Source organism: Pleurodeles waltl, chromosome 1_1, assembly GCF_031143425.1.
Source record: "Pleurodeles waltl isolate 20211129_DDA chromosome 1_1, aPleWal1.hap1.20221129, whole genome shotgun sequence".
Classification (NCBI taxonomy): Eukaryota; Metazoa; Chordata; class Amphibia; order Caudata; family Salamandridae; genus Pleurodeles; species Pleurodeles waltl.
In genome coordinates, this window is record NC_090436.1 from 360073266 (window position 1) to 360145354 (window position 72089).

The following is a 72089-nucleotide window of genomic DNA, read 5'->3' on the forward strand; positions in this document are numbered from 1 at the left end:
GTTTGATGCGAGGGACAGTGGCGAGAGAGAGGTCGGCGGAGCGGAGGTGGCGTGTGGGAGTGTGGAAGGTCACTTTTTCGTTTAGGTAGGTTGGGCCGGTGTTGTGGAGCGATTTATGTGCGTGGATGAGGATTTTAAAGGTGATCCTTTTGTCTATGGGGAGCCAGTGGAGGGATTTGAGGTGTGGTGAGATGTGTTCATGTTGGGGGAGGTCGAGGAAGAGTTGTGCTGCTGAGTTCTGGATTCGCTGTAGCTTGCGCTTGAGTTTTTGTGTGGTGCCGGCGTAGAGGGCGTTGCCGTAGTCTAGCCTGCTGCTGATGAGTGCGTGGGTGACTGTCTTTCTGGTCTCTGTGGGGATCCACTTGAATTTTTTTTTCAGTGTGCGGAGTGTGTTGAAGCATGAGGAGGTGAGGGCGTTGATTTGTTGGGTCATCGAGAGGGAGGAGTCCAGAATGATGCCGAGGTTGCGTGCGTGGTTTGCGGGGGTGGGTGCGGGGCCTAGCATGGTGGGCCACCACGAGGGGTCCCAGGTGTTTTTGTGTGGGCCAAAGATGATTATTTCGGTTTTGTTGGAGTTGAGTTTAAGGTGGTTGGCTGTCATCCAGGCAGCGGTGTCAAGGAGTGTGGTGTGTAGGTTGGATTTGGCGGTGTTGGGGTTGCAGGTGACGGAGAAGATGAGTTGTGTGTCATCAGCGTAAGAGAGGATGGTGATGCCGTGGGGTCTGAGGATGTTGGCAAGAGGGGTCATGTAGATGTTGAAGAGTGTGGGGCTGAGGGAGGAGCCTTGTGGGACTCCGCAGGTGATTTTGGTGGTGGGTGATTGGAAGGGTGGGAGACAGACTTTTTGGGTTCTGTCTGTGAGGAAGGAGGTGAGCCAGTCCAGGGCTTTGTGTCTAATCCCGGCGTCGTGAAGGCGTGTGCGGAGTGTGTGGTGGCAGACAGTGTCAAAGGCTGCGGAGAGGTCCAGGAGTATGAGTGCTACGGTCTCGCCCATGTCGACTCTGGATCTGATTTCTTCGGTGCAGGCGATGAGCGTGGTTTCTGTGCTGTGGTTCCTGCGGGACCAGATTGGGAGGGGTCGAGTGTGTGGTTTGTCTCGAGGAAGTGGGATAGGCGGGAGTTGACTATTTTTTCTGTGACCTTGGCTGGGAATGGGAGGAGGGAGATGGGGCGGTAGTTGGAGAGGTCGTCCGGGTCGGCTTTCGTTTTTTTTAGGAGCGCAGTGACTTCCGCATGTTTCCAGAGGTCTGGGAAGGTGGCGGTTTCGAGTGAGCTGTTGATAATGGCTCGAAGTATGGGGGCGATGGCGGGGCTGGACCTGTTGCATATTCTGTGGGGGCATGGGTCAGAGGGGGAGCCAGAGTGAATGGAGTTCATAGTGTTTTCAGTTTCTTCGTTGGTGGTAGGGGCCCAGGTGGTGAGTAGGTTGGGGGGTGTGTGTGGTGGGTTAGTGTTGGGTGGGTGGAGGGCGCGTGTGGGGGGGGTGTGAGGTGTGAAGCTGTTGTGTATGTCCAGGATTTTGCGATGGAAGTGATTTGAGAGGGAGTTGCAGAGGGTTTGTGTGTGCGTGGGGTCTCGGTTGCTGGCTTTGGGTTTGGAGAGCTCTTTGATGATGGTAAAGAGTTCTTTGCTGCTATGTGAGTTGTTGTCAATGTGTTCTTTGAAGTGTGTTCTTTTGGTGGTGCGGATGAGTTGGTGGTGGATGGGTGTGGTGGCTTTGAGGGCGGAGAAGTTAGTGGTGGAGGGTTCTTGTCTCCAAGATTTCTCTGCTTTGCGGCATTTGCGTTTGGACTTGTGGAGTTCAGAGGTGAACCATGGGGCGTTCTTGATATTGCGGGTGGGATGTTTTTTCTGAGGGGCGCGAGAGCGTCGCCACAGGTGTTGATCCATTTGGGAGTCAGGACCTTGTGGTAGGGGGTGGTGTGTTGGTGGTGGTGTGTGGGTGGTTTGTTGTAGGAGAAGTGGACGCAATGGTGATCCGTCCATTGGAGATTGGTGGTGTGGGTGTAGGTAACATGTTGGCTTGAGGTGAAAATTGCATCGAGTGTGTGTCCGGCTGAGTGGGTGGGGGCACTGACCAGTTGTTTGAGTCCCAGGAGGAGTGCCATTCGGCAGTGTGTTGTCCCAAGGCTGTGGCACCATCCCACTAAACACTTCTCAGGAGAGATTCCAATCGGGAGTCCAGTGGAAGCTCCAATTCATGGTAATATATTCCCGCAGTATGCCCTGTCTTCCCCACAAGCCCATGTCATGTGCAAAAAAGGTGGCATGGTCTTCCCCGCACCTGGGGCATTTTGAATCTCAAGTAGGATAGTTTTTGCGAGGCAAATAACTTATATCAAGACATGCTTTTTAGAGTGGTAGCCCAGCCCAGCGTCAGTTGGACTCAGCTGGATAGCTCAACGAGATTTATGGTGCCCCCCCCACCACTCTGCACACACAAGCCATTGAGATTCTGGGTTTCACAATCTTGGATGGCCAAAAAAAGAGCTCCTGCTGTAGCATTGTGGCTCGCTCAGCGGGATGGCGCAATGAAATTTATAGTGCCTCCCTCCTCTCCTCACACATAAGCCCTTGGGATTTTGGACTTTGCAGACATCGATGATGAAAGCCACAAAGAGCTCCCTCTGCAGCAGCACAACCTGCACAGTGGAATACCACAATGAAATTTATAGCACCTCCCTCCTCTCCCCACACACAAGCCCTCGGGATTCTTGGCTTCTTCGTCCTGGATGGTGATGGACACAAAGAGCTCCCTCTACAGTACTGCATTCCACGCAGTAGGATAGAATAGTAAAATGTATAGTCCTTCCCTCCTCTCCTCTCACTCAAACCTTTGGGTTTGAGAGCTTCACAGTCCTGGGTGGTGATGGTCATAAAGAGCTCCCTCTGCAACAGTGGGATGGCATGATGAAATTGATAGCACTTCCCTCCTCTCCTCACAAACAAGCCCTTGGGATTCTGGACTTCACATTCCTGGATGGTGATGGCCACGAAGAGGTCCCTCTGCAGCAGTGCGTCTCATGCAGTGGAATGCCGTGATTAAACTCATAATGCCTCCTACCTCTCCTCACACAGACATCCTTGGAATTCTGGAATCGTCAGTCCTGGATGGTGATGGCAACAAAAAGCTCCCTCTGTAGCAGTGCATCCCACGCAGCAAGATAGCACAATGAAATTTAAAAGTCCCACAAGTATAGGGCACTCCTCCTGTGCTTTGCGGAGACCTTCCCTGGAAGATCCTACAGTAGCCATCAAACCCTGCAGCTCTGGAAGCATCCTAGACTCCCACAACGGGTCTACTTCAATAGCCTCATTCTCCTATCTCTTTGGTGCAGGAGTGATCATTTTAATACCCATTGCCTTCCTGGAGTTTGCCTTTTCCTGCAAACTAGCTTGTTCTGGTCACTGGAAATCAGGAATGATCCCAGTCCCACTCTGAGACTGATATGTAGCCTGTGCTCTGGTCAACACAGATGACGTTGTCCAAGCCATAAAGACTTCTGGTCCTGGCACCAAGCCAGGGACAAATAAATCATTGCCCAAGAGACATCCAAAAGCTTGCTTTTCCCTTGCTCCAACATCAATAATGGCCACCTTGCCACTAAGCTCAATCTTAACGTTATCAAGCAGTTACACCATGCCCTCTCCACAGTGGCTATCAAAACTGTATCATTGTTCCCAGGGAGTATCTCCTCAGGCTTAAGGTACTTCCTCTCAACGATAGTGCGGAAGGCTTCAGTATCCCTCAGGGCAGGCATCTTCCTCTCATTGATACTAACTTCCTACACAAACCGCATGATCTCTCTTAAAGTGTCCCACCTGCTGGCACTTGAAGCAAGTCACTACCTTGTACTGGAAGAATATCCCTGTCCTCCCTTCTAATGATGCCTCCTGGACACACCATTACCGTCCCATGAAATTACCATGGCCCTTATCATCTGATTTAGAACCAGTCAATGGAGAGCTCTTCTCTCCCTTTGCCTAAGAACCATGCTGCTCTTGCCCTTTGTGAACCCCATTAGCTAACCACTTGTCAGCCAGCACTGCAAGTGTCTCTGGATCCCTCTCTGTCAAATTAGACAGATATTGCTAGAGTGTGTAGAACACTTCTCCTTAAGTCACTCTGTCACCATCAACTGGTTAAGAGACTAAAGTCTTTCGCCCTCATCCCACTTACCCACTCATTTCAATCCCGAAATACACCATGAATCCAAATCTCAAGCAGAACACCATCTTCTCCCATGCTGCCCCGAAATCTCTGAAGCAATTGAGCGGCTTCAGCCCAAACCACCTATTCAGAGCTTCCTTCATTCACCCATAGACCACCTGGTCTGCCACAGTGATTCTCCCAATGACAGCAGTCCTTTCTAATGGCATGCATTTCATTAGGGCAGCTGCCTAAGACACCTCAATCAAAGCCTATGTCTTACAAGTTACTTGAAAGGTCACAATCCATTCCAAAATGTCCTGACATACCACATACACATGCACAAGATATTTTGGAAACTTGGCCACAACCTGACCTGAATTGGATGTAGAGTTACTTATCCCAGAAATTTGTTGCCAGTGCTGTCATCCTACGTTCCTCTCTCTCAAGGGCTATCCTTTCCCTTTCTAGCTCCCTTTCCTTTTCCTTTTCTTTCTCCTTCCACTCTCTGTTTTTCCTCCCTTTCTATTTGCTACTCCTCCCTTTCTCGTAAGTTCGCTTCCTTGGTTAACTACTCCTGTCTCTCTCGCCTCCTTTATTCTTGTTCATGGTAAACTGGTTTCAACTTCTCCCTCTCAAATTTTCTGGCCTTCTCATTTTCTTCAGCTTTAGATTTCTGTAGTGCCAACTGCAAGTCAAGGTCTCTTCTAGACTCAACCCACCCAAGGGATTTTCTCCTGGAATAGGCACCTTCACAGCACTGTATCCTTCATGTATTGTGCCACTCACAGGCATACATACACTCAGTACATGCATTTAACATACACACACTACTATATCCTTCATGTGCTGTACAACTCACAGGCACACATGCACCCAGCACATGCATTCCAACATGCCGGCATTGCACAGCACTACATCCTTTATGTACTGTACTACTCACAGGGACCCTTACACCCAGGACACACATCTACCATTCACTCACTGCACAGTACTGCATTATCCCTGTATTGTACCTATTGGAAAATGGTAAGGGCAGATCCGTACCTACACTTAGCAATAGGCCACTAACCTCCGCTTAGGTCCAGTTAGGTCTCAGTAAATTAAATATAGCACAATCCTTGGTAGCTTTGCAACGAACGACAAGGCTTAACATAGGAGACAAAGCGTAAAGCATTCAAATGTCACAAAACAGTAATTAAATAAAACACAGGAAACAGATTAAAAATCCAAAACCAATTTATAACAATAGGAAATAATTTTAGCTTTAAAATGACACCAAAACGAATAAAACCAGATAAAGGGAACTGAAGATGTGAATTTTTAAATAATTAATGCTTTTTAGCACTTAGAAACAAATGGCGGCAATCTGGTCATCTGGTCGCACCTCGACTGGGGCACAGTCAAAGTTTGAGGCTGACCGCAATGGAGTCCTGCTCGGCTACAGCTCACGGGAAGCCCCGGTCAAAAGTTTACCTTCGGTCTTAGTTGTTTTTCTGGAGATTTTCTTCAGTGGGACCAAGTCGCCAGTCCAATCCGTCCTCCTGGAACTCCTCCGCGGATACGTGTTGCAGTAGCCCTCGGTGGAGATTTTGACCTTCGGACTTAGCCGTTTTTCGAGATGAAAATCCTTTGACCGGGGCAAACCTGAATCTTGATCTGACTTCCCTGGAGCACTCTTCGGACACATTGCCTGGGAGGTCCAGGTCAACTTCCTACGTTTGGACTTAGTCACTTTTTTGGAGATATTCTTCACCGACACAAACTTGCAAGTCACGCCGGGTCGCGGTTGAGGCAAGCTGGCTAGAGTTGCGGGTCAGTCCCTTTATGGAGCTTTTTTCCAAAAGTTCTCCAAACTTCTGGATCTTCTTCCAGATGTTCCTTTAAGGTTCGTTTGAGGTCCCCAGCTCTGAGATGCTCCTTGAGGATGCCGACTACAACTCCCAGAATTCACCTGGCACAAACTCCTTTTTGGCCACTGGACAGTGGTCAGCTGGTTGGTTTCTTCAGGAGTTGGTGCAGGGGACTCTGGTTAGCAAGTTTTTTACCTGTAGCAAACAGGGAGTCCCTTCTTGAACCAGTTGAAGCCAGGCAAAGTCCTTCTTGTGGTGAAGCCCAAGTGTGCAGCTGGTGCAGTCCTCCAGAGTGTAGTGTCCAGGTGTAGGCCAGGGGTCCAGCAGGGCAGTCCTTCTTCTTCTGTAGTTCTTCCTGGTAGGGATCTGAGGAGTGGGTGCAGGGCTGCCAATTTTATCCTTGCTCCTGGGTGAAAAGCAAGGGGGTCCTGGTTCTCAAATCAGGTGCAGGGTCCTTACCCCTGTGGTGACCGCTTCCTGGGAAGTGTGGCAAAAATCAATCCCAGGGAGCAACATTCCTCAAAAATCCATCATGGCTGAAAATAATTTTTGGAGGTTACATCTGGCTGGGCCCACCCACTGGTGTGGCTACAAATCCTAAACACACCCCTCTCCTGCTCTCTCCTAATCTAATCAAGGGGGCACCTAATTGTCTGGGTTTGCAGGATGTGAGGGTGTTGCTGGGTTGCTCCAAATGTCCTTCCCTGCCTTTGAAGACCAGTTTGGCAGCCCTCCCCTCTTCCTCTTTCCCCATCTGCTGAGGGGAGATCTCCTCCCCCAGGCACATCTCTTTGTGTGGAACCAGGCCACTTCACACCTCATCAAAGCAGCCTGGCCAGGCTGCCAGAGACTGGCAAAACAGCAAAAACACTCCAGGGCTGAAGTTGGCAACTTTTCAGGTAAAGTTTAAAACTCTTTACCTGAACAAGTTATATTAAATCCTACAACTGGAAGTTGTGGGATTTATTATAACAATTACTTTGATATCAAACTTGAGGTATCTTTTACTTAAGGGGACTTAGAAAATTAAAATACAGTCTTCCCATTTTAGCCTATGGGGGCCATTCGCTAAAATGAGGGAAAAATAACTTTGGCTATTTTACCTCACTAGGGCTTATAAGACTATTTTTATAAGGTCCCTGCTTATAGTTACATGGCACCCCACCCTAGGGGCACATAGGGCACACCTTAGGGGTGACGTATATGTAAAAATAAGGTAGTTTAAGACTTTGGAACTACTTTTAATTCCAAAGTCGAATTTGCATGTAACTTTAATTTAAAAGCAGCCAGCAAGGCAGGCCTGCCTTTAAAATGGCACTGGGCACGTCAGCAGTGTACCTATGGGGCACTACTTATGCTGGGGTCCCTAAACCTACATGCCCTACCATATACTAGAGACTTATAGGTAGGTTAACTTTGCCAATTATAATTAGTCTAATTTGCATATCCACTTCTACAGAGCACTGGCCCTGGGTCTGGTAAGCAGTACCCAGCCAAGTGTCAGTAACCACCAGTATCTGTCCAAAACGTTTGGGGGTGACCAGGGCAAAAAAGAGGACTTTCCTACACTACACATGCTCCCAGCACAAATTCACCACTCCTGTGCTGCACAGCACTTCACAACAACCTGATGCAGGCCAAGTGGTGAGTTAAGCAGAACTCTGAATGAGTCTGTCTGTAGCCCTCAATCCAGTGACACAGGTTGAAGAGGACATAGTCACTCCTACTGATCACCTCATTTTATGCTGCCACCACCATACTTGTGCTGCCTAATTCTTGTTGAAGGCAATGGCCCTGCACCACTGTAAGCATAGTTATTTGGGGGGGGGGGGTTCCAGTCCAACAAGACCACAATCCATGAGACAAGCCTACGCCATGGTGTACCCGCATGACCCGCGTTTGCTTATGACAACAAAAATCAGCATTAGGGATCCCATCTTTGGAGAGACCCCTTAAACCTACTACTAATGGGGCAAGCTTTACCCATTGAATACTATTTGTGCACAATGGCTCTGAGTGTCTTTCCAGTTGCAGTTATTGTTCTGACATTGGTTTTATATGTTGTTTATAAGTGATCTGACATGAACAACTTGACCAGTAGCTGTAGAGCTAATCTAAGCTGTTTTCCGTTGCCTCCTTTTTGACACTAAAGGAGCCAGTTTGCAACCATTCACATTCTATGCCTTGTTATTTGTAATGAATGAAGATTGCAATAAAGATGAATTAAAAAAATATCGAAGCTGCAGAGGAACAAAATGATGTCTATTTTTATACAACATACAGCCCCTAATAAATGGAAAGGGGAAACACAATAATCATATTATAAATATCTATCATTAACATGTGCATCTTTGGTATATTATAAATACTATTTTTGCATGTATTTTTTATGGGCTCTGATAAATGGAAAAAATGACCGTGAATAATGAGAAAAGTGTGTACAGTATGTTTTCAATCTTACCAGAGGTAACATGGACTGCTCTCAAATGCGAAAAGCAGGCACTGGAAATTACACAGCGCTTCATCCGCATTGCATGTCAAGACCTGTCTCAGTAAAGCTGCATAATAGATTGTTACTCGGTATTGTGAGTCAGACTTCAAGAAAGCCCACATAAACAGTTTCAATACTAGGAAAATGCCAGTCACTGTACTGTCAACAGCAATCTGTACACTGGGCCTTATTGTCAGAAAAAAAGCTATGGAATGCCAGCAGATTGATAATATAAATTTCGGGTCACCTGTGGACAGTGTTGATAATGTCGGAACAAGGATAAATTAAAGAGTAACAGAAGACAATGCAGATTAGTATTCTTTCAGCCCCATTTGATCAGAAACATTTTACATAGTCATATGTCGTATATATTTGCGTGTGACTGCATTACCGGATTACAGGCTGTTTATTGGTATTTTTTACTGACTTATGTTACCCAGTTTTTGTACGGGGCATTGACTGACAATTCCTTACACCTTGTGGTGCTTTTACGTTTCGAATGATCTCTGTAAGTTCTTTTCCAAATGAGGGGTCTCCAAGAGTGGTGTGGAGCTGGTGAAAGTATATGCTGGAGTGGTGTGTTCGCTGAACCTAGCAAGGGCGAGTGATATGATTTGTAGATTGGAGCACACCGTGTGACATTCCAGCCTAGCAAAAGTGACAGTGTACCATGTGTAGGGCTTCCCCTCTGGGATGTTCTGCAAGGGTTAGCCCGATGCGTGGTATTGTGTGGCAGGAACTCGTGGAAGTCCGCTAACCGTCCTTGTGCTCACCGTCCACAGATACAAGCTGCACAGGAAAATGGGTGGACGGTGTGGGATATGCGACACTATGGTAGGTGATTATAAAGATGGGGATTAATTGGCTTTCAAATGGAAGCTAAAGAGATTGCCTGGACAGAATGTTGTCAGGGGTGTAACCTTTGACCTTGAGACTCGTGGCAGTGACTGTACTAAGCAGTCTTGAGAACTAGCAAGTTTAAAAAAAAAGTTTGGAAAGGAGGAAATACCTGCTTTTACAAATCCATACACTCCTAATTTGGTATCCATGACAAAACCAAAAAAGTAAGTTCACTGTTAAAGGAACATGGGGATTTCTAGAAATTGCAAATGAAACCAAGGTGTGGAATGCCACAACTATGGAATGCTCCAGTTACTTGCCGGTAATCTTCGTTACTCCGAGTCCAAGTCTTCCGAGTACAGTCCTTACATGCGACATCCCATCTCCTCCTAGCAGATATTATTCCCTAGCCAACTCAAAATACTTCCCCAACATGGCTGCCATTACCCAGGTGCCACTACAAAGGGGAAGTAGACAGACCAAACATCCTGGAGTACCAAGCAAACCACATAAAAAACAACCATATATAATCAACTCGTAATTGAGGACGTGAAATCCTAGGACTTTACTGGGGAAGCTTTGGACTTGAAGTAATGAAGATTACAGATAAGTAACAGGAGCATTACCTCCTCGTCCATTTTCTCTGATCTAGTCCTTCCACATGGGAGATACCCAAGCAACAAGATTGATTATATGAACATAAAAAACACAGCCTGCTACTTACAAATTGAAACAGCATTAAATAAAAAAGACAATATGAAAATTGTCATCAATATGTTAAAAAATCATCATGAACTGCAGACAGCACATGGTCTGCAAAAGAAGTAGAAAATCCCTCCCCTAACTGAACAGGATAGTGGGACAAATAAGTCTGAGGGGCGGATCACGTGGCCGCACAGCAAATGTCTTTCAATGAAGTCCTTTTTAATTGAAGCCCATGAGAAAGCCACCCCTCTGGTATACCTACCCATCACCTGGGAAAGGACACTATGGTTAGACAAATAACAGGCACACAAAATAGTAGATTTAATCCAGCAGGAAAGGGAGGACATGGAAGGACGAGAATCCCTATTTCCAACCCCAAAAGTAACAAACAGGGAGTTCGATTTCCGAAATGAGGAAGTTCTCCGTAAATAAATTAACAATACAGCAAGGCCTCCGTAAATACATCGACAATGCCCTGTGAACATCAAGCATGTGAAAACGACTTTCCTCATCCGAGGATGGATCAGGGGAAAACACTGGAAGCACTATATCCTGAGAGCAGTGAAAGGATGAAGAAACTTTAGGCAAAAATGCCTCACTGGGGCGCAACACCACTTGATCTGGAAAAAACGAATGAAAGGGGAAACAGAAAGCAAAGCACCAATTTCTCCAGTCCTGCGCCCAGAACAAATAGCCATCAAAAGCACAACCTTTTGTGGCAGATACTTAGGCCCTCATTGTGACATTGGCGGTAAATCACACTTACCGCCATGCTGACTGCCGCCAACATACCGCCGCGGATATCCGCTTACCATAATATGACACACACATTCCAATCCATCACTATACAGCCACAGACACAACTCTGCCACACCAACGTTCAGTGATAAACTGGTGGTAGCAAAACGCACACCGTTACGCCAACAGAACTGCGCTCATCACATTATGATCCACGAATCACCACGGCAAACATTTAAAAATAGTAAACCATTGGCGGTACATACAGCCGTGCTCAAAATACACACACTCAAACAAAACTACAGCACATTGGACAATTCAAACTGCACACACCGACACACATACACACCCTACACCCACACCACTATAAAACACACACACACTACCCACAACCCTTTATGAATACAAACCATTGCCAACAGAGAGAGACAGCAAAAGCACCATACCACCATCACCTATACACCACCCACACACCTCACAACACAAACCCCACCACATCACCCTACACACCCTCACCCACACCACTCAAACAATGCCCATGGCACCACAACACCACCCCAGATTCTCTGAGGAGGAGCTGAGGGTCGTGGTGGAGGAAATCATCTGGGTATAGCCTCAGCTATTTGGATCACAGGTGCAGCAGATATCCATTGCTAGGAAGATGGAGCTATGGCGGACAATCGTGGACAGGGTCAGCGCTGTGGGACAGTACCCCAGAGCAAGGGATGACATCAGGAAGAGTTGGAACAACGTACGGGGGAAGGTATGCTCCGTGGCAGCAAGACACCAACTAGCTGTACAGAGGACTGGCGTAGGACCCCCGCCTCCTCCCCCACAACTAACAACATGGGAGGAGCAAATCTTGTCAATCATGCTTCCTGAGGGCCTGGCAGGAGTAGGAGGACTGGACTCTGGTAAGTCAACTCTCAACTATTTCTATCACCCCCTACCTGCATGCCATCACATACCCCCACCCTCACTGCAACATCAGCCACACACCCTACCATCACATCTCACCCATCCCAATTCCAAGCCCTGCATGCACCACCAAAGCATGGAGACCACTCACAAACTTGCATGGACACCTATAACTAAAGCATGCACACCAGAGGTAAACAGCTAGGCCACCAAATAACAACTCACACAAGGCAAAGCTGCAAGGGCAATAACAACCATGGAGGCAAACCCACCTATGCAAAGTATGTCACACACAGAAACAATAGCACTGCATTTACATCCCCAGAGGTATCCCTGCCAATGTCACCGGAGAAGAGGTGCCAGCAACATCCAGTCCCCCCACAGAAGAGGCCCACAGTGATGACAGCAGCTCTGGTCGCCTGGATCTGGATGACCAACCTGGCCCATCAGGGACATCCCTCCGGACAGCCGGTTACCCAAGCCCAGTCACACACCACCACAGAGCCTCCCCCTCAGGAAACACCACCACAGCACCTACCCAGTGGACCCATACCTCTGTCCCCAGAACACGTCAATCAGCAGTGTGTCACCACTACAGGGACCCCAGGGCACACCTCAGCCCCAAGACATCAGTGGCAGTGGGCACACGGTTCAGGGTACAGAGGCACAGGACAACAGGAAAACTGGGAGGACTGCTGTGCTCCAGGGGGAGGACAGGCCCAGGGAACCGACTCTCCAGGAGGCACTCACCGAGATCCTGGGAGCATATCAACATTCTCAGGATACGCTGGGCCAGATCCTTGCCAACGTGCAGTAGAACAGGTGGCTGCAGGAGGGACAGTACCAGGGGATAAGGGGAGGTCTTGCAGGCCATTAACACCACCCTGGTCACCATTACAGGGGTGCTGGTAGACATGGCCAACATTATGAGAGAGGCAGCCTCGCACCAGCGGGCCCCTGCCACTAGCCAGGCATCTGATCTGCCTTCCACCTCCGCTGCCACTAGTGGACAGGAGGCCCAACCACAGGATCAACAGGCCACCAGCACCCCTCCCCCTGCAGAAGGACAACCACCCCGCAAATGTTCCCTGCGATCCAGGCAGAAGCCAGAGACTATTGCCAAGATCCCCACCAGGAAATAAGACTCTCCTCATTGTCACCCTTCTGTCCCACTCTGTCACCCTGTCCACCTTCAAATGCCATTGCTCCCCTTCCTATGCCCCCTTGGACAATGCACCCGTGCTACAAATAAACTGAACTCTACCTTGGACTTTCCTCCATCATCAACCCAGCCCATTGCACTTCCCCCTTTTCTTAAGTGCACTGCAATAAACACACTTTCAAAAAATACAAGTATGGAGTATGTCAAATGATTTAAGCATGTATTGGTTTAACAAGGTTTAAACATTGCAATTCAACTGTACAGTAATGTATACATAGCAAAGACCTGTAGTTGGCTGCAGTGAACACACCAGGAGCAATAGTGGGGCACCAATATCTCCAAATAGAGTTGCCAAAAGATACAGTGAGTGGCCATAGAAGTAGGAAGTCACAGCCTGCCAGTGACAATGTCAAACATTAAACTGTCAATGAAATGTGAAGCTAGACTGTCTTACCTGTGTGTCATTGGAAGTGTTGACATATCACTGCAGTTCTGTTGTCCTCATCCTCATCCTCTGCCTCCTCATCATCACTGTCCACAGGGTCCACTGCTGCCACACGGCCATCTCCAGCCTCCTCCTCCTGCAGAAAGGCACATGGCATCTCAATGCAAGGTTGTGCAAAATACAGCATGCCACAATGATCTGGCAGACCTTCTTGGGTGAGTAGCACAGGGATCCACCTGTCAGATGGAGGCACCGAAACCTCGCTTTCAGGAGGCCATTTGTACGTTCAATTATCCTTCTTATTCGCCCATGTGCCTCATTGTAACGTTCCTCTGCTTTTGTCTTGGCATTCCTCACAGGGGTCAGTAGCCATGAGAGGTTGGGGTAACCAGAGTCACCTGCAAATATCGAGGGACAACATCCACTGGGTGGGAACCAGGGCTCACCTATTAGTCACACCCTGTGCCTCTGGAGTTGGCACATCACATATGGGATGCTGCTATTCCTCAGGATGAAAGCATCATGCACCGACCCAGGATACTTTGCATTGTCATGGGAGATGTACTGGTCAAATGATATATGTGTTCTATCAATAGCCCCAATAATGATAGGGATATGTCCCATTGCAAGTCAGCCTTCACTGTGGCCAAATCCTCCACTTGGGGGTAAACGACATAGCTGCACATGTGTTTAATCAGGGCAGACAACACTCTGGCCAGCACCATTGAAAACATTGGATGTGACATTCCTGCTGCCAAGCCCACTGTCACTTGGAAAGAACCAGTTGCCAAGAAATGGAGCACAGATAGGACTTGCACAAGAGGGGGGATCTCAGTGGGGTGACGGTTAGCAGATATCAGGTCAGGCTCCAATTGGGCACACAGCTCTGTGAATGTGGCCCTGTCAAGTCTATAGGTGAGTATTATGTGCCTGTCCTCCATTGTTGCCAAGTCCACCAGGGGTCTGTACACGGGGGGATGTCTCCATCTCCTATTCATCCACAGTGGTTGCAATCTATGGGGCAAAAGAGTGAGGAGCCGGTCATCTGTACATTGTAACCACTACAGTTCAATGTATGATGTGATTTTTATAATTTATTAGTGGCACATGTCCTGAATGTACAATTGTGAACTGTAATTCATTTAGGATCCATGACTTGCCCCTCCCCGTGAAATGACGTCCGCCTGTCTGGAGGAACAGGTAGAAGTGAGGTAATTCCGCTGACGTTGTGCGCCGTTGGGGGGGGGTGGTCAGGAACGGAAGTGCATCTCGTCATTGGTTATCATTGGGCCCTATGAGGTACAGTGGCCAATGGTGATGTACGCCGGCGGTGACGGTATGCACCGCCGCTGACGTCACCACCATTTTCTATCCGTACACTCACTTGCTACCTGACCTTCAACAGGAGAGGACCTACACTGCATGTGCTTCTCTGACCTGTGCCTGGGGGATTCCTGACAGTCCTCCCCACCAAGGACCCTCTCAAAGGGTGGGAATTGGAAGGGTGCAAGAGCTGGAATTTTTTAGTAAGACATGGAGCATGAACTGTGGACGCGGATTCCTAGGAATTGCCCTCAGGCCCATAGCCTTTCCAAGCCAATAAATAGTGTAGAATACCACGGACGTGCCTGGAGTCAAGAATTTTGGCCACTTCAAATTCACATTGCCTGTGTACTTTTACCGGGGGAGGTGGTGGGGCATCGCAGGTATCAGGGGAATAGGGACGGAGTAACAACACATTAAACATGGGGTGTACCTTGAAATCATATGGCAATGTCAGTTCTACTACCACAGGACTGATGATTTTGGCAGTAGGAAAGGGGCCTAGAAATCGGGGGTTTCATTTTCTGGATCCTGCAAGATGGAGATTTTTTTATGAGAGCCACACCTCATCTCCTATCTGATAAGCGGGAGCAAGCAGGTCTCCTTCTTTTGTCTGCTTGTTTTTTTACTTGAGCTTGGTAGAGGTTTAAATTGTGTTGTACTTGTTTTTGAATCTCCTGTAACTCTTTATGGTGTTTCTGTACCGATGGGACTCTTGTGGATGTTTGGGACCCAGTTATAGGTAGCATTCTTGGGTGTAGACCAAACATACAGTAAAATGGAGATACTCCTGTAGCCATGTGGTCACTGTTGTTATATACAAATTCAACAAGAGGTAAAGCCTTATCCCACTCAGTAGACCATGTGTCAATGTAACATCTCAGGATTTGCTCCAGCGATTGGTTGGCATGTTCCGTCTGCCTATCCATTTGTGGATGATATGCAGAGGACAAGCGGACGTCCAAACCGACAGAGGAATAGAAGCTATGCCAAAAACGTGATATAAATTGGGGACCACGATTGGAAACAATTGTGGTGGGCAACCCATGAAGCCGTACAATGTGTTGAACAAACAAGTCAGAGAGCTTGGAAGCCGTACAGGAGGCATTTTAATGGAACAAAATGAGCCATTTTAGTTAGGTAATCTACAACCACCCATATGACAGTGAGTCCATTTGAAGCTGGGAGATCAGAAATAAAATCCATACTTATGGTATGCCATGGGACCACCGGAATTGGCATGGGAAGAAACAATCCTGTGGCTGGAGTATGTGGGGTTTTAGCCCAAACACAAGTGGAACAAGTCTAGATGTAGCTTCTGACATCCTGCACAAGTGTGGGCCACCAAAACCATCTTTGACAGAGATCGTACATCTTTTTCTCACCCGGGTGACCTGCGAGGACAGAATCATGTCCCCAATGTAACACTGTATCCCGTAATTCTTTGGTAGGGACGAACAACTGATCAGCATGGCATAGTAAGCCCTCTTTTTCATACACATCAGTTGAACAGGGAACCTTGTGTTGGGTTACCTGTATTTTGTCAAGGAACTCTTGGGAAGTGCACAAAGTCACGTTTTTTCTGGGGGTATAATACTTCTGGCCTGTTCTAGCGCAACATCAGAGGAGAAACCCATCCTAGACAACGTGTCTGCCTTTTGTTGTGTAGTACCGGGCCCATAGGTGATTACAAAGTTAAACTTGTTAAAGAATAGAAGCCAGCATAATTGACAAGGTGTCAGGGCCTTGGTCACTTGAAAAAACTGTAAATTACAGTGATCTATGTAAATATTGACCCCATTCCTGGAAGACAAGCTTGATGGCCAGACGTTCCCGCTCCGCCACCGTGTAATTTTGCTCTGCAGATAGCAATTTCTTTTAGAAGTAAGCTACTGGATGGAAATGCCCAGACTCAGGATCTCGATGGGACAAAACACCACCCACTGCCATTTGGGAAGCGTCTGCTTCCACAAAAAATGGCTGAGCCGGGTCGGGATGATGGAGAATGGGTGCTTCAGTGAATGTGCTTTTAAGATGTTGGAAGGCTTTCTCAGCTTCTACATCTCAGGGGAACTTAACCCCCTTTCGTAGGATATGAGTTGTGGGAGATACCACAGTAGAAAAGTGGGGTATAAATTCCATTTCAAGTTGATGGTATCTCTTGTTCAGGTCACAACAGGAGAGGACTTTGGCACCGTTAAGTTGCATGATCATGTCCACTATGTGTGAACCAGGGTGCCTTTCTCTCTCGTTTGCTTTGTTGGCCTGGCATATGCACCTCCACTGCCCTTTTTTTGGCATAACCACTATGAGTGAAACTCATGGGGAAGGACCAATGGTTTGTTCAATGATGGCATGCTTCAACAGCATTTCTAGTTCTTTCTCTATGGCTTCTTGAAAATGAAAAGTGACTCTGCAGTGCCATTGGGCAATGGGATGAATGTCCTCATTAATCTGAAGTCGCACTTTCATTTTTCTGAGCCTTCCTATGCCAGGAACAATGATGAAAACTGAATTACAATTTAGATTGAGTGTGAAGTTAGTAATTGAGAGATATCGTCCCTTGTCAGCAGCAGTGGCTAAGCTGAGTGGACATGCACTGGACGAAGTTTCATGAAGAACGTGAATTGGTACTTGCACTGATACTGTCAGAATTTCACTATGAAAGACCCTTGACTCTGCAATGTTTTAGAAGCAGCCCATGTGTATACTTTTGTGTTTGATGGGTTGAGGCATGGTACAGGAGCTAGGCTATTGAACTTCTTGACTGGCATGATGTTACTCAATGCACCACTGTCCATGATATATGTCATGAGGCAAACATTGACTTTTATTGCAATCTTAGGGCAGTGTCCAAATGAATTCAATTATTTCGTTTGATGGTTTGTCTTCATCTTTTGTTCTTCCTTGCAAGCAGCCAAACCGACATGCGCTTGTTGATGCTTGGTTGACATCATAATGACACATCCATCTTCTTCTCTGGTGCGTGACATTGACTCTGATGACCCTATTTATTGTAAGCTTGGCGATTATCAACTTTGTCTAGTTTCTACTTGCCTTAACTGGTGCTGCTTTTTAGCCTTTGCGGGATTTGTGAGAATGCTTCTGGAACCTCCTGGTGTTCATTTTCTCTTCTCACTGTAATGCATTGATTTCTCTTTCACTTTGCAAACTGTTATGAAGTGGTTTTCTTTCCCACAACTTTTGCACGTCTGCCCTATGGCTGGACATTTACCTTCATGGGGAAATGTAAACCCACATCGGAAAAACAACGTTTTCTTGTTTGAAGACGAAGAATAACATACATCTACTTTGCACTTATGCTTGCTTTTTATGACCAACTCTGATTCATTTTTCACTGTTCCAGCTTCCATATTAGCAGCCTGTCGATCTGCTCTTTCATTGGCGTTTGTAGCCATTAATATTTTCTCTAAACTAAGCGTCTCTCTCAACATGCATCTTCTGAAAGAGTCTGAAAGACAGCCATCAATGACTCTGAAGAGTATGTCTTCTTCATCATTACATTCACTAAACTTGCAGTGTTTTATGAGCACCTCATGTCTTTCAACAAACTCATCCATCATTTCGCCAGCTTGCTGTCTCGATTGATGGAAAATGTACCTTTCACAGTCGACATTCTGCATCACATTCAACTTGGAACCCAATGCTGTTTGATCTGACGCTACTATGCTGCATCAGTCTGTGATACTTTCTTCAGCACTTCATTTACACCATCACTGGTAAGATTCTTTAAATAATTATTGATTTTCTTGTCATCTACTTCTTCTAGGGCATCTATGAAGTCATCGATTGTCTCAGTCCATGAGGTCCATCTGGGGCAAATATTTAGCTTTTTGGTGACGTCAAATGGCGGTGATGGTTTCAGAACCACAGCTGCATCATACGTCATGCTCTTTGCTGCAGCTATTGAAAAAATGTGCTATTCTGATGCCATTTAGTGCGCTGGATACAACTCGTCACTGTGCATGCATCGGCTTCTCAACCGCACTTGTGTCGTCATACCCCATTCAAGGTCTTGTGGCATTTACTTTGCTCTTGCTAGAAAGTATGTTTGTACTTTCATACCTAGTTATCACTGCCTTTAGCATTTGTTCTGCATGGATGATGGCTCTGTGTTATGGCACAACACAGTATTTCTTCTTTCAGCATTTCCAATGGATTCTGGTGGGCTTTCTAAATTATCCCTTCCACTTTTTTGAGTGCCATTTATGCACTGAAGCAGAGCTTTGACTCCACACACACTAACTTCAAAATGCTTCTTATCAATTTATGCACACATGGCATGCACAAGCAGTTTGCTGTATCATTGCAAACTCTCAGAGAGAGCAGTCTCTTTCTTTGGGGCACAGATCCTCTAGTCATTGCTAGTTTCAGTTTCCTCCCCAGCGAAGGAGCATGGAAAGAACCACACCATACATGGACCTCTGTAGCAGACGTCTTCATTCCTCAGCATACAGTCACACACTGCACTATGGTTACGTCATAACTGTTAGTAATCACACTTTAATGCCTCCCAGCAAGTTACGTAATTCCTCTATTGAGTCTGCCTAGAACCCCACATAGCCTTACAACACTACAGCTAGTTACCCTTGTGCATAAAATTTTTGAAAAAGTAAACTTATGGTGTAATAATTTTGTACACATATTTCATTGCAGATTTAACATACAAATATATAAGTAACATCAATTGCACCTCACAGGTCAATTTTAAACTATACGAACTATTGGAACCAAATACTTATTGGGTTGAATTACATTTTTTTCACAGTTTCCTTCAGTCTTTCTTCTATTGTTACTATTTTCCATTTTGCTCTCATTAGTTTAATAGAGTTTATTTGTGCCACTAAGATAACACCTTAACCAAAGAGATTCATTACCACTTGAAGAACTTATGTGTAAACTTTTATGTGGGCAAATAGCTGCTCAAGATCCTGGAGGTAGGGGGAAGGTAGGCTAGGCGCTATTCCATAAATTAGCACAAGACCCTAATTTCAAGCAGGGATTGTTAGGAGTCCAGCACAGACATAGGCACTTGTTTTTTAAAATGTCAGACTGTTCTCAGTAAGTTTGATTTCTCACATTAGCTCTTCTTAGTCATTCCACAGCACTAGTAGCACACGCCCACAGCAATGATAGAAATTCGAATGCAAAAAAAAACCACACCAATCATACAGTCTTGCCATGCGTGTACAGCCACCTTAGGCGGGGGCACTGGCGCCATCACTGATAGAAGCTGGACTGTTTTTAATGTAGTCCTCATAATTCATCAACACCAGCTTCTAACAGTGCCATCATTGGTTGGCATTACATTCAAGCACCGAGCCAGATCTGCGTATGACTCATAATAATCATAGGACTTTTAGTTAAAAGTACATGCATTGCTCTCCAGGAAAGGATCCATATCATTATAGTGGCACTAGAGACTCTCAAGTTATCCAACAAACGTGGCCAGGCAGGCCTTTCATTCCACCGGGCACTTACCGGTGAGCTGGAGCCCTCTAGAGGCCGTTTTTGAAAGCCAAGGGCCCTTCCTAGTTCCTCTGTCACTTTTCCCAGATCTCCCATGTTAGCTGCAGCAGACATGGGAAGGTTTCAAGAGAGAGAGAAAGAGAGGGAGGGGGAAGGTAGAGAGAAAGTAATGATAGAGGGACAAGAGCTATAGAAACCTTGTAGGACATAACAGCAGCTCCTAGTTTAGGTTAGATTTTTAATTTGTCTGTAGGCCCAATTAAAAAGCCACTACAGTTTAAAAACGTTTTGCTGCATGGAGGGGGGGCTGAGTTGTCCACTTCACGAGCACTAGCAGCAGCCACATACTGTGTATGCAGGGCAACCTTGGAGCTGGAGAAAGCTGTAGCCCACAGCACAGCCACATATTGCCAGTCATCCCTTGCAGCAAGGAAGAACAAGGTAATAGAAATATATGACAGCAGGACTGAGATTTATTGGCATCGCTCCTTTGTGTCCTGTTTAGCCCTAAGTTAAATTCTAGAGATTATAAAAAAAGATGAAGCCCTTGGATGGAAGTATTGGCCATACCAAGAATATGGACATTGGCTGCAGGCTTTTTGCTTTATCAATGCTTGTTTTGTCATGGATTTTGGAAGACCATTCAGTTGGGGGGCTTCCCGGCCCTCCCCAATATATAAAAAAATAAATTGGTTGAAAGGAAAAATATTTTTTATTCTCAAAAGCATATATTGCCGTGGTAGTCCCAAGCACTGAAAAAACTACATTTTGTGTGAAAGTGCTCCTTGTGGAAGAGCATAATGCTGTTATTCACAGAAAAGGTTGTAAAGGGCTGGAATGGGCTGACCTATGGTTCCATGCTGTGTGTTGTAAAGGGCAGAAGTAAAATGTGAATTACACAACAGACCAATAGATGGAAAGAGACACCTGAACACCCATGCATATCGTTGTTTTATTTATATAATTGTACTAAAGTCAAAAGGCTAATGTCAGACCTAAAAATACATGGGCACATTCACATTCTGTTTGCTAATTTCTGCATAGAAACTTAAATCAACAGAGTTTGCTATAACCAGAATTCTTAGTCAATGGAAAGAAAATATCTCATGCTATTAGTAAAGCACGTTGTTCTGCAGGCACTGCACTTTTCAGAGGGAACTATCGAGTAAGAATTTAAATATGTTCACTACCTGTCTCTTGCCATACAAAATGTAGTGGGGAAGAAAGACTCAGGATATGATCAGTTATCAGGGAGTGTAAATTACCTATTTATAGACAGAGAAGAGAAGATGGGCTGAGGAGTTGCAACATAAATGTGTGCAAGCTTCAGTACTGGAAAAGCATGGGTGAAGAGTGAAGTGCATTAATGAATCTGTGTGTGTCTTCCAGTACTGCAACACCAGGGAGTTGGCAGAAATGAGCTACATTGGCTGACCTGTGTGTGCGCCTCGTTCCTGGAATGCTTTGGAATGTTGCTTGCTATTGGTGACGTACATTATCAGAACTTTGGTCACAGTGGCTTTTGTGGGTCATTTGTGGACTATCAGTGTATGTTGCATGAATTAATTCATGCAATGTACCTGGGTGATTTAGGAGACCTGTGCGTCCCAGTACTAGAACAAAGGACACATGCCAGGACAAATGTATGTGGATAGATGTTCTTTTTGGTCCACAGTATTGTAGTTGTAGGTAGTGTTATAGCAGGTATGTCAGGAAAAAGGTGCATTGGCTGAGCTTTGTGCAGTACTTGCAAGACAACGATTAATGTGTGTGAAGAATAAGGCACATTAGTCTCTGGTATCTGGCCAGATAACAAATGTGCATTTGTAAGCAGGGCCACCTTCAGCATTTGTGGCGCCCTGTATGACGATCTTTGTTGGTGCCTCCTTCTGGTCCCTGTGACTTACTTCTTCAGGGATTTCCTCACTACCACCCTCCAATGGTGCAATAGTGGTGCCCCTCATCCATCCCTCCATTACCCCTCTCTCACATTTATTTAAATTCTTTTATAGAACTCCTTATACCAACATAGGGCGTCAGAGCACTTTACGTCTCTCTCACACACACAGAGGCAATGAATTAATGTGTAAGTCAATGTACAGGAAAGGTTACGAAAGACAATGAGACCCACAAGGTGTAGGAGGCACATGTTATGTCAACCATACAAGCAGGTATCATACAGTATGCTAAGACTGCTTCATCTGCATCAGGTTGCACTTTTGGGATACAAACACGGCAAAAAGTGGTAATAAATCCTCTCACAAACTCAGAGTATAAACCATAACACAATAGTTGGGGGTTGAATTTACAAATAAAAATGTTTTACTACCTTAGGGGAATCCTTCTTCAATAACCTTAGAATGATGAACGATTAAGAAAAAAGAAAAACGTTTTAAATGCGTGCCTTGTAGTTTGCATTCAGCAACTGATGGCAGTTCACAGCTCACTGTGCTATATTAGGAGGATGGTAACTTATGCAGCACAAATAACACCATAATCAGTTAAAAAAAGCGGTAATCCACTGAGCTGTCTACAAAAAATCAAAGCTGTTATATGCCTGTTACATATTGTGTTTTGTAGCAGGAGCATTAAGGGTCTATGGTACTTTAGCATGAGTCATAACTATCGCTCGACAAATCACAAATCTCTCCATCAAGTGAGTTTATTACCAGAGCTACATGGTATTATCTCCTGAAAATGCAGCACAAATGAAGATCTCCGCAAGCAGATGTTATCTCTCTCAAAGCATTCATTCAATGGTGCCCCATTGGCTTTGGTGCTCTGTGCAATGGCAGCGATGGATCGCCCCGCCCTAAAGCCGGTATTGTTTGTAGGGAAAATATGTGAGGACAATGCGGCATAACCTGATGAAGGGAGGGATTTTGTGAAGGGCAGACCTCTGCCAAAGAAGCAACCAGTACAGTTTTTATGTGGTGGCATTGTAAAATATACACATTGGTCTTGTTTGTTCACATTTGTCATGAGGGTGAACCCCTCTAACTCTTCCTTGCTGCAATATGGGATGGCTGCTACATCCAACTAATCTCAAAGTACAGTATCAACCACAGATCACTGGAACAAGCCCTCAACCAAACTGCAGTCTGATAATACTTTAATCTAGATAATTTCCTTCTACTTTCTTCAAGTAAGTCCTCTCAAAACCAAGGCCCTCATTATGAGTTTGGCGGTTTTCGGGCAAGACCCCCATGCGAAATGGTGCTACCATTCCGGCAGTGAGGGCAGTATAGTGACCGCCGGATTACGTGTCACAAAACACAAACCTCCCAAACACAGACACAAAACCAACACAAGGCCAACCCACGGCGAAAGAGTGACTGATAAACCGCTGGCCCCGCCACACTGAGACCATACTGACAGTCATATTAAAAGGCAACCTCCAGCACAGCGGAACATGCACGGCGGTTCGCACTGCGGCAGAACAAAAAGGCACTGCGGAAAGTAGCCAACACCACATTAGCTAGTTCAAATGTCCCACACCTGAGAACCATACACACACACCACGCACACCTGCCCACGCCGCCACATAACACCCCCAACACACACCCACAATCCCTTGTGACAAATATGAGCAGCCACACTCGAGACGAAGCACACCCCAAACACATCAAACAAATATCACATAGCACACATTGCACAAATCAATACCACAGCCCACCAGCACACACAGCCAGACACTACCACATCACCACACCCCCCCACTGCACCCAACACAGACACCACATACCCACCCCACATGATGTCATGCCAGAAGCATCCACGGTTCACCAACAATGAGTTGCAGGTCATGGTGGACGAGATCATCAGAATAGAGCCACAGCTCATGGGAGTCTAGTTACAACAAACATCCATAGCCAAAAAGACAGAGTTATGACACAGGATCCTGGAAAGGGTCAATGCAGTCAGCACATACCCACGCAAAAGGGAGGACATTAGGAAGAGATGGAAGGACCTTAGGGGGAAGGTCTGTTCCATGGCATCCAGGCACAGGATAGCCAGCAACAAGACACGCGGTGGGCCCGCACCTCCTCCCCTTCAGTTGACATCCTGGGAGGAGAAGGCTTTGGACATCATGCATCCTGAGGGCCTGACTCGCATCAGTGGAGGGCTTGACTCTGGTAAGTCATCAATATCCCCCAAGCACCAACAACCCATGCCCAGCATGCCTCCCCACCACTTTCCAACCCACTGCAACCCACCCCACTGCCCCATCCCAAATACCCCATTCCCTCCTCTGCATGCCACACCACCCCACTCCCACCATCCCTACTCACACACTCCTAATGCACGGAGGACAACCACAATGTGAAGAACCACAGCTCCCACAATCCAATCCAAGTCAATGTCTTCAGTGCAGCAGCTATTATTTCCATCACTGGGAAGCAAGTCAAGCCACTGCAAACATCACAACAGGGATAACAACTACAGTCACACAACTAACATCTACCATTTCCATCCACTGGTCCCCTGCCACTGACACCCTGAAGAGGATGCCAGGCTCAGACAGCCCTCCCCAGGATGAAGGCCCCACTGGATGTCCGGATGAGGATGACTTGCCTGGGCCATCTGGGGCCACTGGACAGTCCACCAATGGCCCTCCCACCCTGGACACACCAGACACCCCTACCCATGTGGCAACAACACCACAGCTAGACCCTGAACGCCAAACCTGTACCCCAGGGACTGATCAATCAGAGGTGTGCCTAATAGTACAGGGGCCAGAGACAAGGGCACCTACCCCAGACAATGAAGGCCCTGCTGCTACTGAGAGTGGGCCCACTGTGCTAGGGGCACAGGGGCAGAGGGTAGTGGGACGGGAACCGTGGGCCAGGGCTCGTGACAGCCACACCAACTGACTGCCCAGGAGAGCCTCAACCAAGTCCTGGGTACATACCAGCCACCCAGGACACAGTAGCCCAGATCCTTGCATCTATGCAGGAGACCCAGTGGCAGCAGAGGCATTACCATCAGGAGGCTGTGCAGCAGTGACAGGCCCACAATTTCACCATGGCCTCCATAATAAGGGTGTTCAAGGGCATGACCACTGTCATGCGTGAGTCCAACACCCACCAGCAGGCCCCTACCACTAGCCACATCCCATCACAGCTCTCCACTTCAGCGGCAGCCAGTGGCATGGAGGCCCGGCCACAGGACTTGCAGGACACCAGCACCCTATCCCTGTAGCGGAGGAACCCTGACGCAAGCGAGGACGTCCAAGGAGACATCAGCCCGACATGATGCTCAGACCACCACCAGGAAGGGACCCTCTCCTGAACATTCTCCCTTGTGTGTGACTGTGACACCCTGTCGACTGTCCACTCCCACATCTCCGTCTTAACATGGCCAGCCGACTGGAGCTGGACTACCTACAGCTGGCCTCACCACTCTGATGATCTCCGCCAACATGACACCACTCGTCACCCCTTACACTTCTCTATCCCAAATCAATGACAATTGAGCAGAGTTCATATTCACGTATTTATTTGTCATGAGTAAGCATGGAACTGCCAATACGTGTACAACTGGCAACCCATCGCCCAGCACATGCATGGGAGGGTGACAGAGGAGGGAGCAAAATGCTGGGAGGTCAATTGTGGAGTAGCCAGTGGTTGGAGATATGTGTCAAGGGAGGCAACTGGCCAGGCAGGGACCACAGTACACCACTACATTGTCCTGAAAGTAGAGCAAGACAGGGACTGTAGAAGTCACAGATGCCAACTCCACAGAAATGCACTGTAGGAATAGGTATCCAAGGCAGATATGGCAGTCAAGTCCACAACCATATGGCCAGTACCAACACACAAAAACAACACATACCAACCCAATGGTCCCACCCTCAAAGCACCTAGTGCCAAACCTGACTCCATACCCACTGCCACAAACAACAATGCAGCACTGCCACCCAATGTCGACTCCCAGGATAGATGCTGCACAGATACAACAACCCTGCGTGGCACACACATAGCACTTGAACTGGCAGCTCAGGGAACATTCTGCATACATGTTGATGGCACTAGTGCACCAGCACAAAAACTGTGTGAATATAGGCCTGACCTGTACATTGTGACTACCTAAGTCATGGGCACATGTGACATCCCCTCAACCCACCCAGAGTCAGAGCTGCAACCAATACTGTCAGTGGTCACAGACAACATGTGGCATCGGGGACAAGGCAGACAGTTGTAGAGGACACATACCACACAGTTTACATATACCTGCATCTCAGCTGAAGTAATGTCAAATCAGCTCCCCCCTTGAGTCAGCTGCATCCTCATCATCCTCCTCTTCATCACTCCCCATGTCCCCTGCATCATCCACTGGTACAGCTACCCCCTCCCTTGCATCCAGCATTGGTATCTGACACCTCAGGGACTGATTGTGCAGCATTCAGCAGGCCACAATGATCTGGCACCTTTTCTTTGGCTTCTAGAGCAGGGCACCAACAGAGACATGCAAACACCAGAACATGGCCTTCAGCATGCTGAAGCATCTCTCAATGACCCGTTTGGTACGACGGTGGGCCTCATTGTAATGGTCCTCTGCAGCTGAAGTTGGATGCCTCACGGGTGTCAGGAGCCAGGGCAGGTTGGGATAGCCAGAGTTACTTGTGTGCTTAGTGGGAAGAGGCATGTGAAGACTGGGAGGGCAATAGGGTTGGGACACAAGGGTGCAGAATGCTGAGGGGCACATATATACAGGGGTCCATACTGATGAGCCAGGCCTGGTCCCTCTGGAGTGGTGCCATCATGTGTGGGACGCTGCTGTTCCGCAGGATGTAGGAATCATGCATAGAGCCTGGGTACCTGGCCGTCACCTGGGAGATGTAGTGGTCTGCAAGACACACCACCTGCACATTGACTGAATCAAAGTTTTTGCGGTTCCTATACACTTGTTCATTCCTCCTGGGTGGCACCAGGGCAATGTGGGTGCCATCAACTGCCCCACTGACATGTGGAATGTGTGCCAATCCCTAAAATGCAGCCTTCACAGTGGGAAATTCTGAACGTTGGGGGAACCAGATGTAGCTGCACAGATGTTTTAGCAGGGCACACAGTACATCCCTCAGGACATTGCTGAACATGGGCTGTGACATCCCAGCTGCCAGGTCCTCTGTGACCTGGAAGAAGCCTTAGGCAAGGTAGTGGAGGACTGACAACACCTGCACTGTGGGAGGGATGGCACTGGGATGGCGAATTGCAGGCAACAGATCCGGCGCCAACTGGGCCACCAGTTCCATGATGGTCACACAGTTCAGGTGATAGATCTGGATGATGTGACGCTCCTCCAGGGTGGCAAGGTCGACTAGGGGCCTATAAACCGGTGCATTCCTCATCCTCAACTATCCATTGTACCTGGGAACAAGGAGAGAGTTGGTTTTATGTTGTGCACCATAGACTGTGTCGATGGTATTGATGTGGCTGCAGGCCAGCATATGTCACCCATGTCGCACTAACTTTCACACACAATACACATTGGACATGTAAAATGGTAGCTGCTTGGCTCAGGTGGAAGTGAGATGATCCCGCCAGCGTAATACGTCATGGTGGTAGGCGGTCATGACCGCCATGCAACTCACCATTGGTTAACAATGTTGCCTATGGGAGGCAGGAGCCATTGGTGATCACCGCTGCTAATGCTCACTTTACTCCTGAACCTTGTGTACTGAAGACCTCCACTACATGTGCTGCTGTGTTCTGACTCTGGCAGCCAAGATGCCACGTCCTGCAGGAGACAGGGCCCCAGCTTTCACCCAGGAAGAGTGGGAGTGGCTTGTGAATGGGATCCTGCCCCTGTATGGACAGTTGTATGGGGCACCAGAGCAGCAGATGAGCCCAGTTTCATTGTCCTGTATGTGATTTGTGTGCATGGGGATGAGGGCCTAGGTAGGTGGCAGTGTGTATGGAGCATGGACATGGGTGAGGGGTCTAAGGCTACATTGGCTGATGACGTGTGTGTGTGGAAGTGTGATGTGTGCTGTCCACTACTGTCCCAGGAATGCCACTCTACATGACTGTGTGTGTCCATCTGTCTGTGTCACCCATGCAGTTCAGCGCCCATCAGAAGAAGGAGATTTGGTGTGCCATTGCCAAGCAAGTGTGGACCCTGGGGGTCCATGCCCAGTGGAGCAACCCACTGCAGAAAGCAGTGGAAGGACCTGAGACGCTGGGCATGGAAGACCACGAAGGCCCAGCTGCAGATGTCCTCCCAATGAGGGAGGGGTGCACGTCGGACCCTGACTCTCCTAATGGCCCGCATATTGGCGGTGGCCTACCCTGAGGTGGATGAGCGCTTGATGGCAGAACAGCAGCCACCTGGGGGTAAGTACTAATTCTTACTTGCAAAATGTGTTGGCATGGTGGCTCTGGGTGGGCACCATTGGGTAGCTGTGGCGTGGATGCTAGGTACAATGATGTCCACTATGGGTTGTGTCCATCTGGGCAGGATTGGCATCACAGGTGTAGGTAATGGCATGCAGTCAGTGGTAGCAGGACAGACTCCTCCAATGTTGAAACTGTGTGGCCACCTGCTAGCTAGATGTGATTGCCAGCTCATGGCAACAGGATGATTAGACCTGGGGTGTCAGGGCATTGTGATTGGTCCTGGCCAACCACTGTGCCAGGGGTGGATCGATGACCTAATTCAGCTGGCAGGCACTGCATGTGTAGTGGGGTGGGTGCACCAAGTGATGACAGTGCTACTTGAAAATAGACAAGTAGGCCTGCCAACTAGCCTTGCAGGATCCTGTTGGGTGTGCAGTCCTTTGCATGCCTGTCTCAACGGCCATGGGTAGTGGGCAGGTACTGGACAGGTGTGGCAGGTATAACACTCCTCATGTACATGTTTACATCAGTCAGACCATCAGCGATTGACATGTGTCAACGTGTGTGCTTCACATGCACCCCGCACCTATTCCATAAAATGCCTACCACCCAGCATTGTCACATCTATACCAATAAAAATTCTGCCCCACTTGTCAGCCTAAAAATGTTTTTTTTCAAACTGCGCTTTTGGACCCGCTTTGGTTCCCTTCAATTTTGACATGCTTTTGGTTCTTCGTTGTAACAGGCACTTGGCCCACCTACACAAGTGATGGGGAGTGACTACTAAGGCAAAAGTCGCTTCCCTGGAGGGAAATTTTATTTTAGGCCATTTCTGCTCACCTTGAGGGCAGATCGGCCTATTTTTCTTAGGCCAATCTGCCCCCAATGGGGGCAGAAACCACTAGACACCAGGGTTTTTTGGGGGCAATTTCATGCAAGGGGAACGACCCCTTAGGCAAGGGTCGCTCCCCTGGGGGGCAAATTTATGTTTGCCCATTTCTGCCCCCTTGGGGGCATATCCCCCCAAGGGGGGCAGAAACTTCTAGGCACCAGGGATTTTTATTTTTTTATTTATTTTTTACAGATGGGGAGTGACCCCTTAGGCAAGCGTCCCTCCCCTGGGGGGAACATTTATTTTAGGACATTTCTGCCCCTCTTGGGGGAAGATCTGCCTATTTCTATTAGGCCTATCTGCCCACAAGCGGGGAAAAAAACACTTAGGCACCAGGTATTGGGATGTGTGTGTTTTGTTTGGTAGGGGCAGCTCCTTGGACAAGGGGTGCTCCCCATGGGGGCATACTGTTGGCCATTTCTGCCCCCTTTGGGGGCAGATCAGCATATTTTTGTAAGGCCCATCTGTCCCCAAGGGGGGGCAGAAAGCCTACCAGACAGCAGGGAAGAATGTTTTTTTTTTTTTTTTAAAGGCTGGGGATATGTCCATACCCCCACCCCAAATAAATGAGGACAATGTTATTCTGCCCACCGGTGGGCAGATGGGGCGATTACCCCCGATCCACTCCCTGGGAGGGCAGAAAGCCTACTAGATGCCAGGGAATAAAAAATGTTAAAAAAATAGTGGGGTGGTGGCTACCAACCAGTATGTGCATGGTATGTCCCCGCCCCAACTGAAGGGGGTAACAGTATTTCAGCTCTTCCCCCGCACACTAAAAGATCTTATCCCAATGACAAGCAAGAGGACATTTGATTTTTTGGGGTTTTGGTCTTACATTTGGGCCATGAGAGCTTGCCTAACTCTCAAAATCGTAACACCTGGAATGGTGAGGGCTGCACTTTTGGAAATTTGGGATGCTGCCATGTAGAAAAATCTATGAGACCTAGACACATCTGAAAACTAAACATCTGGGTGAGTCCAGCGGTGCACCCCACGCCATTTTCTTACCTACAATGCCCTGCAAACCCTGAAATTTGCTTGAAATCACACATTTTCCCCACATTTTTGTGATGGAACCTTCCGGAATCTGCAGGAATCCACAAAATTCCTACCACCCAGCATTGTCAAATCTATACCGATAAAAGTTCTTCCCCACTTGTCAGCCTAAAATTTTTTTTTTTTTCAAACTGACCTTTTGGACCCGCTTTGGTTCCCCTCAATTTTGACATGTTTTTCTTCCCTGTCACAGGCAATTGGCACACCTACACAAGTGACGTATCATTTTTACTGAGGGACTTAGTGGAATGTTGGGTGGTCGAAACTTTGTCCCGGTGCGGTGATCCCACACAGAAATGTGGGAAAAATGAGATTTTTTCAGCTAAATTTGAGGTTTGCTGAGGATTACGGGTAAGAAAACACTGGGGGATCCATGCAAGTCACACCTCCCTGGACTCCCTCTGGTGTCTAGTTTTCAGAAATGTCTGGGTTTGGCATAATTTCCCTAGATGGCTGCAGGGCCCAGGACCAAAAACGCAGGTGCCCCACCCCCTGCAAAAACAGGTAGTTTTGTAATTGAGAATTTTGATGTGTCCACGTAGTGTTTTGGGGCATTTCCTGTTGCGGGCACTAGGCCTACCCACACAAGTGAGGTACCATTTGTATCGGGAGATGTTGGGGAATGTTGGGTAGAAGGATGTTTGTGTCTCCACTCAGATTCCAGAACTTTGCAACACCGAAATGTGAGGAAAGCATGTTTTTTGCCAAATTTTGAGGTTTGCGAAGGATTCTGGGTAACAGAATCTGGTGAGAGTGCCACACGTTACCTCATCTGAGTTCCCCTAGGTGTGTAGTTTTCAGAAATGTCCAGGTTTGCTAGGTTTTCCTAGGTGCCTTTTGAGCTAGAGGCAAAAATCCACAGCCAGGCCCTTTGCAAAAATCCACAGCCAGGCCCTTTGCAAAAAACAGGTCAGTTTTCTTAGGGAAAATGTGATGTGTCCATGTTGTGTTTTGGGGCATATCCTGTTGTGGGCACTAGGCCTAACCACACAAGTGAGGTTCCATTTATATCTAGAGAGCTGGGGGAATGTTGGGTGAAAGGAAATTTGTGGCTCCTCTCAGATTCCAGAACTTTCTATCGCTGAAATATGAGGAAAAAGTGTTTTTTTGCCAAATTTTGAGGTTTGTCAAGGATTCTGGGTAACAGAAACTGGTGAGAGAGCCACAAGTTACCCCATTCTGGATTCCCCTAGGTGTCAAGTTTTCACAAATGCACAGGTTTGGTAGGTATTCCTATGTGCCGACTGAGCCAGAGACCAAAATCCACAGCTAGGCACTTTCCAAAAAACACGTCTGTTTTCAATGTAAAAAGTTGATGTGTCCATGTTGCTTTTTGGGGTGATTCCTGACGCGGGCACTAGGCCTACCCACACAAGTGAGGTACCATTTTTATCAGGAGACTTTGGGGAATGCTTGGTGGAAGAAAAGGTGTGGCTCCTCCCAGATTCCAGAACTTTCTACAACTGAAATATGAGGAAAAAGTGTTTTTTTAACCACATTTTGAGGCTTGCAAAGGATTCTGGGTAACAGAATCTGGTGCGAGCCCCACAAGTCACCCCATTCTGAATTCCCCTAGGTGTCTAGTTTTCAAAAATTTATAAGTTTGCTAGGTTTCCATAAGTGTCGACTGATCTAAAGGCCAAAATCCACAGCTAGGCACTTTGCAAAAAACAGGTCATTTTTCTTTGGGAAAATGTGATGTGTCCATGTTGTGTTTTGGGGTATTTCCTGTCGGGCACTAGGCCTACTAACACAAGTGAAGTACCATTTTTATTAGGAAACTTGAGGAAATGCTGGATGGAAGGACATTTGTGGCTCCTCTCAGATTCCAAAACTTTTTATCACCGAAATGTGAGGAAAAAAGTGTTTTTTTTGGCCACATTTTAAGGTTTGCAAAGGATTCTGAATAATAGAACCCGGTGAGAGCCACACAAGTCACCCAATCCTTGATTCCCCTAGGTGTCTAGTTTTCACAAATGCACAGGTTTGGTAGGTTTCCTTCAGTGCCGGCTGAGCTATAGGCCAGAATCTACAGCTAGGCACTTTCCAAAAAACACATCAGATTTCAATGTAAAAACGTGATGTGTTCATGTTGCGTTTCCTGTCACGGGCACCAGGCCTACCCACACAAGGGAGGTACCATTTTTATCGGGAGACTTGGGGGAATGCTTGGTGGAAGAAAATGTGTGGCTCCTCCCAGATTCCAGAACTTTCTATCACTGAAATATGAAGAAAAAGTGTTTTTTAACCAAATTGTGAGGCTTGCAAAGGATTCTGGGTAACAGAATCTGGTGCAAGCCCCACAGGTCACCCCATTCTCAATCCCCCTAGGTGTCTAGTTTAAAAAAATGTATAGGTTTGCTAGGTTTCCATAAGTGCCGACTGAGCTCTAGGCCAAAATCCACAGCTAGGCACTTTGCAAAAAGCAGGTCATTTTTCTTTGGGAAAATGTGATGTGTCCCTGTTGTGTTTTGGGGTATTTCCTGTCGTGGACACTAGGCCTACCCACACAAGTGAGGTACCATTTTTATCAGGAGACTTGGGGAAATGCTGGTTGGAAGGGCATTTGTGGCTCCTCTCAGATTTCAGAACTTTTTATCACTGAAATGTAAGTAAAAATGTTTTTTAACCAAATGTTAAGGTTTGCAAAGGATTCTGGGTAATGGAACCTGGTGAGAGCCCCACAAGTCACCCCATCCTGGATTCCCCTAAGTGTCTAGTTTTCAAAAATGCACAAGTTTGCTAGGTTTCCCTTGGTGCTGGCTGAGGTAGAGGCCAGAATCCACAGCTAGGCACTTTCCAAAAAACACGTCAGATTTCAATGTAAAAATGTAAAAATGTGATGTGTCCATGTTGTGTTTCCTGTCGCGGGCACTAGCCTACCTACACAAGTGAGGTACCATTTTTATCAGGAGACTTGTGGAAACACAGAATAGACGAACAAGTGTTGTTGCCCCTTATCTTTTTCTACATTTTTTCCTTCCAAATGTAAGACAGTGTGTAAAAAAGATGTCTCTTTGAGAAATGCCCTGTAATTCACATGATAGTATGGGGACCCCAGAATTCAGAGAGGGGCAAATAACCCCTGCCCCTCAACACCTTATCTTGTACCCATTTTGGAAATACAATGGTTTCCCTGATACCTATTTTCACTCTTTATATTTCACCAAATGAATTGCTGTAAACCCGGTATACAATGAAAACCCATTGCAAGGTGCAGCCCATTTGCTGGCTCTGGGTACCTAGGGTTCTTAATGAACCTACAAGCCCTATATATCCCCGCAACCAGAAGAGTCCAGCAGACATAACAGCATATTGCTTTTAAAAATCTGACATAGCTGGAAAAAGTTATATAAAAAAACAGAATTGGCTCTTTTTTCACCTTAATTTCAATATTTTTTTATTTTAGCTGTTACTTTCTGTAGAAAAACCTTGAAGGATCTACACAAATGACCCCTTGCTGAATTCTGAATTTTGTCTACTTTTCCTAAATGTTTAGCTTTCCGGGACCCAGCATTGGTTTCACACCCATTTCTTTCACTAACTGGAAGGAGGCTGAAAGCACTAAAAAAAGTGAAACTGGGGTATATCCCAGTAAAATGCCAAAATTGTGTTGAAAAATGTTATTTTCTGATTCAAGTCTGCCTTTACCTGAAAGCTGGGAAGATGGTGATTTTAGCACTGCAAACTCTTTGTTATTGTCATTTTCAGGGAAAAAAACACATGCTTTCTTCTGCAGCCCTTTTTCCTATTTTCTTTTTAAAAAAACGAAATTTTAGCTGTAGTTTGACCAATTTCTTGGTCTCCTCCAGGGGAACCCACAAACTCTGGGTACTTCTAGAATCCCTAGGATGTTATAAAAAAGGACACAAATTTGGCGTGGATAGCTTATGTGGACAAACAGTTAAAAGGGCCTAAGCACGAACTGCCTTAAATAGCCAAAAAAATGCTTGGCACCGGAGGGGGAAAAGGCCTGGCAGCTAAGGGGTTAATATACGGTGTTCGAGCTTGGCATGGTAAAATTGCATCCAGTAAGGTTTCAGGGAAGGAACATACTTATTTGACAGACACACATGCGTGAAGCCGCCTCTTTTGGAATCACTATATTAATTGAAATTAAAATTCCAGAAAGTCTCTTTTACAGCAGTCGTAGTAATTGTGTTAATTGATGCAGGGTTATTTCAGCAATTTACCAAGCCTATGTCACTACAGTGTGATTTGATGAGTTGCAACCAAGGTATTAAATGCACTTTCCCTGTATTCATGATTTCTGCCAATGCAGACCTTTAATGTGATAACTCAGGAGTGGACCACAATCTACCTCAAAAGATTAGGGGTTTCAAAATGACTAGGGGCCAGATGTACGAAAGTTGGGAATTGCGACTTGCAATTTGCGAGTCGGAGCGACTCGCAAATTGCAAGTCGCAATTCCCAATGCAATCCGGTGTCTCAGACACCGACTGCAACTCGCTATGGGGTCGCAATGACCCACCTCATGAATATTCATGAGGTGGGTCGCAAATTGCGGCCCCATAGCGAGTATGGGCACTCGCTAACATGGAGGCCTGCTGACGTCAGCAGACCTCCATGTTCGCGACCTGCTTTTAAATAAAGCAGTTTTTTTTTTTTTAAGTGTAGCCCGTTTTCCTGACAGGAAAACGAGCTGCACTGCAAAAAAACCGAAACCTTTTGTTTCGGTATTTTTTCAGGGCAGGGAGTGGTCCCTTGGACCACTCCCTGCCCTGAAAAAATATTTTGGGGTCCAGTCACAAACTGGAAGGGGTCCCATGGGGACCCCTTCCAATTTGCGAGTGGGTTACCATCCACTTGAAGTGGATGGTAACTGCGATGCCATTTGCGACCGGTCGCAAATGGTATTGCATCCCACAGCGACTCGCAAATAGGAAGGGAACACCCCTTCCTATTTGCGAGTCGGAATTGCATATTGCGAGTCGGTAACGACTCGCAATATGCATTTCTGCATGCCAAACCCACGTTTGCGACTCGCAAACGGCGATTTTCGCCGTTTGTGACTCGCAACCGGGTTGCTACATCTGGCCCTAGATCTCAAACCCTTTTCAGACCTGTGCCAAAAGAAAGAGGAATCAAAGGGGTGGTTTGAGGCAGGCTAAATAAAAATGTAACAAAAAAACTATTTTACTTGGAGGTCAGACGAGAGGTATTCCCTACTCCGCAAAGTTCTGCCTCATACAATGCTGCAGTTCGTAATTGTGTGCAGTAAACTTCAACGGCCGGAGAGACAGATTTGGGGATAGTAGCTTTATATCTTTTAATGATCGAAGAGGCTCTATGTAAAGCGTCAATTCGCTTTTCTTTAAATGTGATCTCCAAGTGAGACATTTGTCTGTTCTAACACCCAAATGATCAGAATTAACAACAGATTGCAGGTTCAAACCTTATATCAAAAACCTTCTGCTAGATGACCTGTGGGGTTGAACACCACTCTTTTCAGTTTTAAATGTGTTCACTACCAGGCCTCGAAGTTCACAAAAATCAACAAAATTATTGAACAAAGTCTGTACTTTTTTTGGGTGTGGGAGACTAAAAAGGTATCATCAGCAAATAACAGAGCTGGGACAGGAATAGCCCTTAGTTTAGGAGAATCATGAGTGCAGGAATTAAGATGTTTTATGATGTAATTTATATAAAGAAAAAACAAGGAAGGGACAGGCACACAGCCTTGACGCACCCCATGCTCAATAAGTATGCCATCTTTGAGCGTGTCCCCGTCCTCCATCTCACTTCGTGAAAGTTTCCCTTGTGAAGTCTCATCAATATACCTAGCAAAGCAGGGTTAACCCCCATTGACGAGAGAGAGGGCCATAAACCTTGCCTGGGGAGTAGGTCGAAGGCCACTCTTAAGTCCACAAATGCCACCTACAAGTAGCCCTTGGAAAGCCTCATGTATTTCCGCAAAATAAGGTTGAAGCGAATGATTTGATGAATCGTAATCACCTTACTGCGAATCCAGCCTGCAGGGGAAAAGAATCTGGGATTCTGCAATCCAATCAAGCAGTTAGCTTAGAACTTGGTGACAGAACACTTCCTCTAGATTGCCAACTAGACTGCTAGGCCGATAATTGACAGGGAAGGTCTTATCCCATTCTTTAAATAACGGTATGATCTCAGCACTCCATCATTAATTTAGGATTCTTTCCCCGGGCATAATCCTATTTGACAATGCATTGATGTAAGAGCTGAACACACATCGGGCTCAGACCAATATAAATCACCAGTCATTTTGTCCGGCTCGTGGGCTTTCCTTAGTTACAGAGATTGAATAGTCCTATATGTGTCCTCCAGAGTAAAGTTCACAAGATCATGGTTTTTTGAACCATGATCAGTTAAATTAGGAGTTAATTTTAGGTTACAGATATCTGCCATAACTACTGTTGATACACTTACTTCTAGACTTTTTGAGGCACACATTTCTGTGAACTGGCCCACTGTTTTGGTTGTACAAAACACTCCAGGGGGCTGGCATTACGTGTGTTTCCATGCGCAAGAATATGCCAAAAGGCTATGGTGTCTTTCTGTCTGTAGGCCTCAACAAGAGCATTTCAGTTGGATCAATCCAACCCTGCTTCGAAGAGGCCACTATTCGTTTACATTAAGAGCGCACTTCCTTAGTTGCCTCTCGATCCCCTGCTCCTTTAGCCTTTTGGCATGCTTCAGAGAACCATTCAGAAGACTGATTACTAGTTAATTTAGAAGAGGAAGCTTCCTTTGTGCATAAACATTGAAGAGCCCTAAACAAAAGGGTATGAGGGATTTTATGAACTGGACAGTTCTCAAATGATCCAATAACTTTATTAAATTCATTATAAATGTGCACTAGTATGTTAGGTTTGGTCTTAAATTAGTCCATTTCACAATCTTCCTATTATTCCATTGGGACAGGACTGTTTGCATGCACTGATTGCATCAGCAAGGAAGTTACCTTTCAATGTCACTGACAGACGTGGGTACTATTTTGAAATCCAACAGTGTATACCATAAATCAACGTCCAGAACAGTCTGATTTTAATCTCCTATTACAAGCGTGAAAGTCATGTGTTAAAGTAAGGGACAGAAGTTTCATAGCAGACCCAAACCAAGATTGTAAGGTTTCTAATTCCATCGTCTAAAGACCCCGGGCAAAAGCCACCTGTTCTCCGAACAAATTGAAGCCATCTATAAATTTCCCTAATCTGCAACTGTTTTGAGGTATGTACCTTTTTGGGAATGACTGTATATTGCAATCAGTGGATTCTCGGCTATACTGAGATAATCAAGCCCTTACAAGAATATATTCTAAAAGATACCACAGAATGCTTGAAGTGGTCTAGTGAAGATGAAAATGCATTTTGTAAAAATCAAACAAGTGGTTCGCCCCCACATTGGGTCCCATGATTACATGTAATCTTTAACATTGCAGCATCATGAAAGGAATGTATTAGCTTACTACTTTTTCTTATTTTTGGATATAGTCACAGCTAAGATCCCACCTTTTTAACGATCTGTGGTGAGTGCTGCAAATCTCATTCAAGACTCCAAAAAATGTATTAAATTCATTAACTATTGCTGTGTCTCATTCTGTGGTTGTGCTCCTATGGACTGAGAAACCTCAGCATCTCTCCACAGGTCAATAGTGCAAATGTGAAATAGTGCTATTGTTTACCTCATATTACTTTGATCCGTTGACCCACTATGAATCCTGCTTCTTTAATGCCTACTAGTGAGAATGGAGACCATTTCTAGTCACCACCCACGTTACTAAACCTCTTAATGATCTGACTCATATGTCCCTCAATGATTGTGAACTAGCATATTTGTGGATGTATCCGGTCAAAGGAATGAAGGCACCCTAGTTGCTGGTTATGCTGTCTGCACTGTATACCAAATTGTGAGAAGCTGCATTTCCCTCCCTACTGTGAAATCTGCTTGAGTTACAGAGCTCATTGCTCTCATTCACCTTTATATCTTAGCAAAGGAAAACACTATTACTATATACACAGACTTTTTTTATGTTTTTGGACTGACACACAACTAATGCAAATAGGTTTCTTGACCTCCGCAAGTTTTCTTTTTAAGAATGGGCAATATGTTTTTGACCTCTTAAATACCTTGCTGTCGCCAAAAAGAGTGGCAGTGGTGAAATGTGCTGCCTACCAATATGCTCATTGTGATGTTTCAAAGATTAATGCCCTGGCTGATTCAGCTGCTAAAATGTTGTTTTGTCTAAAAAAGCTGATGCTTCTGTGAATGTTATAAGACCTGATCTATTGCCTGTACTCATTTTAAAAGATCTGTATTAATGGCAGGATCAATCCTCCGAAAATGAAAAACAGTTCTGCATCAAGCAGCAATGTTAAACAGACCCTGAACCCCTGTATGGTGGTGGAGATCTAGCACTGGGAGTCTAGTCACACCAAAGTTTCTACTCCCCAACTTTGCACAGGTTGTATTATAGAGCAGCCTGTATTGGTAGGGATGGTATGATATGTACTGCTGCAAACCAGTGGTATGCACCCATCTTTTATAGGTCAAAGTTATTGCCAATCCTGCTCCATATGTTTCTCTCATAATGCTGATATTTGGGTTAAGGCCACCCCAGCAGCTGTCCACCCTTCCCCTAGGAGTCCCTTTGTGCACATCCAGATTTACTTTATTCAGCTATCCACATGTACAAATTATTCCTATGCCCTTGTTGTGGTGCATATGCTTTCAAGATGGCTGGAAGGGTACCTTGTCCCCTTGCAGAAGCTATTATAGCCAATAAGCAGTCACTGAAAGATTTTATTTCCAAGTCTATAGTGCCAAGTGGTACCAAGTGATTACTTCCTAGAAGATTACATTGAGCCTGTATGAAATAGTTATCGGTTGACTCATGATGCTCTCATCAAATCCCCCTGTCTCCTTGGCCAAGCTTGATTTCAAGTTAAATGATGAGACTGGCTGACAATATTGCAGAAGGCTTATACAGTGTCTGGATGTCCAACCAAGGCATGCCATTCTCTCCAGCTCAGTGACTGGAACTAAGTTTCTGTATTCCATATGAGGACTGTGGACAATGCCAGATTTCTAGCTGTCAAATGTCATGGTTTGGAAACTTGAATCATTCTCATCTCACTGCAAATGATCCATTCTTCCAGGAAATAGCAGTGTTCCTTCCACTGCTTTAGGGTCCATGCCTAGCCGTGGACTGTCAAGTCTGTTTCTACTGCTACCTCATCATTAGGTCATGAGTTAAAGTCTCTGTGCCCACATTCTCTGTCTGTTCTTCCACAACTGATTGATGCTGCCCTTCAGCCTCTCATCATTAATGACTCCATCTCAGGTAAGCAGCCTCCTTCTTTTGGATACCGGATCCATCTGTGGGTCCAGCTTGCTGTATTCCTTGCTTCTTTGAGCCATGGACCTGTGCTGGGGAACATCCTTGCCATGGAAAGGTGATTTATTCCAAGACTGAACTGCACTGCACCTTCCCTTGAACGGAGCCACCCTGCTTGGATTACAAGTGGAACTCTTATGTGTTGCTGTCAGAAAAGTACAGACAGACCATTAATTCTTCCTCTTATTGGTTTTGTACCCATATGGCTGTTAATGTCAGTAACCTTCATCTTTTTCCTCTTCAGACAGAATTCCAAAAGCGTGCATATCCCCCTCTTCTTTCCCAAGCCTTGAAAAGTTTAATATTCCATTCAACCACAATCTGCCAGATGTGACTCATCTCAGAATGAATGAGCAAGAATTTATTTGCGAACGCCGTGGAACAAATGTCTCTAGCATTTTTGTTGGACTTAGTGAATGTGATTTACCACTGGATAACATTCCTTTCAGGTCACCTCTGTATGAATACTGTCTTGTACATGGACTGTTGTTTCTCAAACGACACCTGCAAGGATGTCGTGTATATTTCATCTGTGGGTCAATACCCTACCACTGGCTGCCCTTAGATTAGACTGGGACTTGATATCCAGGGTACATCTTTCCAGCCAAAAGATACTTCAGTGACAACCACTTGGATAAAAGAAATTTGGTGGGCTGTTTCAACTACCTCTAGATGCGTCTATGCTTTAATACTCATAAAGGGGGTAACTGTTGCTTTAGGTGAACTAAAAAGAAATGCAGAAATATTTAAAAAAATAGCAAATTCATCAGCAGTAGAATTTAGGATTAGTGACAGGCCAGTCAAAATGATAGTTCAACTTCTATGCCATGGATTTTCCAGTGATGGTGTGAGTGTCTATAAAAAAACAAAAATACAACTTAGTTCGTCATGGAGTACCCCTAGAGTTTTTGCCCTATTTGCTTTTTTTAGCTATAAAAACTCTGCGTATTTTATCTATTCAAAGAAGTAGTAAAGTGCTGTTCCCCTCCCCCTTTTAAACGTGGTTGAGTTGCCATAATTCTAACTGGCTTGTTTAACCTACCTATAAGTCCCTAAGTCCATAGTTTATGGTAAATATTGTACCCAGGGCCTGTAAGTTAAAAGCTACTACTGGACCGCTGCACCATTGTGCCATCTCCTACAGTGCCTTTCAGACTACTACTGAAGTTTGACTAAAGCAGTTTTTAAACTGCAATTCAACCAATCAAAATAAACCCTTCCTTTTAAATATCAATATATCACCCATAAGTAGGACTTATGGTCCATAAGGCAGGTTGTGTAGTATTTTAAAGTGATTTGTAAAGAAATGTAATGTTAAACATGCCTTTACTGTAACTAGTACCTAAAAGCAATTTTCATAGCAACAAGGCTGGCTGTTCCATAGAGAAACACTGGGAAGAAATATTTCATTAATAATTCTATCTCTGACTAAGGAAGACCTAGAAATATAATTCTTGGACTCTTAGTAATATTTATTACAAGCCCAATTCACTGGTCAAGTCAGACTTACAATAAATATGAAGGAAACAGTACTTTTAGAAAGTAACCTTTTCACTGCCTAAAGCCTCATATTATCCTCCAGCTGCAGTCCTATGAGTGCTTAACATTGAATGAGGTCTGAAACGTTACTCCCAGAGAAAACGGCTGGGTGTGGGGATGTGTTTCTGTTCCTCTGGCAGGATGACTATTTGGGCAGTGCCCAGGAACGGAATTAACTTCAAATAGCTCTCCACTGTTACAAGCAGATGGAAGATAATACCTTTACAGGACCCTTCTTTGTTCTCCTAGCCACCTAGGATCTAATCACTGTGAGGAGGGAGTTGCCCCCAGAACTGTTCCAAAGAGGAGGAGTTGCCCATTTCCCTGGCTACACCTCTTGAGTGGACATACAGGCTTTGCACAAGGGGAGAAGGGATTCACCATCTTGTAGTTAGACAGAGAGAGGCGCTATGGGACTCTCTGTGGTAGGGCATATAGGAAACACTGCAAAAGCAGGTCAAGTAACCCCAGGAACTTTTAACCCATTGGTTAAGGGAGGAGCCAGGTCCACAGGCTGGTGCCAGGCACAAATGTGCCATTCCCAGAATCCTCCTCAGACCACATTCTGGACTTGAAGAAGTCCAGAAGAGGACTGAACCTGCTGTCTGAAAACTGAGAAAAGCTGTGAAGGATGGGAATGCTCTCTCTCTTGTACCCAGGATAAAGCGTTTTACACAGCAACAAATCTGAATCAGCAGGACCTAGCAGAAAAGGTATCTGGCCTCATGAAACCCACTTCATGATACCTTTCAAAAAAGTGACTAAGTGAGAATGAAGAAATGTTGACCAGGAGAAGGTACCAAAAGTATCTGGCTGGTCAGGGTCTTTCCTTTGGCCTGAAATTCTAATTTCTCTCTAATAAAGTTTTCCTGCCAAAAATCCTGAGCTTTTCCAGGACCTTGACCAATGGCAATCTGACCTCATGAAGCCTTCCTTGCCTATAGCCTGCTGCCTTGCCCCACTAATGGTGTTGTACTTCTATTTTTGAGACAAAGTCTGAAGGTGAAACTTCATACCAAGTCAAGCTTGAATTCTGTATCTGACCCAGGCTCCTTTGAGGGTGACTCAAATTGAATGTCAGTCCCCAATCTACTGCAGTTAGTTGAAAGCAGTTGGTGCTTAATGGTTTTTGATATTATTTTTATTTAAAACTTTACAATTTACATCTCCAATTCTCCTTATTAGATTTTTGTTGTTTTGGTGTCATTTAATTTATTAAAATGAATTTCATGTTTCTAGATTGCTTGGGATTTTTCCGGTGTTGATACTACGTATATACTTTATACATTGCCTCCAAGTTAAGCTTGTCTCCTCTTTGTCATAGTTTCCAGAGGATTGTACTCACTTTAAGTTAGTGGCTTTAGTGTTTCACCCTGACAAGGACTGTGGTAATTGCTTAAGGTGGATACTAATCTCCCTGAGCTAATACACCAATTCCTTACAATTTTAAAATGTATTGGTATAAGTTTGTGTGTAATATGTATGTCTGTAGAAAAAAAAATGATTAAAACATTTGTGGATTTTGCATAGACATAAATTAACCCTCATATAATACCTATAACTCCCTCCTTATTTATAACCCCGTCCCCTAAACTTTTTTCCCGTTTACCAAATTTTGCCTTTCTCACTTAATATGTGGAGGTTGCACCCTCTTACAAACTCTTGTGCCATATTTCTCCTGTAATGTACTGTAAAACGCTTGGGCTATTTCTTCACCGTACACTTTTCACTTCTCTAACCTCAACCAAATCTAACCAGCACAAACCCTTCCTTCAACCCTAAGCATAGTATACACATCACACCTTTTATTGCCTCTTGCATCCTTTGCTTTAAGGACCTACGACCCTAAAAGCTCTGTATTTGATTGATTGATTGATTGTATTCAAGCCATTATCTGAGGCTGAATGAATCACATGGGTGCACATATGGTAACGTCTCTTCCTTGCCCTCCCATCCAACAGTTAAGACAAGCGCACGTTGACAAACCCCAGTCTGAATGTAAAAATAATCATTGCGGAGTTTTATGCACCATCATTTCAAGGTGCCTTTACTACAATTCATGTCTTTTTGGCGACGGAATAAACAGATCGCTCGTCGCTCCTATGTACCCACCAGGGCAGCTGAATTTCTCATCCATTATAATAAAAAAATAGATAAGTCTCTTAGTCCCACATAAGAAAAGTGCTGTAATCTCGGACTGGACCTCTAATATGATTTACCCTCACTGCTTTGCTTTTGTGCCACTTTGCTTCTGCTTACTTTGAATGCCAAGCTGTATTATGAAGATTTCTTCCCCCAGCACTCTGCATTTCTTTCATTCTTCCAGAATGAATGCTGTATAATTTAGATATCTTATGTCAAAATACAAAAAAGTGTTGTGTATTTAGATATGTGCATCCACGTATATAAGAAGTTTCATGACACGCCAATAATAACTTAAATTACAGTGTGGTACACCCCATAAAGAGTCCTTTTCTCTACAATGAGTAAAAGTGAAAGTATGTGCGCTCAGACGATCCAAATCAGAAGTTTTAATTTAGCTGTCAGAGCCTTTGTTTACATTCCGTTCGCCGCCAGTGCCGGTGTAGACAGGGCAGTGTAACAATGCAGTGCTCTAACTCTGGCACCATAAGCAGTTAGGAAATTTGAGCAGTTTAATTGACCTGTCTGTTTAAATGGCTTTGTAAAGTTGGAAAATACTCCCTGGTCCTCTGTTTCACTAGTACGAATTTTAAAGAAAGCCCTACACATATGTAAAGCACAAGTACATCAGGACATTTTAATGGGAGTTTATTTTCACTGCTAAGTAATGAAAATACGAGTTACTAACCAGCGTATGTAGTAAATTTGGAAACGTTCTCACTGTCTGGCAATAATAGCTTCCGCTTTATACGGCCAATCATAACAAGGTAACATTGACTGTGCTTCTTAAAAAACATTACAAAATTAAAAAGTTATGGTTAAGTAATTAAATAAAGTTATAATTCACATTAATAAACGCTTCAAATTTACCAAAGGAGGGCGGGTTGCACTTACCTTAGGGCACGAGTTAGAGTTTCTTGAGATAATTATAGCTATATCTGCTTATTTTCTATGGTTTTGTTTGGGTTCCTGTAACCTTTGTTTTTTTTGTAAATTTCAAAGTTTTTCTAAACTCTATTTCCTAACTATAACGTCCCTGTAACCTTTGTTTTTTTCAATGACTTTCAAGGGTTTGTAAAGTAATATTTAATTATGTTACGTTAATCCAACTGCCTTTGGCCGTGCACAGTGGGGGGTTGCCTGAAGGGCCTGCGCAGGCCCGGTGGCCGACCCCACGCTGCGCACGGCCTTTGATCTGTGTCCAGGGCCTACAGCCAATCCTCCGCATGCAGCCATCCCCACGCTGTGGGTCTGTGAGTGGGTATGTGAATGGCTCCTTGGGTATGTGAATGGGAGTGGGAGTTTATGAGTGGTTGAGTGAGCGTGTGTGTGAGCTGCTGTGTGGGTCTGTGACTGGGTGTGTAAGTGGTTTTGTGGGTCTGGGAGTGGATGTGTGAGGGTTTGTATGGGTGTGTGTATGGGTGTATGAGTGTCTGCGTGGGTGTGTAAGTGTGTGTGTGTGTGTGAGTGGGTGAGTGAGTGAGTGTATATAGGAGTGGCTGTGTGGGTGGGTGTGCAAAGGGCTTTGTGGGTGTGTCAGTGGGCGGGCAAGTGCCTGTATGGGTGTGTAGGTAGTTGTGTGGATGTCTAAGCGGTTGTGTGAGTGTGGGTCTGAGTGGCTGTGTGGTTCTGTGACAGGGCGTGGTAGTGGTTTTCTGGGTCTGTTAGTGGGCGTGTGAGTGGCTGTATGGGTGTGTGAGTGGTTATGTGGGTGAGTAAGTGGGTTTTAGACCTGGCATCCTTAGGGTGGTCATACCTCAGACTTTTTGCTTATACCTCCTGATTTGTTGCTGTATTTTTTTGTTGGCCTTAGGACTCTGAGCACTTTACCAATGCTGACCAGTGCTAATGTGCATGTGCTTCTCCCGGAAAATGGTAACATTGGTGTATCAGCAATTGTCCACAAGAGGTTTCAACAGGAAGATGGAACTACAGAAGGCTTTGAGGGCCTAGGCAGAGGCGCAGGTTGCAGGGGAACACATCCCAGAGGAGAAGCAAGACATTCTTGAGGAGGAGGATGACCTGATCTTGGATTCCCATGAGGAAGGGGAACCACTTGTGGAAAGGGCCAACAGCTTACTAGGGGCAAGAGTGGTTTCTATACCAGGGAGCAGTGTCTCTTCCAGGAACCTGTCACCAGAGTAGCTGGCAGACACGAGGGAGGAGATAAATCTCAGACTGGAGCTTGCTAGATTGAAGCAGGCCCACAAGGAGAAAAAAGTGGCTCTTGAGGAGAAGAATTCGGCCCATAAACTCAGTTTGAGACAACTAGGTCCAGAAATGGACATGGTGGTAGCATACTAGCTGTGTCTTCAAGTGAGTCCAGAGTCCACATCCCAAAAGATGTGGTGCCCAGGGTCAGTGTGGAGGATGACATAGATAAGTGGTTGACAGCCTACAAAGTGGCTTTAAGGGCGCACGGTGTCCCAGAGAAGTTCTGGGGAGGTAATGTGCATAAGTATGTGCACCCAGGTGGGGGATCAGATCAACTACCCTGCCATGACAGTCATCTTAGTCAAAAAGTTAGGTCTGACACCTCAGAAACACAGGCAAAAATTCAGGGCCATTTGCAAAATCCACACACAAACCTGGGTAGATTTTCTAGATTATGATGGTATGGCACTGAATTGCTGGGTGAAGGGCAGCAATGTGAATGATTTCGATAGGAAGGGCAACTTGTTTTTGAAGGATCACATGCTTGATAGTTGTTTTACAGAGCTGTGCCAACACTTGGTGGATAGCAAGCTGACTAATCCTAGGAAGCTTGCTAAGGAGGCAGACACCTGGGTCTGCACCAGAGTGTCCACAAAGGTATCTGGGGGAGACTCTGAAAAGCGTGATCAGGGTTCCCACCAGAGGAAAGAGGGGGGTAAAAAAAAAAGAAGTTCTCTAAAGGCCCCCAAAACAACTCACAAGGGAAAGGGTCTGGTTCACATTCCCAATCTGGCCATCGGAAACCAAACTACCCTGACAAAAGCCAGCAGCCCAAAACATCCAAGTGCTATGAGTGTGGCGAGTATGGACACTACGAGGGAGAATTCAAATGTCCAAATAGAACACACCCTCCCATTGAAGGTAAAAACTCAGGGGTTGCTAGCATAGTGCTAGGGTAAGTATTTGTCTTGGTTAATGGGGTGGAGTTTAGTGGGGTTACCCTAGTGTCCATGGGTGACTGGGAAATGGTTCCTAAGATCAATGTGCTATCAAATACTACCAAGTATAGGCAATGGGCCACCATCAAGGAGCAAGATATTGAGGCTCTGAGGAACACAGGAGCCAATATGACTATAATAATGAGTCAACTGGTGTCCCCAGAGCAGTTAATTCCCAATTCATTCCACCAAAAGTACCCAATAGGCCTAGTTCCATTTGAGTGGGGAAGGCTTTCAGGTCATCTAAGAGTTGCTGTAAGCTCCAATATGCCTGTGGACTGTTTGATGGGTAATGACCTAAAGTCCGCTGCCTGGAAGGAGGTAGAGCTCAAGGCTCACATGGAGATGTTGGGGTTACCTGGCTGGGTCTGTGCTACCACAAGATCCACAGCTGCCCAGGAGGGGAGTCGTCAAGGACTGGAGCCTGGAACAATGGCCCAGCCAGCTGCTAAAAAGGGGAAAGACAGAGGGCATGGTAAATCAGCCCCTGAGTGTACCCCTAGTGAGATGGATCGGGCACCAATGAGACTACCCCAGAGTCCGCTGAGGAGGGTACTGATTCCATAGGTAACCTGCCCACACCTGCAGACCGGCAGGTTAAAGGCCCATCCAGGAAGAGTTCTGTAGGGCATAGAGGGAATGTCCAACCCTTGAGGGCATGAGTCGACAGGCCGAAGCCCAAGCAGCAGGTGATGTCTCGGGGAGGTATCACATTTACTGGGAGGACAACCTGCTAGACAGTGAGCCTAAGGCTCCTGTGCATCGGACAACAAGGGCCCTGGTGGCCACCCAATTCTACAGGGTCTTCCTACTGGAGCTGGCTCACGAGAAACCTCTGGCTAGACACTTGGGCCAAGACAAGACCTTTGCAAGGCTTGTCCCCCACATTTATTGCCCCAAATCGAGCACCTCTTCAGACACGCTTTGTAGGACCTGCAGGACTTGCCAGGCCAGTGGGAAGACAGGACAGAAGCTGAAGGCACCCCTGGAACCATTGCCCATATACTAGCACCCGCTTTGAAAGAGTGGGCATGGACATTGTTGGGCCTATGGATCCCCAGACTACTTCTGGCCACTGGTTCATCCTGATTTTGGTAGATCATTCCACACTATACGCAGAGGCCATACCTCTGGCTCAATCATGTTACCTTAAATAATAAATGTGGTTAATTGCATTGAATTGTCATTGGTGGGTTTAATCAAGGCTTATTACTTGTTGCTGTTAATGTTCACAGTTGCCATTGCAAAAGTTCATTTATTCTGCTTTTTTCTGCTCCCACAAGGCCGGTTTGTAAACACCTGAGCCTCTGCCTATTTCTAAACAGCTGCTGTCCTGATTGCTAGGCACACCCTCCCGCTATTCTGTTTGCCATTTGCTACACCTGACTTCTTCCAAGAGAGGCTATAAATAGCCTCACACAGGTCAGGTAGTGCTTGGCTATGTTTCCTGTTTCTGCAGAGCTGCGGTCAAGAGGGTCAACCAACTCCTCCAAGCTTCTTCATTGTTGCCCCGCAACCAGGGAAAGGACTAAGTTGAGTTCGAGAGTCAGCCTAGCAGAGAATTTCCCAAGGCTTTCTCACTGTTGCTCAGCAACCAGGATCCTGGGTTTCTTTCAGTAAAGCTAAGTGACAAAATAAAAGACACACACAGTAGCGTGAATGCTTTTGAATGCTTTTGAACTAATCCTTCATGTATTTAAAAAAATACTTTGGTGACTTTCATTTCAGAAAGAGAGACATTCAAGGGGATTAGCAAGAATGTCTGAAAGACTGTTTAGCCTTGATTATTTTTATTATTACTTTTATCCAATCGCTTGTTGTCTTTAACTTGTGACCTGTGAAAGAAAGGGACACACCTAAAACCTTGTTCTTAGAATATAACTCTCACTACTGTTTGTGTGCCGCCTGTTACTAACAAAATCACAAATTCCTCCAAATCATCTTCAGCTTTGATCCATACTCAATGTCAGATATTGTCACAAAAATGGACATGGGCAATCATGTTTTGAAAGTCTTCTGAGCTTCATTGTTCAACCAGTGCTTATGCATATTTGCTTGTGGGAAGAAAATATTCCTGTTTTGAGCGTTTTAGTTAAGTTACATGTTTAGTGTGTGCAACAATGTCAAGAGTGAATACTTAACACGATATAGGACAGAGAGAAGTCCCATGCAATAGCAATGCATTCCTGCCAGCCCCATGGAGTGGAGAGAAAGTACAAGGAAGCAAGTTGAGTGACAGGTAATTATCTGGGGGTCTGAGTGAGTGCGTGAGCGCTAATTGCTCAGCGGGCAGCACGTCACTCATACGTGTTCCTTTCCCATATAGAACATGACTCCTCAACAACGCAGTGACACCGACCACCTGCACCCTCAAGAGTAGGGGCCCAGCTGGACCAGGCAGCAGTGGCAGTATCTCTCTCTCTCTCTCTCTCTTTCTCTCTGTGTCATCCAAATCCCCCTCCCTGTGGGGACACCTACCGAAACTCTGGTGTTAAGATCCACAGTGCCGAGAGGTATCCTGGGAGGACCGGGGAACCGTCATCACCCCTGCAGATGATCTGCTTTTCAGGTGAGTGGTCGAGCTCTCACAATATGCAGTCCATGTGGAAAGAGTGTGAGGTAATGTACAAGTTCTTCACCCCTTACCACCCCCAAACCAACTGGCTTGTTGAGAGACTGAACAAGACCCTCAAAGACATGATCAGGAGTCTGCATGAAGGCCTGAGGAGAAAGTGGGATATGCTCTTGCCATGTTTGCTTTTTGCCTACAGGGAGGTACCACAGCAGGGAGTGGGTTTCTGGTCCTTTGAGTTTCTGTATGGGCATCCTGTCAGGGGACCTCTTAGTTTGGTGAAGGAATGTTGGGAGCAAGCTCCCAAGAAGATCCCCCATGATGTAGTGAACTATATGATGGCCTTCCATAGCCAAATGGCTAAGTTGTGGATGCAAGCTTCTGACAACTTAGAGGCCAGCCAGGCTGTAATTAAGGAGCAGTACCACCACAACTCTACCACTGTGGAATTCCGGCCTGGTAAAAAAGTATGGGTGATGGAATCTGTGGAATCTGGGGCCCTCCAGGACCCCTGGACCAGGACCTACATGGTGGTTGAGAAGAAGGGTAAGGACACCTATGTTGTGGACCTTAAGACACCTAGGCAATCCCATAGTGTGCTTCATATCAATCGCCTCAAATCCGAGTTTGAGAGGTCTGAGGTCACCATGTTGCTGGGGACTGATGGAACTGATGAGAAAGAGAGTGAACCTCTGCCTGACTTCTTAGCCTCCAAGGAGCAAGATGGGTCTGTGGACGGGGTGATCCTTTCCGCCACCTTGATTCCTGAACAGCAGAGGTACTGCTGCCGAATACTGGAATAGTTTTTCTCTTTTTTCTCCTTTACTCCTGGGATTACCTACCTGTGTACCCATGGTGTGGACAAAGCAGACAACCTCCCTGTCAAGCACAAAACTTACAGGTTGTCAGATAAGGTGAAGGCCGGCATCAAGAGTGAGGTCACTAAGATGCTAGATTTAGGGGTGATAGAACCCTCCAGTAGCCCCTGGTCTAGTCCTGTGGTTCTGGTACCAAAAGCTGCCTCACCAGGCACCAAACCCATGCTAAGGTTCTGTGTGGACTACAGGGGGCTCAGTTCTGTAACTAAGACTGATGCTCATCTCATTCCACAGGCGGATGAGCTGATTGATGGGTTAGGGGCTCTCAATTACTTAAGTACCTTTGATCTCACCTCTGGGTACTGGCAGATCGCCTTAATTGATGGAGCCAAGGAGCGGTCAGCCTTCTCCACCTCAGAGGGCCACTACCAATTCAGGGTGATGACCTTTGCTCTAAAGAATGCTCCTGCCACCTTTCAGAGGCTGGTAAACCAGGTACTCACTGGGTTGGAGGCCTTCTCTGCTGCCTACATGGATGACATAGCTGTCTTCAGTAGCAGCTCGGAGGACCACCTCTACCACCTCAGGGAAGTGCTCCAGACCCTGCAACAGGTGGGCCTGACTATCAAGGCCAGTACGTGCCAGATAGGGCAGGGGTCAGTAGTATACTTGGGAATCCTGGTGGGGGTAATGTGCAGCCTTTCCAGGCCAAGATTAAGACTATCATGGCCTGGGAGCCTCCCAAAACCCAGACTGAGGTCAGAGCCTTCTTGGACCTCACTTGGTACTATAGGAGGGTTGTCAAGGGATATGGCACCATTGTTGCCCCCTTGACTGGGCTGACTGCTAGGAAGCGCCCATGAATGTGATTTGGACAGAGGCATGCCAAAAAGCTCCCTCCCTGAAGCAAGCCATGTGCACAGTTTCTGTGCTCAAGGCCCCTGACTTCTCCAAATAATTATTTGTACAAACTGATGCGTCCGAGCATGGGATTGGGGCAGTACTGTCACAGCTGAATGAAGAAGGCCTGAATCAACCTGTAGCCTTCACCTTTAGGAGGTTATTTCCCCGGGAACAGAGGTGGAGTGCTACGGAGAGAGAAGCTTTTGCTGTGGGTGGGCCCTGAAGAAATTGATGCCACACCTATTTGGCACTCACTTCCTGACCACGGGCTCCTCAGGTGGGTCATGCAAATGAGGGGTGAGAATCCAAAACTGTTGAGGTGGCCCATTTCTCTACAGGGTATTGACTTCAGGGTGGAACACAGACCTAGGGTAGACTACGCCAATGCTGAAGGTCTGTTGTTTAGCCATTTTAGCTATAGTGTTCTACACATTATTTTAGAAAAAACTAGGCCTGCCGCTGTGCACTTTAACCTAGATATGTTTTATTCTAGCTTAGTTATATTATTTTAACAATAGCTATATTTGTGGTCTTGTTTTATTTTCTCTATCTAGCTGTTCTTTGCCTAGGCCAGCACTGCGTTCTTAAACAAGACATTTCTTTCACTCTGTGCTTTCGCAAAGCTGCAGTGAGATAGGTTGCCGGCAAAAGTGGTACACTGTCTCCAATGATCATAGAAATATACACACTCTTATGAAGGGATCCTTTCTTGGAACATCAGTTGTTTTATTTTAAAAACACTACTTTGACCCATGTACGTTAGAGGGAGATTCCAGCCAGATGACCCGAATGTATGCTGACTGCTGAGTTCTTCGCTGCAGCTGCTTATGTAGACTACAGGGCTCTTGCTCAGGTATGAGGGATGATGTCTTCCCAGGGGAACCTGAAGGACAGAATTAGAGCTTAACATGCTGTGCTCTAACATAGCCTAGGTAGGAAGTATTCTTAAAAACCGTAGTGACAACATGGTAGCGTTATTTTTGTGTTTTATTCTCCTTGTCACAATTTTAATCTTGTCATGCTTTATCATCCTAGTTATTGCAATACATGCTTTATTATCTAAGATGCAGTTGCTTCAGTAAAACCTTATTGAACCTTACTCTGCCTCTGATTGTCCTTGCATGAGTGAGACTAATGTAATTGAGAGAAATGGGTGAGATCTGAGTGACCACGATTTCCCTGAGGAGTCATTTGTGTCATGCGCTCAGCTGCCCAATCATCCCTGCTCTTGGGTGGAGATGAGGCACTGCTAATTAGCTGGAACAAAACCTGGATTAGGCCGACAGGTGTCACCTGGTGTGGGATTAGACTCAGTCCCCTGCAATACAAGTGATTCTGCTGCCCGAATCCAGTAGTCTTATTAGGATAATGAGAACCTACATAACAGATCTATCAAGGTTCTTCTGCCTTAGTGATGAGAACTCACTAGAGGTTGGGTAGTTCTCCTGACTTTCAGCTGGGGGGGTCAGATGTTATACCTGGCACCCTTAGGGTGATCTTACCCCCAGACCTTTTTTGCCCATACCTCCTGTTTTGTCACTGTATCTTTTTGTTGGCCTTAGGTCTCTGAGCACTTCGCTGACCAGTGCTAAAGTGCATGTGCTTCTCTCCTAAACATGGTAACTTTGGTGTATCCACAATTGGCATTTTCAATTTGTAAGTCCCTTGTACAGTGGTGTACCATATACCCCGGGTCTGTAAACTGAGGCCCGTATTTATACTCCATTTGCGCCGAATTTGCGTTGTTTTTTTCGACGCAAATTCGACGCTAAACTAACGCCAACTAACGCCATATTTATACTATGGCGTTAGAGGCGTCTAGCGCCAAAGTTCCCGGAATGTGCGTCATTTTTTAGCGTGAACCCCTTCCTTGCGTTAATGATATGCAAGGGAGGCGTTCCCGTCTTAAAAAATGACTCCCAGGCCTTTACGTGGTATTTATACTCCCGGGCAAAAGAGACGCCCGGGAGTGGGCGTGGCTAAAAACGGCGCATTTGCGCCGCTTTTTAACGCCTGGGTCAGGCATGGCGTTAAGGGACAAGTGGGCTCAAAATGAGCCCAGAGTGCCCTCCCCTGCCCCCAGGGACCCCCCCTGCCACCCTTGCCCACCCCAGGAGGACACCCAAGGCTGGAGGGACCCACCCCAGGGACATTCAGGTAAGTTCAGGTAAGTATTTTTTTTTTTTTTTTAATAATTTTTTTTGGCATAGGGGGGCCTGATTTGTGCCCCCCTACATGCCACTATGCCCAATGACCATGCCCAGGGGACAGAAGTCCCCTGGGCATGGCCATTGGGCAAGGGGGCATGACTCCTATCTTTACAATGATAGGAGTCATGTTGATGGGGGATGGGCGTCGTTAAAAAATGGCGCAAGTCGGGTTAAGACGATTTTTTTGCCTCAACCTGACTTGCCCCATTTTAAGACGCCCTAACGTCATTTTTGCCCAACGCCGGCGCTGCCTGGTCTACGTGGTTTTTTTCCACGCACACCAGGCAGCGCCGGTCTGCTTGCGCCGGCTAACGCCATTCCATAAATACGGCACCCGCATGGCGCTTCAGAATGGCGTTAGACGGCGCAAAATTTTTTGACGCTAAACTGCGTTAGCGCAGTTTAGCGTCAAAAAGTATAAATATGGGCCTGAATGTTACTAGTGCAGACCTGACAACTTCACCAAAAACCTCACAGTGTGAGAAGGGGCAGGACCTTGGAGGAGACATGGCCTTGTGCTGAGAAGCTCCTAAGAGGCACTTTTGCCTCCACCACAGCCCCAAACCTCCTTCTAAAAAAAACCCAAAAGGTGGCTGAGACTGCTGCTGATGTCCTAGGTTGGGTTCACTTCCATTAATGGACATCAGCAGTTAAAAACCTGCAGAAATGAGCTGAAAAACTCTGTTATCCTTGGTTTTCAGCTTGTTTTCCCTGCCACCATGTGATATTGGCTGATCACCGGGAGACCATGTGAGGGGAGCCAATATTGTGTGTCACACAGTGGCGTCATGTGAGTTGGCAGGTCTGCTACTGGGCTTGCAGCACTGATTGTGCCACCCACTTAAAGAGCCCTGTAAACCTGTCTCAGGCCTGCTACAGCAGAGTCTGTGTGTGCAGTTTCATTGCCACCCCAACCTGGCATGTAAAACCTTTTACCACCCCTTACCACTTCCCTTTTCTTACATATAAGACACCCCTAAGGTATACCCTAGGTAGCCCAAAAGGCAGGGTGCCATGTAAACAAAAGGCATGACGTACTTTTAAGCCCCTCTCTTTGGTCAGGATTGGGAATTCCTTATAATATCTTTAAACTGTAATTCCTGATCTGAGAAGATTAGCTGCATTATGTTTAGTACCATTGGAATGGTAAAAATTAAACCTCTTTACTGGTAGGTTCAGATTAATTATTACTATTTTAGAAATGCCACTTTTAAACAGTGGACATGTATCTGCACTCTCTGCCCTGTGTGCCCACAGCTTATCTCCAATACACGTCTGGCTTGGGCTAGGTGACTGTTTTACTTGTGCATTTCCTTCAGTCATCCACAATACAGGATACTCAGCTACATCTGCATTCATGTGCATACTGACGGGTCTTCCAGGGGAGAAGGTTGGGGAGGGTTCCCTATACATCTCAAAGGATAGTGACCAGACCCCACACAAAGAGGCTGATTACTTCCCACTGGCTGTCTGGAGCCGAGGCTTAGCTTAAAAGGAGACCTGTGCACATCACAAGAATTCTTTGAAGTAATCCCCCACATCAAAGGCACTTTCTGTTAAAAGTACTGGGCCTCTTGACCCACCAGAGTACTACACTACTGGACCTGGAAGAACCAACGCTAGAGTAAAGGCTGCTGCGCTGGTAGATTGCCATCTTGAGGTGCTGACTATTCTGAAGGACTGCTGCCCTGCTCGACTGGACTGCCCTTCTGCCTGCTGACCTTTGCCCTAATCAAGAAATCACAAGTCAACCTCCAGAGTGTCTCCCAGGGTAGCTGACTTGCCCTGGTCACAAGGACCCTGCAACGTGCTGGAACCAAGCTGTCCGCACCTTTCACACAGCAACATCCCAAGTGGTGTATGTGTTTATCTGGGCGGCAGTTTGTTTTGTGGTCTGACACTTTCTGCAGCCCTTGGGCTGGGGAGCCTGGCGGTCACCACAAACGGTACAGCTACAATCACAAGCGTTCAAGAGTCGCCTTTGAGGACTCTGACAGTCACCACAAGTGGTGCCACTGCAGCTGCGAGCGCTTGTAGAAGCCGCACATTAGCTGCAGTCCCTGGTAACCTTCCCACGTTAAATACCTTCTGCTGTGGGATCAGCAGGGGACTGCTCCGGTACCTTCACCAAACCTAACTGCAGCATGGCTCCCCCATCCAATGACTTCACAGCTAAGCACTAGGTAGAGTGAAACGGGGATAATGTACTTTACAACTTTCTTTCTGCCTGGGTGGTCCCCACACTCAATCTGGTGCTCCCCTCATCATATTTTATGAAGCTGCTATAATCTGTAGCAGCCGGCTGCTCTACCATGAAGGGTGTGACTGATCATATTACCATAATCCATACAAAGGGAATGTGTGCGCCCTCCCAGAATCTCAGTGCGAGTCACACACTTGGGACACTGATACCTTTTTATAGCTCCCTGAAGGAACTACTGTATACCTCGTAGAACGGGCCCTGCACATTATTGCTAAATAATGTAATGTATGATAATATGAAAACCTATATGAAAACCTGAATATCTCGACTTCTGTTGAACAGATTCCTGTCAGTTTGGCCTACTTTTAAACCTATCAATATTGTACATCAATGTGAAGTCTTTTTGTGGTGTACACAGGTTGTTGCTGTGTGTGTGTGTGTGTGTGTGTTGCACAAATACTTTACACACTGCCTTCTAAGTTAAGCCTGCCTGCTCCTTATCAAATTAGCAGAGGGTGAATATATGTTAATTTAGGTTGTGTAATTGACTTACCCTGATTAGAGCGAGAGTCCCTACTTGGACAGGGTGCAAACCTCTGCCAACTACAGATCCTATTTCTAACAGTGGGTACGTGAGTGGCTGTATGGGTCTCTGACTGGCTCTAGTGGTTTTGTGGGCCTGTGAGTGGGTGTGTCAGTGGCTGTATAGGTGTATGTGTTTGTGTATGAGTGGTTGTGTGGGTGTGTAGGTGGGTGTGTGAGTGTGTCAGTGGCTGTGTGGGTTTTGGGTGTAGTAGTAGTTTTGCGGGTCTGAGAGTGGGTGTGTCAGTAGGTGTGTGAGTGGCTGTTTGGGTCTGTGACTGGGTGTAGTGGGGGTTTTCTTGGTCTGTGAGTGGGTGTGTGAATGGGTGGATGAGAGAATGTGTGAGTTGGTCTGTGAGTGGGTGTATTTTTTTTAAATTGGGGACTAGATTTGCAAATCTGTCACAGATTCACACGGGTGCCGCACTGAACATCACAGTTGATCTGCTGATCCATAGGCGCCCCCCAAAAAAACATTTTGGGGCATTTTCTAGTCCATCGGGGGTGCTTCATACACCCCTCCATTAATCCCATGGGTCAGGATACCTCTATCCTTACCCCTTATATCCCATTTTATCTTTATTTCCCCACCCGATTGACAAAATGGCAACTGCAACTTTTCTCTCAGATTGGGACCAGCCAATCACGGCATTGGTGTACACGTGTGGATCCATGGATCGGCCTCTGTGGATCCGAGGTGGATTTGCATACCTAATAATACATCAATATTCTTTCTTGAATAACTCCAAAACTACTGAACAGATTTACACCAAATTACAAAAAGAGATCTATCTGAAGTAAGATCTAGCTTTCTGCCAAGTGTGATGTAATTCCTTTCAGCAGTTTGGTCTGTAGTTGTGTCTAAAATTCCTATGAGAAAAACATGTTTTGAGACCCCATTTTTCTTGGCCCCTGCTTGACAAATCACCCTGAAACTTTCCAGACAACATCTGAAGTGACTGGCACACTCATTTTGAAAAGTCTGTGAAGATTTGTCAAACAGCACCAAAGTTATTAGCAAAACAAACAATGCTTTTCTTATGAAACTAGGTTCTAACCTAACTATAACTACCTACTGTTAGTATATATATATATATATATATATAAATATATATATATATATATTTACAAATGAATGTGAATGTTAGGACTGTGGTGTATTATGCGATATGGCTGTGAAATCTTACCATGTAATACACTCCTAAAACTATCTTGGGTCCAGGCAGGCTTGTTTGTAATATATCTAGCTCAACCCTGGGTAGCTGAGACTTCAGGAAGCAAAGCTGAAACAAAGGGACTAGTGTAAAGCATTTAGAAGCACCAATCAACAAAATAGAATGTCATGCAACATCAAAGAAATCCAACACCAAATTATGACAATGGATTACATTTTTGCTGAATTTATGCACACCAAGATGAGCAAAAACCATCAGAGGGTTCCAGGGATAAGATTTTCAAGTGAAATGTAGGTCTCAGCTTTGTTAGTCCAAAGCCCAAACAAGCATTAGTAAACATGAAGATTAGAAACTTTTGAAGTGTTTGAAAGAGTTGTGTTTGACTACTCCTGCCCGAGTTGGGTGCCCAAATTTGACAAAGAGAAGGTTAGGAGGGCTGATAAGGAGTATTTAGACTCTTACCCGGCCACTAAAGCAGTCTAAAATCCAGTTCCCAACTTTATATCAAGACTGTCCCAGACTTCAACAGAGTGATGCTGATGCTGGGGATGCAAGATGCTGAGGATGCTGAAAGAAGTTCTCGGTGCCATGTGATCTATAGGGGCATCCTTGCAGTTATTCCTTGGTCCATGGGTAAAGTGGGGTGATGTTGGCCACAGGGGTTGCTGTCCTTTGAAGTCCTACTTGAGCCAGTAGAATGCCAGCTGTGGCTGGGCTACTGACCTCCATATGCAGCAGGTACAGTGCTATCCTTTGATGAAGGCTGGTGTCCGTCTTTGGTGATCAATCCGGACTCAGATGACATTCCTGAGTCCAGCAGACTCGTGTGTAACTTTTGGCTATTGAGGATCGGTCTGTCAGTGGTGATTCCAACAAACAGGGCTACCTACTTACTGGAATGGGCTTCTCCAGGTTTGATGGCCCTAGTGCTTGTTCAAGGCTGTTAGCTCAGAAGATACTTTTTTATGACCCAGGAGCCCCAGACACAGTCCTCTCTTTGCTAGCCCAAGGTGCAGCAGGTGCAGTCCAGCACTCAGAGTAGCCTCTCTTTGCTGGTTCAAGGGGTCAGCAGGGTAGTCCTTCTATGGTCTCTTTTCTAGTTCCTTTATGATCTGAGATTCAGGGTGCCAGGGGTGCCACATTTATGCCCAGAAAGGGCCCTGGGGAGGTTCTATGGTCATTAGCCAATAGGCTGCCATGATCCCTCCCACATGTGATGACATCTGGCTATGTGTGGCACCAAGGAATCCCAGGGTGCAACATTCTTCCCACTCCCAGGTCCTGCGGCCCAACTCTCCCCATGCTGCTGCATTGCTCTTGCTCCTGCCTGCTCCTTGCTTTTTCCCTCATTTTTTGTGTACCTTCTCCTAGCTTTTCTCTTGTTTTCACTTCTTTCTCCTTGCTTTCCCCCATTTTATGTGTGCCTTATACTTTCTTTTCCCTCATTTTCAGTGCTTTCTCCTTGCTTTTTCCCCATTTTCTGTTAGCCTTCTCCTTGCTTTTCTCTTCTTTTCACTGCTTTCTCCTTGCTCCCCCCCCAAATTTTGTGTGCCTTTTCCTTGCTTGTCCCTGATGTTCACTACTTTCTTCTTGATTTTCCCCAATTCTTTGTGTGTCTTCTCCTGGCTTTTCCCTCGCTTTCACTGCTTTCTGGCTTATATTTCCCTCAGTGCCGAGTCTGCTTGCTGACTGTTATTTACTGCCTCCTGCGTAGCCCCAACCACAACCTCCTAGATGTTCCTCCCTCCTCCCAGAACCTGCTTAATAGGGCTGTGGTGTGCAGCAGATGCACGCAGCTGAGGCACCGCTGGTGCACCAAAGGTATGCCAGAGGCAATCCCGTCTATGCCTGTCCATGCCTGGACCGCGCCTAGTGGCAGGAGCCCTGGTTACAGCCCAACCACAGTTACAATGCCACCGCCCTCCATGCCCTAAATGCCAGACAACGCAGCGAACGCTGCTGCCATGCCACACTGCAATCAACTGTAGAACCATTCTCCTGAGCCAGATGCACCTTCTCCTGCATGACCACAGTCATGCCACACAGCACCATGCCAAACTCTCACCACAACATGCCAGAAGAAACACACCATCTCAACTACCTGGTGCCCAACACATGCTAAATGTGCAAGCACTCCACTGAACTATGGGACCTCATCACTACAGTCACACCCGACAACCTCTTCCTCACCAAAACCTGGATCAAACCCACATGCTCCCCAGACACTGCCACAACAATCCCTGATGTATATAAAATCACGACGAAAACCACACCAGCCAAGCCAGGAGGAGGAACAGTCATGGTCCACAAAGAAACCATACAGTGCACCACTGCCACTGACAACACCACCACTCCCATGGAACACCTCAACTTCAAGCTCTACACAGACGACAAGACTAGCATCAGAGGTACCCTAGCATACCGACCCGCAGGCCTCCGTGCCAGCTTTTGCAACACCATTGCAGACTTTTTTGTGCCCCCAGTCTTAGAATCTAAGGGTGACATCTTCCTCTGCGACTTTAACTTCCACATCGATGATCCCGAACACAACAACACTGCACCCCTCCTCAACAGTATAAGCTGCCTCAGATTAACCTAGATCATCCATGACCCTTCACACACCGCAGGACACATGCTGGACCCCATTTTCACCTCCAACGCCACATCACATACAGCCACATCATCAAACTTACATAGACTGACCACTCTGTTGTCCACTTCTACATCTCCATCTCCCTGGCAAAGATACCCCCAAGACATCGAGCACCTCCTACCGGGTGGGGAGCAAAGTTTCAGAGACCAAATGGCTGACATCCTCAACACCTTCAGCAAGGAGTAAAGAACTTTAACGCCTGGATAAGTAATTGCACTGACAGCATCGTCCCCATCAAAATCAGCATCCAGAGAAAACCCACTAAAAGGGGTAGACCCCTGAACTCAGAATCGCTAAATGAGACAGCAAACAGCTGGAGAGGAAGTGGTGCACCAGCAAAGTCACCTCTGACAGGGCAGCTTTGAAAACCCCCCTCAACCTCTATCACAGCCTGCTGAGAGCAGCAAAGAAGGCACCACTAAACATGTGTATCGAAACCAGCAGCAACAAGCCCAAAGAACTCTTTAACATGGGTCAAGAATTCTCCAACCCGGTGGCTAGTGAAAACAACATCACACCCTCATGAGCCGTGTGACAACCATGCCGATTTCTTTCACAACAAGATTGAAACCATATACAAGAACTTCAAACCCCAACCTACACCTACAGACTTCATTGACAGAGTTGGCACCACCACAACCAACACCAACCACTGACTAAACCCCTGGAACCTTCTCTTCCTCGAAGACACCACCTCTAACATGAAATTCATTCACTCAGGAGCCACCACAGACCTGTGCCCAAACCACATCTCCAAACCACATCTTCAAACCACATCTTCATAAACCAGAGGATTGGCTAGGAACTCACAACTGCACTTAACACCTCCATCACCATCACAATCTTACCTGATGCTTGGAAACACACTGAAGATAAACCGCTACTCCAAAAACCCACCGCAGACCCCAGCATACTCAAAAACTATCAGCCAATCTCCCTGCTCCCTTTCCCAGCTTAAGTACTGGAAAGAATCATCAACAAGCAACTCATGACCTATCTGGAAAAGAACAAGCTACTCACCGCCTCCTAATCTAGCTTCCACAGCAACCACAGCACCAAGACCATCCTCATTGCAGCAATTGATGACACCTGTATCCTCCTCAGCCAAGGAGAAACAACAACCCTGATCCTCCTCGACCTCTCGGCAGCCTTCGATACTGTATGCCACCAAACACTGGTCAAAAGACTCCACCACATCCGCATCCAAAAGGACACACTCAGATGGATCACTTCCTTCCTACCTTAATAACTCAGAGGATTCACCTACCTCCTTTCACCTCCGAACCAAAAAACATCACCTGCTGGATCCCCCAAGGATCATTCATCGGCCCCACACGTTTTAATGCGTATATGACTCTGCTAGCCAACATCGTCAGATTCCACAGCCTCAACATAGTTGCCTACACAGATGACATTCAGCTCATCCTCTCACTCACCGACAACCCCATCACCACCAAAACCAACTTTCACAGATGCATGACAAGCGTTGCCGATTGGATGAAAGAAAACTGTCTGCAGATAAATACAGACAAGACTGAAGTTCTGATCTTTGGCAAGAGCAGCAACACGTGGTACAACTCCTGGTGGTCCACACTCACTCCCTCCGAACATGCCAGAAACCTCAGAATCATCATTTACAACAGGCTCACCATGGAATCACAGATTAACACTGAGTCCTCTGCCTGCATATTCACTCTGCGCATGCTACATAGATCTTCAAGGGCTACCCTCACACATGAGATGCACCATAACACAGGCCCTCATCACCAATTGACTAGACTACAACAACACCCTCTACATAGGAATTGACTTACAACTCTTAGGAAGACTTGAGGCCATAGAGAATGCTGCACCCTGTTTCATCCTTGACCTTTCCCGATGTTTCCACATTACTCCACACCTCAGGCAACTCCACTGGCTCCCCCTTTCAGAAGAGATGCGCATTCAAGCTGCTGACCCATGCACACAAAGCTCCGCCTTTCTATTGTGTGCCCAATTCCACAATTCTGGTGAAGCAGAAGTGGAGGTCGTGTCTTCTCTCACATAGCAGCAAAAACCCGGAACAGACTACCCACGCATCTCCAGACCATCACCTCTCATCCGGAATTCCATAGAACCCTCAGGACCTTGCTATTCGAAAGAGCCGCTGAGATCTGCAAGCACCTGGATACCATTGAGGGTGATTAGTTGTGATTTACAAATCCTGTTTGTTTGATTGATTGATTGACTCTCAGGATGTCTGAACCTTTCCTTGGATGTTTGGAGCTTCGTATCTCACCCTAGAGATGTGGCTACTTGTTGGCTACATGCCCACAGAAAAACTGGTTTGGCCACTGATTCCCCTCTCTGGTCCTGCCACCATACCTGAATAAAGGGGCTGCCCTAAAGAAGCCTGATCGCCATTTGCCCACCACAAGCAGCTTTGCCTGTAAAGCTCGCTTTTTGGGCCAACATCCTGTGGGTCTTTCTGCAAGGGGGAGGTAACATCTCCCTCTTTAGCAGGCTACTATTGTTTCTGAGCCTGGCAGTCATTCACACTACTGCCCAGGAGGGCAGAAGACTGTATTGTGGCCAGCAACTATGCAAAGCCACTAGACAAACTAGGCAACAGAGTGGCAACTTTCTAAAAGTTGCCTTTCCTTAAAAAGTCACATTAAATTCGACTTGGGCATCAAGTTGGGTTTAATGACACAATTAATTTGCCTTGAAATACCCACTTTAGTAGTCTGATTCAGAAGTTAGCCGGACTGAATGGTCAGCTGGTAACTCTGTGTTAGCCATTGGGACTACTAACTTTTCCACAGCAAACACAACAATTTGGAAGTTCTGCTGATAGCACATAAGAAAAATATATGTCCTATTTAATAATATACTGCAACCTGCCTTACAGCTCCCTATGCCTTCATAAGAGGACACATGCATATATTGTTAAGGGAAGTGGGGACTATGCTATTGGTTTAAATGGCAAAGCCAAACTACCAGTTTCAAAACTGCTCTTCCAGGCTTGTGGCTAGGAGACATTCTGTACTTTGTCACACACAGGTTGGCACAATTAGTGCTTCAGCTCTGGGGGACATTCTGTCAGAGATTTTTTAAGGCATGAGCAAAGTGGCCTTTGGCCCAGGGGCCCACCTTTGAGGGGGACCCCCTGAAAAAAACAGCCCTGTTTTGCATGGAGTCTTGCCCTGACAACCTTAAATATGTCTTAAACAGATGTTTTAAGTATGGTTTCCATTTAATCTTTTTGGTGTGAGTGATGTGTGAGAGTCTATTACAGACAATCTGCAGAGCAATGTTGTGATTATGCTTCATGCAACATCCATAAAAACGTTTCTTTTAGATCAACAGAACCTGACATATGATAAATGTGAGGGTGTCGTAGAGATTATCTGTAGTAATATTAGTGAGCTGCTGCTGTGTTACAATATTGAAAACACACATCACTATCCCTGACTATTAGATGTAACAACTTTAGAATTTGAAAGAGTGTACCTGTGCACTGACAGTGCCCTGGCCAAAAAGGACATGAAATAAAAGAAATTAGAACAAAAATTCAAAGCTGCTCTGAACAGGGTCCATAAATATGTTTGGCCCTCGGCCCCCAAAATCCTTAAAATGTCCCTGCACACTGTCTTACATGCCCTGGGTGCCTTTGGTACCAGATACTAAATAATTATAGGTAAGCCAGCTTATGCCTATTGGGGGTAGCCAATTCAATCAACATACAGGGGGTGATTCCAACTCTGGCGGGCGGCTACTGCCGCCCGCCAGGCGGAAACCGCCATTTGGCCGCCATGCGGCCAAAATTCCGCGGCCCCCATTCTGACATTCCTGCTGGGCCGGCGGGCGCTAACCAAGTTAGCGCCCGCCGGCCCAGCGGGAATGAGGCCGCAACACAGGAGCCGGCTCCGAACGGAGCCGGCGGTGTTGCGGCGGAGGGACGGGTGCAGTGGCACCCGTCGCGCTTTTCACTGTCTGCCATGCAGACAGTGAAAAGCAGGCCAGGGCCCTGTTAGGGGGCCCCTGCACTGCCCATGCCAGTGGCATGGGCAGTGCAGGGGCCCCCAGGGGCCCCAGGACACCCGTTACCGCCAGCCTCTTCCTGGCAGTGAAAACCGCCAGAGACAGGCTGGCAGTACGGGGTCAGAATCCCCAGGGTAGCGCTGCTTGCAGCGCTGCCCTGGTGTATTCTCCCAGCCGGGGCAAAAACGGCGGATGACCGCCGGACCCGGCAATCCGACCGCGGCTTTACCGCCGCGTTCGGAATGGGGATTGAAGCACCGCCAGCCTGTTGGCGGTGCTTCTGTCATTCGTGGCCCTGGCGGTCCAAGACCGCCAGGGTCAGAATGACCCCCACAGTTTGTAATGGGTTAGAACACTGGAACTGAAGTCTGGTTAGCAAGGATCAGTGCACTCTCAGAGTCCAAAAATTTAATTTTACTTAAAATAAAATAATGATAATTTAGTTTAATACATTTATTTTTAGCATTTAAATGTGATAGTGCTGTAAAAAAATTATTTAGTTTGACATTTACAATAAATATGTAAAACTAATTTGCATTAATATATATTACAAAATAAATTGAAAAAGGTTTTTCCAAGTTTAATAAACTTGTTTCCTTTTCCTATACTTTACCATAGGGAGACTCTGCAGTAGGATGGAGATCAACATATAGTAAAGAATAGGGACAATTAAAAAAGTTTATTAAACTTGGAAAAAGTTTGTAAAAATATTTTTATGCTAAATAATAATGTAAATTACGGTGTATAGGGTAACTGTGGACCACGCTCTTATAGGGGTAAGAAAGCTACCTTCAATAATAGGATATAACTTTTCATACTTTGTTTACTTTAAAAGTGACAAGTGAGTAATTATACCATGAAAAGCATTTGGTTGTATTGCATGTTAAGCTTCTACTCCTGGTCGCCATCTTTCTACTACTATGGGTATCAGCTTTATTTTGTGGGATAATATAATTCCACTGGCGACTGCAACAAAAATGTCATGACCCATTTGGGTAATTTCTTGTGGAATATCAAATGCAATATAGTTTAGAAACCTTATTAAAAAAAGAGCTGCAGAGTGGTCGTCCAGATGAAGAGAAGGGCTGATTGTCTGAGGTGCCTGTGGTGGAATCATCTGCAAAGAGGGGGTATGGAGTGACTAGGTTGGTGGTGGTGAAGAGGCTGGCCTGCACTCATTTTCCTTCTCCTCTCTTGCCTCCACCAGCTGGGTCTCAGCAGTTGAAAAATCAGCTAGAATGATGAGGGTGAGAAAACTGAATATCTATGAAGGTGTGCCATTTCTGGAGTGGGAAATGAATGGTCTGTGTTCTTCTGGCCTGGCCTGGTTTGAGCAACAACTCCATGGTCAAACTCTTGAACGGGTGAGGGCGTTCTGGATGTGGAGTTTCAGCAGGGCTTAGTGAGAGGTATCACATTGATCGGGGAATGTTAGAGTGGGTTGAGTCATCTTATGGGCTCTTCTGTCTCATGACCAAAGATTTAAACAACACCTGTGAAGGGACAAGAGATGAAACTCTATAACTGTGGTAAGGGTATCTCTTGTTCCACAATCCTTTTTCTCGTGACCCAATAATGCTCACATTATTCAACAGTGTTAGGAATTGGGTTACTGGTTGACTGGGTTGTGAGCCCTGGTCAAGCAGCAACCAAAATTGTAGTCAGGGTAAGGCACAAGCAAACCCCAGATTAACCTATGCTCAACCTCCTGGTAGCTTGGCACAGAGCAGTCAGGGTTAACTTAGAGGCAAAAGATTCCACACCAGTTTAGCAAAATAGAGCAATATGTAATGAATAAACAAGCCCAGAACAACAACAATCTAATCAGTAGAACCGGAGCTAATCATTTTTAAAGACTAAACTGCAATATAGAGCCTAAAAGTATAAAGTTACAACCGCAGCATTCTGGGCATGTTGGACTGGGTCAAATCGAAAAGTTCAGGCCAACTGTGATGATCGGATACAGACCCAAATGAATCCTGCTGAAGTTTTACCTTTTCAAGATTTGTGCCAAGCGTCCAGTTCTCATGGAAGAAGTTTGGCGGGATCAAGGAAAGCATCACTGGCGATGGTCAGCGTAGCACCAGGAGCAGGCCAGGTGTTGCAGACATGTGGGGTGGAGCCTCGTGTTGAAAATCCATGTGACCGAACAATGCTTGCTGTGTGAGAAGACAGACTTGTGACAGCATGCACTGATTGTCATGCTAGTGGCACGGTTCCAGTGCAAACAGGCTCACTTGCAGTCGTGAAGAGCCCAAAAATGATCTTGTAGCGTCTCACGCTGATTTGGCAACTAGAGGACAGTGATGATGGAAACTGATAAGCACATATCTAGATATTATACCAATGACCAGCTCAGACATGAGCAGAAAACAGCTTTAGATGTCCCAATCACATAAGATGATATTGCCGAATTTAATGGACCAGTTGGCTAGGTGGAAAATCCCAAGAACTGATGGGTTGCCCATTGAGTGTTATGCTATGTTCAAAGCCCAACTATCTCACTTGTTTGCTGCAAGTCTTTGCAATGCCAAAGCGGAATAGGAAACTACCAGAACCAAAAGGAAATAACCATAGTGGTGCTAATGAAGATGGATAGAGATTCCTTGGTAGTTGGGAATTACCGCCTTTTATCTCTATTGAATCTCGGTTATAAAATATTGGGTCAATTACTCACCAGTACACTGACTGTAGTGCCAGAGGTAGTACAGTCTTACCAGACCAGCTTTATTCCAGAAGTGAACACATTTTTTAATCTTACATGTTTGCTTCACATTATGAACTACGTTCCTAAAAAGTGCCTGGGTAGCTTCATTAAATATTGAAATGGAAATGATCCATTGAACTGAGTATACCTGCAAGATGTGGTGAGGAAACTGGACATTGTGGTGGGTTGCTTACCATGGTTGGGACTATTTTACTCTGCACCAATGGTCAAGCTCGAGCAGGGGGGGCTGTTTTTTGAATCATGGGAAACTGAACGAGGCATCATTCAGTGCTTAATTTGTGCGTGTTGCTTCTGGTGCGGAGCATTGACACTTATTTTTCTGCCTCAAGCATATGGAGAAAGCAGAAAGCTGCAAGAATGAGCTGAAGGTACAGGGAATTGCTTTAAATGGATTGAAGAAGCCCTCTGGCCATGGAGCCATTATCTTCCCGACTGGGCGAAAGTGGCCCGGAGTGGGGAATCTCAGAGGACTGCTTTTCTAAGGAAAGAGAGCACTGGTCCAGGGAAGGTATGAACACGCTGGAAATGTTCCGTGAATATTCTGGGCTGAAAATAAATTGGGCAAAAGCATTTATTTTCCCGCTCTGGGAATTGCCCACTAAAAAAGTGACACAAATGACCCCAACTCATTTTATCGAAGACAACCTCTATAGGTCAATTGGTTCAGTTTTGGAAACGATTACCATTGTCTCCAATGGCTACGGTGGCTATTGGCAAAATGTTGGCGTTTTCCAGATTGGCATGCTTTTCTCTGCACTGCTGGTAATATTAGAAGGGACCTTTTCCACGAGTTACGGAGAATATTAATAAGCCTGGTTTGGGACTACAGGAGACCGAAAGTCGCTCTAGATAAAACTTATTGACACATAAATAGGGGTGGCCTGGGGACACCCCATTATGAAGCATACTATCGAGCTTGGCACTTACAATGGCTGGCAAGGTGGCTTGACACCAGCAGCGAACCTAAAAGGGATGAGATTCAGGAAGCACGAAATGGAAATCAAATACTTGTCTGGATATTGGACACAGGTAAACTTGGCACTCGGGCCTGGGGCTGGTAAAAGTTGTCAGGTACAGCTGACAATTGTGCGAAAAGAAGCTAAAATGTAATTCCAAATACTTTATAGATCTAGCCTTAATATTCAGAAAAGATCAATAGCTAAGTCATGGAAAATGACAGGGCCTCCAGCTGTGAAGTTGTGAGAAAAATATGTAAACAAATATGCTAATGCTGAAATTGCCACATGAAATATAATATATAAACAGATGGGGAGGGCATGGACCAATTCGTGATTACCTGAGAAGGACTGTCAGAGAAATACCCACCATGGTACGTCAAGCCATGACACAGACCAGCATTCATAGTTCCAGTTCATGGTATTGATATAGGGATAGTTGCAAACGTGAGCGCGAATTGTTGGCATTTGGAACGTATTGGTTGAATAATAGATCAGGTTGCTGTTATATCTATAAGGTAGACGCAGTCAATGAGCAATGGTCACACTCTAGTTGTATTTATGTCTTACTCCCTTTTCCTCTTTCTCCATAGAGCATGAAAAACTGCGCATGACTTGCTAGTACTTTTTCTATTCATTATAATTTTAATATCTTCTTACTAGTATGTGCATTGTTCTGAAAATGAGAGCTTTCCGTCTCTGCAATGGTGCTACACTGATACTGCTTTGTTACTGTACTCTGTATAAGACGACATTACCTCAAAACTAATAAAGAGATATAAAAAATCCTCACAAAGTGCACAATGATTCTGAATAAATATGTACCCAGTGTTTTCACTTTTAAAAAGCAAAGTATGAAAATTAGCACACAACTAAATACCAAACATAATATTACAAATGGGCACAATGAAAATGAGACCTCTCTAGCGCCACTTGAACTAGATATATGTTGCAGGTCTCATAGAATCAAATAATGTATACCCCCTTCCATCCCTTCTAATGGTGTTCATCGGCTATGCCCCCTGAATATCAAAGCTAGAACATTGAGGTACATAAATATTGAGGGCAAAATATTGCATCCAAAATATCAAAAGGTAAATGATCATGAGGACCCTTTTAGGACTCGGGTTGGTCGCCCCTGTTTTAGCTTAGTTTTACATTTTATTTTCATTTACATTTCATACACATTTTAATTCATGCTATTAGGACTGCATTTAGGAAAGGCTTTTACACATTTTATAAGTCTACTTTATTCTAGAAAAGCAAGGTACACACTGCTCGCCTAGTCGGCCTTTGTACCACATATAATCAGTAGTTTCTGTCCAAGACTATGGAGCGTGGTACACAAAATGCTAGCTGTGTTGTCCATAAGGAGACAGCTTCTATCACAAAGACACAGCATTACATCACAACTTTATGGGTTTATTATATAAACCGTACACTGACCCAAGGAGGGCAGAGGGTATTTCAGCCACAACCATCCAGGGACATGTACTGCATGACAAGCAGTTTAGCTGATACTGATCTTCTAGCTCCCTGAGAGGATTACCATTTACATGACAGGCCAATCCCTGATAGTCTATCCAGGTATGGAGCTAGGTATAATGCCTTAGATTGGGCCAGGCAGAAGGTTACAACCATTATGCTCTCACATATAGACATAGGATTGGATAGAAATCTCCAGAACCTCTAGAATATCAGGAACCACATACATCATGGTGGGGTTGTTCATCTTCTTCACCCTCATTGTAATGTTGATAATCTTGCTTTATTTCATCTGCCTAATTATCACATGTTAGAAATGGGGTCTTTGGTGGGCAGTCAGGTTACACCCTGTCCAAGCAAGGACCCTCATAGTCAGGGTAAGTCACACACAATCCAAATCATCCTGTGCCCACCCTCTGGTAGCTTGGCATTGAGCAGTCAAGCTTAACTTAGGAAGCAATGTGTAAAGTATTTGTGCAATAATTCATGCAACAACGCAGTATAACACCACAAAAATATACCACACAGTGATTAGAAAAATATAGAATATTTATCTGGTTCAATCAGGTGAAAAAGATCAAGTACATGTTGGAATATCACTTTAGAGAATGATAAAAAGAGTTTTTAGTCTTTAACAAGCAACATGTGTATCTTGCAAGCGCAAACTACCTGGTTTGCGTCTAAATAATCTGCAAGGGGCCGCAGAGGAGGAGATGCGTGGAAAATGGAGAGGTGTGCATTGGTTTCTCCCAGCGCACACAGACGATGCATCAATATTTTTCCATGCAGTCAGGGCCTTGCGTCGATTTCCGGCACGAAAACTTGGATCCTCTTCGGGTTGCGTGGTATTTGGGCGCCCCAGGGACGATGCAGAGAAATCCAGGGCGTGCAGGACGAAGGCAACAGGAGCTGCGTCGAACCGGTGGGCGATGCAGGGAATTTTCTGTTGCACGGCAGGCACTGCGTCGATTCTTCTCGCAGAAAGTCGGGCTGCGTCGTTCCGGCTCTGCTATTCGTCGATCCAGTGGGCCATGCGTCAAAGTTCCAGTCGCAACGCTGGCACTGTGTCGATCTCCTCTCGGGGAGCCGGACTGCATCATTCCAGTTCGGTGTACGGTGTTTTTCCTCACCACGATGCAGGCTGTGCGTCGTTTCTGGCAGGCTGTGCATTGAATTTTCCCTGCACAAGGAGTTCTTTGCAGGATGAAGTCTTTTTGGCCCAGAGACTTCAAGGAACAGGAGGCAAGCTATATCCAAGCTCTTGGAGAGCACTTCTCAGCAGAGCCAGAGGGCAGCCAGGCAGCAGGGCAACAGCAGGGCAGCAGTCCTTTGCAGAAAAGGAGTCAGGTGAGTCCTTTGGGCAGCCAGGCAGTTGCTCTTCACAGGTTGGAGGTTCTGGTTCAGAGTTTCTTCGCCAGTGGTATCTTGTTCAGACGTGTCTGAGTTGATAGGGTCAGAGGCCCTCTTTAAAAAAACAAATGAGCCTTTGAAGTAGGGGAGACTTCAAAGAGTGGCTTAGAAGTGCACCAGGTCCCCTTTCAGTTCCATCCTGTCTGCCAGGGTCCCAGTAGGGGGTTTGGCAGTCCATTGTGTGAGGGCAGGCCACTGTCCTTTCAAATGTAAGTGTCATGACCTCCACCCTCCCAGCCCAGGAAGACCCATTCAGTATGAAGAAGTGTGCAGGTGTGACTGAGCATCCTGTGTTTGGGGTTCTCTGAGTGAAATGCACAAGGTAGCTGTCAACTAACCTAGCCAAACAGGGATTGTAAGGCACAGAAGGATTTGAGTGTAGAGAAATGCTCACTTTCTAAAAGTGGCATTTCTAGGACTTCACTATTAAGGAGTATTTTCTATTACCATCCTGGCCATACTAAATAGGACCTGGTTACTCCTTTCAGATCAGAATCTACCACTCAAACAGTATATGAGGGTAGCCCTAATGCTATCCTATGAAAGGAGTGTGGCTCACAGCAGTGTAAAACTAATTTAAGAGTTTTACACTACCAGGACATTTAGAACACACATGTTCATGTCCTGCCTTTTAACCACATAGCACCCAGCCCCATGGGCTACCTAGGGCCTAACTTAGGGGTGACTTATATGTAGAAAAAGGGGAGTTCAAGGCTTGGCAATTACCTTTAAAAGCCAAGTCGAAGTGGCAGTGAAACTGCACACACATGTGACATGGTTAAGGGCTACTTATGTGGGTGGCACAACCAGTGCTGCAGGCCCACTAGTAGTATTTAATTTACAGGCCCTGGACACATGTGAGGCACTTTTCTAGGGACTTACAAGTAAATTAAATATGCCAATTGGGTATGAGCCATCATGTTTTTAGGGAGAGAGCATATGCACTTTAGCACTGTTTAGCAGTGGTAAACTGCACAGAGTCCTAAAGCCAGCAAAGATGAGGTCAGAAAAAGAGAAGGAGGATGGCAAAATATTTGGGGTGACCCTGCAGAAAGGCCATTTCCAACGTCACAGCACATGTCCTATATACTAGATTGTGATAGTTTCAATAAATGTATTGAAAACTTATCTTGCCTATTATGTCTCCCCTTGGTCTGCATGAGTAACCAAGCAAAAGGTGTGTGATCTGTTTCCACAGCTTCACTGGGGAGTAGGAGTGCAATGTTCAGGTTGACAGAATCACCTTTTACCCTGGTGAGTTTGGAGGTTTGGGTGAGGCACCATGAGCTAGCCAGGAGTTAGGCCAACAGCTAATAAAGGTGTGGCTTGAACTCAGTCTCCCGCACTCTGCAGTGCTGCCGTCCTAAACACACATTCCTAGTACCAAATTAGGAACAGCATAACAAAATAAGTACAGATTTTTTTAACATAACTCGACATGTATGTATGATGATATATGTTTAAGATTCTCAGATATGGAGTTAGTTTTTGATGCTAGTATGTAATGTCTTTTTTACTCATCTTTGGTTTCGAAATAACTAAGCTAAACGTTTGTGTATGCATCTTGGCCTCCTTTATTTTACTTTTTGTATTTTTGCTAACTCTCCAGGTTTTTTTTTTCTTTGCAAATTTTTTTCTTAGAGAATTATAATCGTACTTGGATACAAGGCACATTGTACTTCCTTTTTCCTTTTTTCAGCCAATACCAAGGAATTGAATATAAACATAGATAAGCATCAATT